Source organism: Perca flavescens, chromosome 7, assembly GCF_004354835.1.
Source record: "Perca flavescens isolate YP-PL-M2 chromosome 7, PFLA_1.0, whole genome shotgun sequence".
Classification (NCBI taxonomy): domain Eukaryota; kingdom Metazoa; phylum Chordata; class Actinopteri; order Perciformes; family Percidae; genus Perca; species Perca flavescens.
In genome coordinates, this window is record NC_041337.1 from 34321899 (window position 1) to 34393987 (window position 72089).

Sequence of the window (72089 nt, forward strand, 5' to 3'; positions counted from 1 at the left end):
CAGGGTGTTTGCATAACAGTCTAGGAAAGGTACCAAGTTTTTTTTAAAGTGCTCATATTATGCTTTTTGGCTTTTTCCCTTCCCTTAATTGTGTTATATATCTTTTTTTGTGCATGTTATAGGTTTACAAAGTGAAAAAGCCCAAAGTCCCCCCCAAAGGGACTTACCATCTCCAACAGAAAACACTGTTCACCAACTGCTCCAAACAGCTCTATAGTAGTCCAGCCTTTACTTCAGAGACCAACGTGGTCACTTTGTAACACACGTTATAATGCTCACCTAGCTGCTAGCATGGTACACCCTCATACTCTGCTTCTGACTGGCTAGTAGTCCTTACCTAGGTACTGTCAGGGCACGCCCTCATACTCTGCTTCTGACTGGCTAGTAGTCCTTACCTAGGTACTGTCATGGCACGCCCTCATACTCTGCTTCTGACTGGCTAGTAGTCCTTACCTAGGTACTGTCAGGGCACGCCCTCATACTCTGCTTCTGACTGGCTAGTAGTCCTTACCTAGGTACTGTCAGGGCACGCCCTCATACTCTGCTTCTGACTGGCTAGTAGTCCTTACCTAGGTACTGCGCATGTGCGACTCCCAACAAAGATGGAACAGAAGTGAGATTTCTCACTCTGTAGCTAAAACAGAGAGCTCAACACACAGGGTGAAAAGAGGAGCTGCAGCAATGTGCAGTGCAACAAAAATATGATATAACCTCTAAATACAATTATGAACCTGAAAATGAGCATAATATAAGCACTTTAAATTGTTTCAATGAGCCCTGAACTATTTCCATTCAAAACTATTGAATACCAGTTTATATGCACACTTGTAGCCTCTTTTTTCATATATTACAGCACACCAAAAAGCCAGATCTGATGTTTCTGGAATAAACAATGTGATTGGTAGAACACACACACACACATAAACACACACACACACACACCTCACAGACGTCACACTGTGGGTCTTTTGATTTATCGTCACAGTGGCTGATGCTGGTTTCAGCTTGCTGACTGTTTCTCTTCATGCTGACAGACACAAGCCCTCACACTACAGGTGGACACATCAGTTATTTCATACTGCTGCTGTCTAAGCAGTGATGCAGGGGTATAGTAAAAATGAGGCTTTAGAAGAAGAGTCTTCTAGCCACAAACCACTGAGAGGGGAGGAATAAATGACCCATGTTGTCCCATGGTTTGGAGGACCGGTTGGAGACATCGGTTATCAATGAGGCAAGACGCCTTCGATGAAGTCACATCTGAATAGGAATGGTAAAACCCATTATGCGGGTGAGTAAACAGAGGTGTGAATCTGCATTACTCAAATCAGCTCATCATGATTTGTAATGATGGAGTCACTTTTTCTCATATATCTGCAGCCCTGGGTAAGATAAAATCCCCCACCCCTCCTGCTCAGTTTAATTAAAAGCTTCTTCTCTTCCATCTTTTATTGATCCCAGGGACATCATTTTTCTGCTCTTAGATATACACACGCACGGCCTGTGGCTTTTATTAGCCGGTGGTGGTACAGGGTTTGGATGGATCGGTGCTGTATGGATTTCACTCAGGGGTCAAATTCTGAAAGCAAGCCAATAAATTATATATTGGGTTAGTAAATCGTGCTTGTGTGTCTTTTCTTGTCAAGTTGTTGATATAGTTCTGTGGGGAGAGATTGTGTGGTTGGCAGGGGCGATCCTATAGGATCAGACCTTCAGGGGGGCTCAGCCCCTAATGAGAATATGACACGGATACAGTGCCAGAGGTTTGGCGAATCACTGCTCCTAGATTGCATTACGCACGCTCCGCACGCCGCGCGCTCTATTTCAGCGCTCGTTTGTTGCTAAAGGAGGAGGAGGACGCACAACTGAAACACGCCATGGAAGCACGAGCACCTACTGGAGGACCTCCCGTTATCGTAGACGACCACCCCGACGATAGCGGTGAACTCGGTGAACAGGGTAGTGGTGAAGATAACGTCATACACCCGTGGCTGTATTTGCAAGAAATGTTTCTGTACATTGATGTCAGCTCTATAAAATATGCTGTTTGTTCTTTGAATTTAAGAGAATTGTGCCTGAAATTTCCTAGAAAAGAATGTGATTTTGATTTGATGAGTGAGATTAAGAAGATATGGGAACCCTGAATATGCTTTATGCTTTACTATAAGAAAGCCACAATAAAGTTCACAATAAAAGTTCTAACCGCTTGCTTTTAAAAAAAAAAAACTTTTACTTCAAATACTTAAGTACATTAAATATCAGAAAATTACTTTTGATACTTAAGTACAGTATAAATCAGATACTTTAAGACTTTTACTTACATTATATTCTAAAAGGTAACTTTCGCTTCTACCAAAGTCTTTTTCTAGTACGATACTTGTACTTTTACTCAGTATTGCTTTCTAGTACTTTATACAACACTGCCTTTGACACTATTAACACTATGATGGAACTAAAACCTAACCCTTCATAAGTTACAGTAATAATGACCAATTTGATATAATGTTCTAACTTTCAGCCATTTTAGTTGCTTACGTTTCAATTTGGGTTCTAATCTGCGCTGTGAAATTAACCAACTTCTTCTCTGGGGACTAACAATGTTAAACTTCACAACCGTCTCCTGCTCTCCCTGGGTATTATATAGAGACTCAGCCAAAGGCGGGAGGAGTCTGGCACAACCTCCTCTGATTGGCCAACACTAGGTTTCTGTTAACCCTTTCCTTGACTGGCTTACAGGGGCGTATCGGCGACAGACACACAGGATATTAAGCCCTTTGAACCTGTAATTGTTTGTCTTCTGTCACTAACAGACAAGTTCGCAAACTCTCACTTGAAGCATTGAACATTTATTTAAAAAATATATATATATATATATATATATTTTGTTTTGTTTTTCAGTATTATAATTTTTGGGGTCTGAGATGAAATTTGGGGGGCTTGAGCCTCCTTAAAAAGGGTCTAAAATCGCCAATGGTGGTTGGTAACCCCTGATGTGAATGTCTTCCTTGATCTTTTTCAGGCTGTGTACATACTTAGTATAAATGTTGGCGAAGATGTCACCATATCAAATATAAGTATAAGGAGCAATATGTTATACTCACAGCCAACGTTTAAAATGGGTACTGCAGTCCAAATTCAAAATACTGGAGATGGTCTGACATGGGTTTCCAGGTTGAGAACGCTGAACTCAACGTCACACGATGTCATGGTTAGCTACAGTATATGCTGGCTATGTCAACGATCATACATATACATACAGGGTGCGATTCTTTTGGGGGGGGATGCGTGGGATTTCCCCTTCCTGGTCTACTGTACCGGTGGGGACAAAATGTTATCAATGCTACTTCAGCAATAGACCGTATATTATATACCTTAAATAGAAGTATTTTCAACTAAGTAAAGCGCTGTAACGTGAGCTAGCGATAGAACAATAAAATCCGAGCGGCAGTTGGTGGTTGGATTTAGCCGCTACAGAGCTCTGGGATGCCGGCTACCAGCGGCAGGTGTTCAGCCGCCAATAGGTGACTGTGAGCCGGTGTTCTGTCGATCTATGCTACCTATCGAGATGTGCTACTTAGCGGTTCAGTGCATGCGCACGACCCACAAGCGTGGTTCTGATTCCCCGCCCATAAATCTATGCAACATTACGGTCAGACATGCGGTCGATACTGTGGTTAATGGAGTAATATCTAATAAATAATTTATTCATTGTGCCTTTTGATAGGGTATATTTGTCAGAATACGCTACCACTGATATATTCAATAAAAATAATTTAATAGAATATCAAAATATGCTCCTTATCTCCTGACAGTGCACATCGAGTGAGTAGTGGTGCAATATGATTCTGTTGGGGGAGCATTATTTGATAGGGTATATTTGTCTATCACAATATGCTACCACTGAAATATTCAATAAAGATACTGTATAATGGAGTATCAAAATATTCTCAAATAAACAAAAGATGTCAATACTGTTAGAGTTATACCTCTATGGGATTCAGCCTGCCTGCACAATAGGAAATGGGAATGTAATGGGAAAAATTACATTTAAGCATAATGCCTTATATTTTTATGTTTTATTTCTACTTTAATTCTCTCACATTATTGAAAGACAGTTTATCTCAGTTTCTGAGATCTGAGTCTTGACAGCTCGTTTAAAGGCAAATATGGGCAGTGAATTTCTCTGCGCGTTTTGATGCTTAAAAAAAGATCACGGAAATCTCACTATTTACATATGGGACCTTTAAGTAACAGACCTGAATACTACTGTAGGGCAATACTTCTCACAGCACTCCTTTGGTCTGATTTGGGAAACGTAAAGTAACAGCCGTATGTTTATCAGACATTCTCAGATAAACCTGAAATAGTGCGGCGCAAGGAAGAGCAGCTTTATTTGCATAGCACATTTCAGCAACAACGCAATAAAACATTAAAGATGTGGTTAAAAACAATTAAAAACATTTGTTAAAGAGACTATAAAAACAGCTTAAATAGAATAAGACGGATATGGAATACAAGAATCAAAGTTACATGGCAGTGTTAGAAATGAACGATTACCTAAAAAAAGGTAGAATCAAACAGAAAAGCACTTATGTCGTCAGCCATATCTGGGCTGCATCATGCCGTGAAATGAAAACGTCTGTAGTACAAATTGATATAAAGCAGCTTGAACAACCCACATCAAGACATGGCACTTAAGATGAAAAATATATCTTCACTATAAAGTGTCAATAGAAGTAGTTGAGTCAAGTCAATCTATTTATAGAGCACATTTAAAACCAACCTAGGCTGAACAAAGTGATGTACAAAGTTATATTATGTTATAAAAACAAAGGCAGACAATAAATACAGTATATAGACACAATGAACATCATACAAACAACACACTTCTATACAAATATGGCATGAACAAGAACATGGCATGAACATTTCACTTTAATGTGAGTTTTGTTCCCCCAGCCTGCCTATGGTCCCCCCCAGTGGCTAGAAATGGTGATAGGTGTAAACCGAGCCCTGGGTATCCTGCTCTGCCTTTGAGAAAATGAAAGCTCAGATGGACCAATCAGGAATCTTCTCCTTATGAGGTCATAGAGAGCCGAAGTCCCGCCCCTTCCGGTGGACCTCATGGGACCTTAAGTCAGAAAAAATATGAACGGTAGTGAACGGGGAGAGGCAAATTATTTTTTGATCCCATTTGAACTGAGCCATGGATTACAAATATGATGTTCGTCAATTTAAAAGATAATTTTTTAACCGAAGAAAGTCTCAGTTACCCATAGGTTTGTCGTAGTACCATTTAGTTTTGTGTGAAACCGCTCAGTGGACTACATCTCCCATTTCACACAAACTACGTCACCTAGCTTGATGCTTGGTTTGCTTGCTAGCTAGCTAGCTTAGCTCTGTTAGCTCGGAAGAGGATTAGGGCCACTGGTGAAAAAAATATTTGAGTTCTGACTTTATTCTCAGAATTCTGACTTTATTCTCAGAATTCTGACTTTATTCTGACTTTATTCTGAGAATAAAGTCAGAATTCTGAGAATAAAGTCAGAATTCTGAGATTAAAGTCAGAATTCTGAGAATAAAGTCAGAATTCTGAGATTAAAGTCAGAATTCTGAGAATAAAGTCAGAATTCTGAGATTAAAGTCAGAATTCTGAGATTAAAGTCAGAATTCTGAGATTAAAGTCAGAATTCTGAGAATAAAGTCAGAACTAAAATATATTTTTCACCAGTGGCCCTAATCCTCTTCCGTACATTGTGGGACTGGCTCTGGTGGCTGTGATTCTGCACCAAGGCTGAATTTTGGGGACCACTGAGATCTATATTAAAGAGATTTCAGATACAGTATTAGGGGACCACTAAGGCCTATATAAAAGAGACTTCAGATACAGTATTAGGGGACCACTAAGGTCTATATAAAAGAGACTTCAGATACAGTATTAGGGGACCACTAAGGCCTATATAAAAGAGACTTCAGATACAGTATTAGGGGACCACTAAGGTCTATATAAAAGAGACTTCAGATACAGTATTAGGGGACCACTAAGGCCTATATAAAAGAGACTTCAGATACAGTATTAGGGGACCACTAAGGTCTATATAAAAGAGACTTCAGATACAGTATTAGGGGACCACTAAGGTCTATATAAAAGAGACTTCAGATACAGTATTAGGGGACCACTAAGGTCTATATAAAAGAGACTTCAGATACAGTATTAGGGGACCACTAAGGTCTATATAAAAGATACTTCAGATACAGTATTAGGGGACCACTAAGGCCTATATAAAAGAGACTTCAGATACAGTATTAGGGGACCACTAAGGTCTATATAAAAGAGACTTCAGATACAGTATTAGGGGACCACTAAGGTCTATATAAAAGAGACTTCAGATACAGTATTAGGGGACCACTAAGGCCTATATAAAAGAGACTTCAGATACAGTATTAGGGGACCACTAAGGTCTATATAAAAGAGACTTCAGATACAGTATTAGGGGACCACTAAGGTCTATATAAAAGAGACTTCAGATACAGTATTAGGGGACCACTAAGGTCTATATAAAAGATACTTCAGATACAGTATTAGGGGACCACTAAGGCCTATATAAAAGAGACTTCAGATACAGTATTAGGGGACCACTAAGGTCTATATAAAAGAGACTTCAGATACAGTATTAGGGGACCACTAAGGTCTATATAAAAGAAACTTCAGATAGCGTAGCGTTAGAGGGAAGCGTAGCGTTAGATCTAGACCAGGGAGTGCACATGATGACGGTCGCTCTAAACCGGAGCGTCTTCGCCTCTCTAACAGGTTCTCCCTACTCAGTGATACCCCCGCTGAGAAGTCAATCCTGGTTATTGGGAGCTCTATACTGCGATATGTGAAGCCGGCGGCCCCAGTGGCTACAGTAGCTACAGTCATATGTGTCCCCGGAGGCAGAGCGGGCGATATAGAAACCCATCTAGAGCTGCTGGCTATAAAGAACCGTAAATACAGTAAGATCATACTTCACGTAGGGGGTAATGGTCGTAAATCGGAGATCACTAAATTGAATGTTGAGTCACTTTGTGCATACGCAAAGACAATGTCGGACTCAGTAGTTTTCTCTGGACCCCTGCCAAACCTGACCAATGATGAAATGTACATCCGTACGTCATCCTTCCACCGCTGGTTGTCGGGGTGGTGCCCAGCTAACGATGTGGGCTATGTGAATAACTGGGGGGCGTTCTGGGGAAAGCCTGGTCTGATGGAGAGAGACGGCATTCATCCCACCTGGGACGGAGCCGCTCTCATATGTTTTAACCACACCCTCGACCTTGTGCTGGCATATGGTATTGAAATTGAGGATTTAATAATATTTCCACAGAATTCAGTATTATCAGATCATTCTTTAATCACTTTTGAATTCTTACTACCTGACTATATTAAATTAGATAAAAGCTTCTACACCAGATGCCTATCTGACACTGCTATAGCTAAATTTAAAGAAGATATTCCAACAGCATTCGACTCTATGTCATGCCTTAACATAACAGAGGACCTCTATGTTAACCTCAGTCCCTCTCAAATTGATACATTTGTAGACGGTGCTACGACTTGCCTACGGACGACCTTAGACTCCGTTGCTCCCCTGAAAAAGAAGATGATGAAGCAAAGGAAATTAGCACCTTGGTATAACTCCCAAACTCGCAAATTAAAACAAATCTCGCGAAACCTCGAAAGTAAGTGGCGTTCCACAAAAGTGGAAGAATCCCGTTTGGATTGGCAAGAAAGTCTGAAAACCTATAGGAAGGCCCTAAGAAAGGCCAGATCAGACTATTACTCAGCATTAATAGAAGAAAACCAGAACAACCCAAGGTTTCTTTTCAGCACTGTAGCCAGGCTGACAGATAGCCACAGCTCCACTGAGCCATCTATTCCTCTAGCTCTGAGTAGTGATGACTTCATGAGCTTCTTTAATGATAAAATTACAACAATTAGAGATAACTGTATTAGCTTCTCTGCACTGGCTTCCTGTTGAATCCAGGATTGAGTTTAAAATCCTTCTCTTGACCTACAAAGCTCTAAATGGTAAAGCACCATCATATCTAGAAGAGCTCCTAATACGTTATTGTCCCACTAGAGCACTGCGCTCCCAGAATGCAGAGTTACTGGTGGTACCTAGAGTCTCTAAAAGTAGAATGGGAGCCAGAGCCTTCAGCTATCAGGCTCCTCTCCTATGGAACCAGCTGCCGATCTGGGTTCGGGGGGCAGAAACTGTAATCGCTTTCAAGAATGAACTTAAAACTCTTCTATTTGATAAAGCTTATAGTTAGGGAGTGAGGAGTTGCAGTGTTCACCTAACTGGCCCACCTGCTTCTCTTCATAATTGTTAGATTAATAATACATAACAAAGTAGAGGGAGGCAGGCCAGCCAAGCCCGATCCGGCAGGGGGAGAGTTCTAAGCCCGAAAAAGCTACCTCTCCTTATGACCTGGACAGAGAAAAGTCTCACTGATAACACCAATGCATTTAACAACACTAACATCTAAAAAACAGGATAAATAACTTTCTATGTAACCAATAAACAAAGATAGCATACATCAGGCCACTAAATATTGTATTAAATAATTTATTTATGAAATTGGCAAAATAAAGAGACCCCAAATAACTCAAACAACAAAAACAAATTTGACAGTAAATGTTTTAAACTGCATTAGTTTTAACAAGAAATACCTAATGAACTAGCAGTGTATCCATAGCACAACATCAGTAGAACATGGTGCCTCAAAAACTACAGAGAATGAGAGGAAACCAAACACGTTCTCTGTTTCCTTTATGATTTACTGTCAACCCTGAAAAATTTAACCATAACTTAAAAACGTGTCTGTGTTTGGATGAACCATCCTTTCCCATTATTGCATTTTCCCATTTCCTTTGTGCACCTTAATTCAGTTCCGGTGGTCTTGAGTGAGATCATTATTCACCAGTCTCAAGGTGATACTAAAAATGCAAATTTCCCCATCCAAGTCATTCATTAAAATCCCTGCAAACATAGTTTCCCCATGGCGCTGCAAGAACAAATACAACCCAGACTTCCCTTATACTAATGGTAGTGTGTGTGTGTGTATATATATATATATATACATATACTGTATATAATCACACAGTTGCTGGGTCTTAAGGGGGGCTTATAATTCCCCTGTCTCCTGACAATATAATGGTTAAACAAACCCAAATACAGGCGATGGATGTATAGTTGTACCTTGAGAACCTCTATATATGGGCGCACGTTCAACCAGGTGAGCTACCCAGGCGCCCGTGAATACATTTTCGTACGATATCGTACAAACTAGGGCTGGGCAAAATATCGATTTTATATCAACAGCGATATATAAGACTAGTTATCGTTTTAAATGTTTGGATATTGTAATATAAACATACATGTTGTCTTTTCCTGGTTTTAATTAAAGGCTGCATTACATAAAAGTGAAAGTTCTTTTCTGAGCTCACCAGAATGTTCTAGCTGTTCTTTTATTTGCCTTTACCCACTTTGTCATTATATCCAGTTTACTTATCATTATTTATTCAAACTGTCATTGTATAAATATTTTGTGAAAGCCTCAGCTGCTAACGAGTTTGTCACATCTCACAGATGAGGGCACTCTCACTAATTAACTTGAGCAGACGTCACCATCCTCGCCATTAGCAGCTCTCAGGGACAGAGGGACATTTAAATTGTCTGATAAGAACAGGCCGCTAGAACAAAGGCATGCTGGGAGCGAGATGATTGCAGCTCAGAGGACAATAAAAGACGGGTGGATCCTCTCACGATTGAAAGCAAACGGAACATATTTAAGTGAATGAGGCCAGTGATTAAGACTGCTGATGTTTTAATTGAAGTGGCCGGATATCATTTGGAGATAGAGCTGGCAATGCGAGGCTATCTATATGTTGACTGATCAACTGTTTCTCATCTCTTTGCAACCTGCATCTGACTTGCAGCTTAACGTTTAGCTGAAGTTGGGAGCTGTGTACGTCCGTTTGGTTTTCTCCATCGATCTGTTTGTTTCTTAATCCTGCTGAACGCCTCAGTGCTGGAGTGGAAATGCAACTTCTTCCCAGGACATCACATGTTAAACAGACTGTGTCAAAGGGATGCAGCTGGAGCGTGACAGTATAATATCGTGTAACATCCCGTGAGGGAGGTAAAGGTTATAATGGCTGCCAGTGTCACTGTCTATGAGTGTACAATCGGATATGATGAACATCATACTGTACAGGGCGTTGACGTAACAAGTGATTACATCACAAGATGACCCACAAGCCACATTTTACACATCGTTATATATACCTGAAATTAAAACCCCAACCTCCTTAACCCTCCTGTTGTCCTCGGGTCAGATTTGACGCATTTCCAAAAAGTGCAAATATGCCCAAAAAAATGGGGTTTCTTTCAACCAAATTGTCAAATTGGCACTGAAATCATTCTTAAAAAAGGAAGATGTGTTCGGAGTTTTGCCGACTGGATACGGCAAAAGTTTAATCTATCAACTAGCTCTGCTACCTTCTTCGTTGCTCTGCCTGGTTGTAGCACTATCCTATTGCGTGCAGGGGGAATTTGAGAGACAACCGTTTATCCCGCCCCTCGGATTGAGCCCAGCCAATGGTGAGTTCCCAGACCCAAGATCTGGATGTGGGTCTGGCTTGTCAGGCTAGAATTTTACAACATTTAAAAAAGAAATTGATAAAAGAACGTTGAAAAAGTGACAAAAATGTCGGGAAAATAAAACAAAAACTTCAAAAGGCACGGAAAAAAAATCAACAAAAACATCGTAAAAAGTGACCAAAGTGTCGAAAAAGATTTAAAAAGTTGCATGGTCGACGACAGACAACACGAGGGTTAAAATGAACGCCAACTCATGGTCAATCAAAACATTCTGTCACAAACAGACTAAGACTAACTTCCTTTTATCCCTTGACTCAAGCATGTAGTTACATAACTCAATTTTAATCTGCAACTATTATTATGCTTGCTTAGTTTTGATATACAATCATCTCAAACTATTTATTTAGTTAGTTTTCGCATTTTTGGTCTTTCACTTGTTATTTTAATGTGCTATTTTTAATGCATTTTTCGCCCCTGTAAAGCACTTTGAAATGCTTCATGTCTGAATGGTGCTAGGCTATATAAATACAATTGCCTTGCCTTGCCTAAATCCGATCCCTTAAATCAAACAGGCTCACAGTCTCTCCAGATGGATCTTAAGCATCATTTTTATTCGCTCTGGAGATAAAGGCCAACACACGCAGGATTAGAGCAGGAAGACGCGGCTCTGTCCAATTTACACAGGCCTATAAAATAAACGCTTTCCAATTCAACCTCCTGATCGGCACGCTATAAACAATGTCCACCGTCTGTTTACACATACTGCTCTTATACACCGTTCTCTTCCTGTTTGGTTTGCTTCATGGGAAGCTTTAATAAAACTTTAATCTCAATAATAAATGCTTTCATGACAATGTTCAATTATTAACAAGTCCTCCAAACCGTATGGGTCGTTTCTTCCTACCTTTTAAAATACGACCCACAAACGCACAAAACTGCTCAGTTAAGTTTAGAAAAAGATTGTGCTTTAAGTTCAAATCAGACGTTTACTTCACTTCCGGGTTACCCACGTGACGTTCGTAAAGTTAAAATAAACTCGGCACGGTGGCAGTTTGGTTATGTTTAGGCAAAAAAAAAAACGACTTAGTTAAGTTTAGAAAGAGATCGTGTTTTGGTTTCAAATCCACAAGTTATTGCAACACAATCTCACTTCCATCGCCTCATTGGCGTTTAAAGGGCAAGTTACTATTTTTATTTATTTAAGACAAATGTTTTTATGTTATGTCATTGAGTATATTGTCTTGTCCTGATTGAGGACCACAATGGAAATAAGTCTTGGACTTTATTGTGATTTTATCCTCCTTTCACGGGAGCTTTTGTAAAAAATTGCAATGTCTTTTGTATGTTTGTTGCAATGAAGTTGCAGAAGACAGTGAAAGATTTCTTTTGTATAGTTCTTTAAAAATAGAAAAGGAAACTTGTTTTGGGGAGCATATTAATTAGTACTATTAATTAATTACTCTGGGCTGAGATTTCCTAGAAACCTTACCAAAAAGGCTCAGGATGCTGCATAATATGAAAATGGCTCGTGGATTTAAGATAAAAAATAATAAAAGAAAAAATTTTCGTTAGCATAATTTTGCTGGCCTAAGATTGTTTTCTCGTGAGCACGAGAAACTTTTGTGTGCCCACAAGAAACTTTCTTGTGTCCCTTTAAAGGCTCAAACGTGATAGAAGACCTTTTTATCAATTCACAGCACCTGTTGCCGTAATATTTTTGTCAAGCAATTCTATTATTATAGTTTACATTCTTGTCTTTTCATAGTCATAGTTAATAATTAATAAGCTATTGCACTGTTCAATTACTGCACTGTTCACTTTTGCACACACTCGACCATATAGCACCTTATCATGGTCATTGCATCACATGGTCAGTCCATACCAGACCTTTGTATCACTTCACTAATTGTTAACTAACTAACTAATTTTTATGGATGTGAGATATATGTGTGTATGTGTGTTTGTTGTGTTATGGTTGTTTAAGCTACTGGATGCCTAAAATTTCCCTCGGGATGAATAAAGTATCTATCTATCTATCTATCTATCTATCTATCTATCTATCTATCTATCTATCTATCTATCTATCTATCTATCTATCTATTGTGCCTCTGATTAGATTTCTTCTAACTTTTACCTTTGTGGGTCGGTACGGTTTACTGAACCAAAATGGAAAAAAAAACGACTGCAGGACTTTCAGAGTGAAAGTGGCTGAAACAAACAACCAACAAAAAGATGAGGAGGATTCAAAGAAAAGTAAAAGAAGGCTAGTTGAAGAACGAGAAGACTTTGATTGTCGACTTCGATTGAAGTGTCGGTGCTCTGTCACTTAAAGACATCTAGGAGGATAAGTGGCTGAGACTGAAGATGACTCTGATCAGTCCTCATCAAGTGTCTTATAAGTACTAACTTAATGATTTATCAGACGTTGAATTTCCGGCTAGTCTGGTGATCCTCCTCCACCAGGGGGCAGTCTGTAACTGTGATGAGACTCAATTCAATCAAACTTTATTGTCCCCTTGGGGAAACATCTTGGACTCTGGCGCTGACAACTTTAGCTGCTCAACAAAACCCAAAAAAATTAATAAATAGGAATAATACAGTCCACATGTAAAGAAAGTGCAAATCAATGAGAGCCACACGCCACATAAACAGGCCACCGTGATACTATTGCACAACACGTAAGGCCTCAAGAAGCATTATTATTTAACATTTTGAGAGGCACGAAATGGATCAGTCTGCATTCGGGGACTCTGTATGGGCTGCCTGGATGGGAAGAGCTCACAGTCGGGGTGGAGGATGTGTATGAAAACATACTTTATTAATCCCCAAGGGGAAATTACATTTTACACTCCGTTGTTACACACAGGCCTGAAAATCCGCACACATGCAGGACCTGTACATGCACTAATTGGAGAGATGTCAGAGTGCCTGTCTGAGAACAGACTGCTCATAGATAGGCTGAACAGAGAGGTTTTTCTTTCAGTCCTGCCCATCGCCTTCATGGCCGACTGAACCAGACAAGCAACCAGTTTAGATTTTAGCTGAGCAGAGAGATGATGACTGCTACGTACCTTTTTCACAATTGCAGCACAAGCAGCATTGGCAATAAAGTGCAGTACAACTCACTGATGAGGTCACTATCGACTTTTGGTTACTCTGGATCATCTAGAAGTATACACTTCCAGGATGTCCCTCGCATCCCCCTCTCTGTGTGTTGCCGTTCTCAAACAACAAACTTCTAACTAGCGAGTTACACGCTAAAAATGGCAAGTTTTTAAGAAAGTTAGGATGGTGCAACAAGGCAGGCCTGCTTGGTTCTTTCGGGGAATGATTGTGAAAGATTTACAAAGAATATGTTTAGGGCGTTTCCTCTCTAACTGGGAGGTTTTGGGACCGATTGGTGGGATTGCTGTGGACCAAGTACACACGGAGATACACTGGTAAGAGCCAATGAGGTTTAACCATGTATCAGCTAATTTAAATAGCTCACGTTACTGTATTGTGTCAACAGTTAACTTCATTTAATATTGGATGTGGAGTTTTCTTCTGCGGGGGTGCAAATGTTCCACCAAAACAAGTTCGTTCCAGAGACTATTCAGCAGAGCCACCATCGCTGCGTCCGGAGCTTAGCGCCGTCCAAGACGATTCTGATTGGTTTAAAGAAATGCACACAACCCAGAGCATTTTTTTTTTTCTCCTATCCCAGAATGCATCTGTGGTGTAGCCAGACTTTCCTCCACAGCACTGTGGAGATAGAGCTGGCAATGCTGGCATCCTCTTTGTAAATTATAGAGTGTGATCTAGACCTACTCTATCTGTAAAGTGTCCTGAGATAACTCTTGTTATGATTTGATACTATAAGTAAAATTGAATTGAATTGAATGCGAGACTAGGTGGTTCCTGACAAAAAGGGCATTTGCTTTCAGTGAAAAAAATAAATGAATAGTAAAAAAATAGTACTAGTTGAGCATAACGATGAGGTGTGATAAAGCAGTCCAAGCACATCCCCAACATGTCGCCCACCAACAGCAGGGGCTTCCTGCCCTTCCTGTGCAGACAGACAGAGGGCAGCACTGCTCCCTGCATGCTGCTCTCTGCTTCATGGATGAGTTGAGCTTTCTTGGAGCTCCATCAGCGCAGGCTAAGGAGAAGGAGCTGTTAATGTGCTGGGACATTGTGTACTGAACGCTGTGTGCTGCTGCGCAAAACACACACACACACACACACACACACACACACACACACACACACACACACACACACAAACAAACAAAAGACTGAACAGCTGTCCCATGAAACCCTTCTATGTCAGCACTCCAGTGATCCAGTCAAATATTGCAGTTAGTAGTCATTTACATATAATAATAATAATCACAATACATTACATTTGTATGGTGCTTCATCATAGACACTCAAAGCGCTTTGGGGGGGGGGGCATATCATAGAAGACTGGACTGTTAGCCGTGGTGTCCTTCTAGTTATTTGTATTGTCTTGGAGGAAATGACCACAGAATGATTAATTAGCCTACTGTGTGACAGCATGATTTCATAACCGCTAGTTTATTATTCGGCTTCAGATTCGGCTGAATATTGGGCTTTTTGACGGGGTTCTGGTTTCTGCCGAACCTTAGAATTTTTTTCCAACGAACCGAACCCTACACTTGCACTCCACGCTGGTCTCTGTAGTGACGGCGCCATTGATTACGGGAAGGTGTTTACTTAGGTGGAGCGTTCAATGCAAAAGTTGTTGTTGGGCAGTACTTTCAGTCAAAAGAAGGCCATTGAAGTCCCGCTACATGTTCAATTCTCAATGCTGATTGGTCTGGTGGTGGCGAGGACCCTAAACTATACACAACATCGCCGATGTTACAACATTTGGTATCAAACATCCGAAAGAATACGAGTTGTGCACGAAGGAATCACAGCCAAAATGCTGTGGACATTGTTTATGTCATTAATGTGTTTACTGTGTTCATGGACTGAGGATGGGAGGAGGATTAGGTATTTGGTTTCGGATTCTTCAGAATCTTAACCAGTGGCTTCGGTATTCGGCCGAACCCCAAAAATCTGGATTCGGTGCATCCCTATTTTTAATGGTGTCATTTTACATGAAGCAGTATGATATTTTGAGGCCAAATGTTGTGTATTTTCGGCCACTATTAGATCCGTAGTTGAGATACACCTGATGGATTGTGGGTAACTTTAGCTTCCGTTGTCGTACGCTGCTGTAAGGAGACATGCTGTCGGACTAACAAACGGTTATTTTTTCGTCGTAGTCCTTGTCGTATATCTAGTAACATGATACAGCGAAGAATATAACACCAGAATTGTGATGTTGTGAAAAGTAACACAAAGGAGAGAATAATGGAAAAGGAAGGACACAGCGATGGAAGCACAAAAAGAAACGAAGCCGTGCCACGTTCACAGAAAGGTGAGTAGATAAACAGGCCGTGTAATCTGAGCTGTCTCTGTGTGCTGACGCCACTTTCCTGCTGTGTCATCCTCAGCAGGGTGGAGGGGGAATTGCTAGTAGGCCAGTTGCTGTTGAGGCACAGTGCGTCCACAGCTTGTTCTCACGGCAGATTAAAGGCCTGTGGATTAGGATTAGTCAGATCTACGTACGGTATACCTTTTGGGAAGCAGAGAGCTCAGGAAGTGATGAGTGTGTCGGAAATAAAGCAGTGACCCGGGGCTACTTTATTTTGTTGATAGATAGTGAGGAGATGTTGGCTGTATGTGACAAAAAATGTTCTAGCCTAAAAAACGCGTCACATCACTTGGAGCACCTTTAAATTGAATGCCTGTAGGTGTGTTTTTTTTTGCCTTGGGGGGGGGGGGTGGGATCCAGGTTAGGGTTGGGGATGTTTTTTTTTTTTTATATACATATATATATACTGATAAACGATACTACATTAATACAGTCAACACAGGTTTCTCATGTATGATTCATGTGAGAGGAACAACTGCAATTTACACACACACACACACACACACACACACACACACACACACGTACAGCCAGCCTGTATGAAAGTGGGAATGATGTGTATATATATGTATATGTTTATTTGCATACAGAGCAGGGAAGTGAGATCCTATCACAACACACAAGTGGTACCTCAGGACACATTTAGAGACACATAGCGGCTGCCAGAACACACGTACTGTACTTGTAGCTATCCACTCAGGATCCAATCACTCAGGACAGATGTTCTCAGTCGCTTTGGGGCATTTCTGAGATCAAAAGTGCAATTCTTGACACTACTTGTACAAATTCCAAATCATCTAGTCACTTGTGCACACCATTAAAGCAATTTCTTATTCCTTTGAAGAAATTGCAATTGCTTTTTTACATACTGCAATTGATAATGTACAAGTGTCAGCTTTTTTTCCACATTTTCAACTGCTCATGTGAACATTGGCATGAATATTTACTTTTGAGAGATGTACTAAGGATTTTAGTGACTGACTAGCTTTAGAAAAATATCTATTGTATATTGCAGTTTATACAAATTGTTCTGAGAAATGCGCTTATTATTTTGCACATGTTAGGGATGATGTGAAAAACGCACCAAAGCGACTAAGAAAAACTGTAAAACCAGGTCAGGTCAAAACAAGCCCACTGAAAACGGAAAGCCAGTGTTGCTTCTTTCCCTTTGTGTTTGTACGAATGGAGTCTGTACGATGTTGTGTGCAAATGTTTCAACATGACGCCGGATACAGAGCTCCGTAAGCTACCGGTCGTATCGGCGGCCATTACAGTTAAGTTTAGCCGGGAAAAAGTGGGCATCATACTGACGACAGTTAAGTTTAGGCACCAAAACGGCTGGTTAAGTTTAGAAAGAAGATTGTTCACTGTGGATTGAAACACTAACAAGGAACGAGCACACATTTCCGAGAAGCAAACGCCGCTCCTTGGCTGGAAAGCGCTGTTTTTGGACCCACGTAAGTGGCGTGTATGTTTACGCAAAGTCATAATGCCATGTTGCACATAGCTCCATATGTACATGGATGGTGCATGAGAACAGCCTGTTGTATGTATGAAGAGCAGGGCAAAACACTAGAGTTTATTAGTTTTGAATAACATAAAGGACATATTTATACTTTCTCTGAAAATATAGTTGCCTGTTGTATTTTTTGCTGGTTTTTCCGCCTTTAATTTGACAGGACAGCTAGGTGAGAAGGGGAGAGACATGCAGGGAATCGTCAGATTTGAACCCTGGACCTCTGCGTTGAGGGATAAACCTCCAAGTATACAGTATTCGCGCCTTCTCTACCCACTGAACCAACCTGGCCACGTAGTTTTCACTTTTTAATAGACATTATAAAATATTAAAAAGAAAGAAACTCTAACCATGATATGGCAGAACATATGACCGTACATATACTATGTTTATGTACAGCAGCCATGATCCTAAAACAGTTTATCAGAGAGAGAAAGACTAGAATGGAGCTCAGCCATGATTCAGCAGATCTGTGTGTGTGTGTGTGTGTGTGTGTGTGTGTGTGTGTGTGTGTGTGTGTGTGTGTGTGTGTGTGTGTGTGTGTGTGTGTGTGTGTGTGTGTGTGTGTGTGTGTGTGAGCAGTGAAGAAGTGGGTCAGCCCGGTCTGCGAGGGACTGCAGCTTGTCTCTTTTGGTTTGACTCTCGTGTCTGACATTTTTAGATCCATGTCATATTTAACAATGTTTTGTAACAGGGATATATTTTGCATAGTCTAGACTTGGCCTGGACAAAGCTGGTGGAGTCAGTGTCTGTCAATATATATATATATATATATATTCTACTACACTGTTCTGTAGTTTAACTTGTGTTTACATTGCTTTACTTTGTTTTATTGTGATTGTATTGTAATAATTTAAAATGTAAATAATAAAAAAAATGTTTTTTACATTCACCCCATTGTCTGTTTAGTTTGTTTCATGAGTCACAGGAAATAATAAGGTTGAGACAAGTATATTGTTTTTATTTTGAGTCCATATTAAATATCTTTTACAAATCACATTTTCTACATAATGACTCTTAAAACATATTCCGCTGGGGCCCGGCGCCTGACAAAACAGAATAGCTACGTTTTTCTCCACATTTGAGCCGTAGTTGGAATTTTGAAAAAAAGATACGGTCTCTGTGTTCGGATTTTGGGTTTTTATAAAATATTACCATTCTTGGGCTGATGAAGCACTTTCAGAAATATTGACAGAGCAAGCCATGTGTCTACGCTGTATACAGCAGACGTAAACACGTTATTGCGTAAACATAAACGCCACTTTTCTAAAGCCAAGTGGCGTGTTATCTGTGCGCATTTTGAGCGCCGTATTTAGCGGAGGGTTGGGTTTAGGAAAAGAAGAAAGCAACGGTTGACTTTAGGAAACGTGACGCGTGGGACACGATCTCTGGTCTCCTGGGTGAAAGTCCTGTGTTGTTTGACCCATCCTCCCCCCCGACCAACCTCCGTAAGCGTATTTTCGCCCTTTCATACTACTCGCTACAGCGTCAATTCACACGCAATCGCAAGGTAATGTAAGTCAATGCAGGCCAAACAGCGTTGATAAACACGCTACAAAGCGACTATGCATATGGATAAAACGCCAATAATGCCATACAAATTGGCGTGTCATACATACGCCACTTCATGAGATCAGTCTGAATATTTATTACCATTCTTGGGCTGATGAAGCACTTTCCGAAATATAGACAGAGAAAGCCATTTCAGACCCAAACAGCCTTAAAGGGATACCACACCGTTTGTTGAAATAGGGCTTATCGCTTATCGTGGTCTGGCCTAGCTGTAGATAGGTGGGGTCTCCCCCAAAGCCCTATTTCAACAAACGGTGGCGTATTCATTTAAACAGAGTAACTGAACTGAGATTCAGACCCGACAAACCAAGCACTCAAATGGCATCAGTCACTTCCTGGTCTTCTTTCACAAAATGAGTCATAAAAACGTCCCTGAGATACACTGATGCTGCCATTAGAGTGCACGATGCTCTGTTTGATCAATACTTCTTTTATGAGGAGATAAAGCCTGAACAGAAAGGGAGAAGCCATTAGGCCCATTCATTATCATGTCAACTATATGGAACAGCACATAAAAAACATGTTTGGTTCTTAAGATCTCCAGGCTGAGTAGAAAATCAGCTACAAAGTCTCTCACTCGCCACATTAGAGAGCGAACAGTTGTAAAGACTGAACCTAATGGAATATGTAAGCATTAAAAAAATCATCAATTGACTATTTTCAGCGACTCTTTCTCTGAACAAGTTTACAACACTGATGAAAACCCCACAGAAGATGTTTTAAAACTGTAATTCAGATGTGCATCATACAAAATGTTTAATAATTAATGTGCCAATGCGTAATGGAAGGGTTACCACACCACCCACCGAGATCGTCTGATTACCTATACTGAACTGATAATGATACATGTTTTAGTAATGGCATCATCATACAGTTTGGCAGTTTGGTAATGTCGTTTTTAGTTTTTTTTAACCTGGACCCTATTTTCCCAGGAATTTGTGTGCCTGGGACAGACTAATGTGAACAAAAATCTTTGAAATTGGTCCAGTATTGAGCGAAAACGCTGTAAGTGCCAGCCAGAAACCGGGCTGCAACGTCATAGAGCAATTGTGCATGGTCAATTTCTGTCCACTAAAAGTTCAGTTTTTTGCCGCTGACAGGCTCATTACAGGATCATTATTCTAAGTGTCTGACAACATTATGGAAAGGACCTCTACAGAGATAGACTTTTTTTGTTAAAGAGTAAGATCCTTTTTGTTTAACCAGAAACAGCTCAGAAATCGCCATCGCTAAACCCACCAGACTCCATTTTAAATAATACAAAACACAAATTTGAACTGCTCTATATTAAGAAAGGTCAAATAATAAAACTAAATTTGGTTGGACTTGGACTCACTAGTATTACAATATGATGAGAGCCTATTGGCACGCATGTGTTTCTTAATGTAAGCTGGTGAACAAGTGTTGCTGCCTTCGGTCTTTGCAGCTCATTAACACATGTCACAGTGACCGTTTACTGTCTGTCCACTGACAAGATCTCTCAATGCTATCTGTTTGTGTGTGTGTGTGTGTGTGTGTGTGTGTGTGTGTGTGTGTGTGTGTGTGTGTGTGTGTGTGTGTGTGTGTTGAGCCCTGCCCTCCAGTTTTATATGTTCCAGAACATGTTGTTCTCTGGCAGCCATGTGTCGTATCCTCCCACTGCAGCACATGTGCTCTTACATGTCTCAAAATCTGAGATGTGTGAAAAATGTTGGGGGATGGAAGGGGGGGAGGCTTTTTGGCTTCTTTAAGGTCAATTAAATATGATTGATCAATGTGTTGTTGTTTTTTTTTTTACAGAAGAAGCATCAAACTGAGCCAAACGGACATAAAGTAAACTTTGAATGGATGCGGATAATCCCACAACTCTCCTTTCACTCTGTGCAATCTCAGGATTGGATGGAGCCAATATTTCCTGTTTTTTTATATAATATTTATGTTGCATTATATAAGCTAATTAGCGGTTTGGGCTAAAACTGGTCACATTTGATTAGCATGAAAACATGTCCCAGAACGGTCGACTCTGTACACGTGTTATTAACCACTAGGTTTATTTTGTGCCGGATTTGTCCTTCAAGAAGAGAGAGGACAACAAAATCATCCTAACTGCTTGAAGACTCCATTTTCTATTGTTGTTGTCAAGGGCGTAACTTTGGGTTCAACATGGGGGGCAGGGAGGGGTTAGGAATTATGCACATTTTAACAACAAAGCATTTAAACTCTTTGACTTCATTACCCCGGCCAGTTTTGATTACTGGGGGGTTTGCAACCAAGGGGGTAAGCTTCACTTCAGAACTCAAACCTCCTATGGCGCCATTTTGATGCTACAAAGCGATCACCTCCCGTTAGCATCCCATTGACTCCCATTCATTTTGGCGTCACTTGACAGCGAATAACTTTACATCTGAAGCGTTTAAAGACTCTAAATCCATTGTTTATTTCTAAAGAAACACGACAATGTATAAAAGGCTCCATTACCTTGTAGCTCACGTTATGGCTCCGTAGCAGACTGTTTTATAAAAATAGGCTAACGATTGGGTCATAACCACGAGACTTACTGTCACACAGTAGAGGAATTACCGTATAGTACAGGAGAAGCTCACAGGGAGTTTCGACTTACATTAGTTGTTTAAGTTTAATTACTAATGTTAACTAGCATGTTAGTGATCAGTAATTAGCCTGTGTCTATGTTATCTCCTTACATATACCTACGCTCTCCGTCTCTGTAAGATTGGGAATGATTGAGATTTCTCTCTCACAGCTACCAGAAGACTTCACACTTTCAGACAGGTTGCTCACGTCACATCTACGTCTTCAAGCTCAGTGGGAGGCTGCTCAGTAACGCTCAGCCAGCACCGGGAAAGAGACTTCTGATATCCTTCACTGGTCTCCGTCCAGAGACACGGGCTCTGTTGGCCCATTATATACTGTCTATGGTTGCAATACCCAAACGTCCGTTAAATTCAAGCCGTTGCCAGATGAGTTGCTACAAAGCTAATTAACCCTATCAGCTCCACACAAATCTATGGCTATGTTCAGAAGATTGTGGCATCCGGCGACTTTCCCCGAAACTCGAGTGAAGATAATGACCTCTTGTGAAGAGTCCATCATGTTTTTATAATCCTCCGTGTCCTCCTTGGCTACTAGCAACTGTGTGGAGGAGGGGAGGGGACGCATTAACGGTTTTGTCGTCATTACTTAGAATTCCTAATGTGGGGAGACAGGAACTATGCACTATAGCTTTAACTTGTATTTATTTATTGTTTGTATATAAAGGATTTTGGATTGTTAATCTGTTCTGGCAACATTTCTCTTAAAAAATATACAAATCCAAACAAAAGTCAGACAGAGCAGCAGTAGTTAGTAGGCTATCTTATAGGGACAGTATATATCGGTCAGGCAATTCCAAAGAACTAATCAAACAAACTAACAGACCAAAAAACGAAAAGAAAAAAAACTGCACCAACGTGGCTGGGTTAGCTCAGTTGGTAGAGCAATGTAAGTAGAGGTTTATTCCTCGACGCAGAAGGTCCAGGGTTCAAGTCTGACCTGTGACAGTTTCCTGCATGTCTTCCCCCCCCTCTCCTTTCATATCTAGCTGTCCTATCCATTAAAGACAGAAAAGCATCATCAATGGTTTTTACTATTTTCAGCGACGCTTTCTGTGAACAAGTTTACAACACTGATGTTTTGAAACTGTAATTCAGATGTGCATCATACAAAAAGTTTAATAATTAATGTGCCAAAGCGTAATGGAAGAATTACCACCCACCATAGAAAATCAATGTAATCTTGAATGTTAAATCTTTTCTGGCAAAATGTCCCTTCATAACACTGATGATGATGATGATGATGATGAAGATGATGATGTTAATTGCACAACTAAATAATAGAATAAGACATAAATAATGGATTCTTGATTCTTCACGTCCGATTTGTTTTGTCTGGGATTTTCAAGGATTCTTGGGCTCCCATTGGCTGCTTGCAGCTCATGTCACAGCTGTTTCTGTCTTGCCTGATTTAGCAGTGTCTCGTAACCCCATTCCCCACCCCCCACTCCCCCACCCCCAGCCTTTCAGCTCCTCCTCGCCGCCTATAGTTGCCCCTCCCTGCTCTGGGTACACTATGTTCTAGCAGCTGAACATAAAGAGCAGAACACTGCCATATTGTTGTCTGCTGTGTGTGTGTGTGTGTGTGTGTGTATAAGTGTGTCTGTATTACCGGGGGTTTCCCTGCTTCCCGCCAATCATTACACTTTCCAAATAAATCAAGCAGCCTAATCACACTACAGCTGCAAAGATTCATCGATTAATAGATTAGTTCTCAACTGTCAATTAATCGGCAACTGTTTTGATAATCGATTAATATGAAAAAAAGGCAAAATTCTCTGATGTCAGCTTGTTAAATGTGAATATGTTCTAGTCTCTTCTCTCCTCTGTGACAGGAAACTGAATATCTCTAAGTTGAGAGTGAGAAAACAAGACATTTGAGGACATCTTGAGCTTTGGGAAACACTGATCGTCATTTTTCACCATTTTTCTGACATGTTATTAACAACTAATCCATTAATCGAGGAAATAATCCAAAGATTAATGGACTGAGTTACACAGCGGGCGTACGGAGCACGGCTTTGTTTTCGGACCAGGACGGTGACACGGCATCACAGATCTCCTGCGGAGTTTGTATATTTATCCTTACTTACTCATGGCAGGGGGTATTCAACTTTCTCTCGGCCAATAGGATCACTGCTCTGTTATTCATTCTGTATTACGCCCGATCAGCTACTGCAGACAGTATACAAAACAAACATACACAAACTCCCGACTCACACTGGAAAAGCAGACAAAAAATCATCAGACACTTTTTGACACAAAACTATCCTAAATTGACGAAGTTTCATCGAGGTGATTGTTTGAGTGCCGCCGGATGTCTGTCAATTTCCTCTTTCTCAAGAGGGGGGTAAATCCAGACAGCTAGCTAGACTATCTGTCCAAACAGAGGTTTCTCTCGCACGACTAAAACAACCTTTGAACGTACACGTTCCACCAAAACAAGTTCCTTCCCGAGACTATTTTGCAGCGGCACCGCGGCTCCGTGCAGCGCCAAAGATGATTGTGATTGGTTTAAAGAAATGCCAATAAACCAAAGCATGTTTTTCTCCCATCCCAGAATGCTGAGGGGACTAGCCAGACCCTCCTCCACAGCGCTTTGAAGGAAGATCTGGCAATGCGAGACTATGACAAAACAAACACAGAAGTGTTATCAGACACTGTTACATGCCATAAAGGGCAATTCCAGTGATTTAGTGTTGTTACCCTCTCATAAAGTAGTTTGACTCACGAGAGGAATTAAAAAACATGAATGGTCAGAAAAAGGAATGATACCACTATGTATATATATATATATATATGTTTATATATATATATGTTTATATATATATATATATATATATATATATATATATATATATATGTTTATATAAAATAGCCCCCCACATCATCACATACCCTTCACCATACCCCCCCATCAACACATACCCTTCACCATACCCCCCCATCAACACATACCCTTCACCATACCCCCCCACATCATCACATACCCTTCACCATACCTAGAGATTGGCATGGGGTGCTTTCCATAAAATCATCCCTCAGTGCAAATCAAACCAGCTAGGCTAACCAACATTAAACCATGCCAATCTCTAGGTATGGTGAAGGGTATGTGATGATGTGGGGGTATGGTGAAGGGTATGTGATGATGTGGGGGGTATGGTGAAGGGTATGTGATGATGTGGGGGGGTATGCTGAAGGGTATGTGATGATGTGGGGGTATGGTGAAGGGTATGTGATGATGTGGGGTATTTTAATTCCAAAGGCCAAGGGAACTTTATCAGATTTACACTGTTATACAAGCTGTACACTTAATACAAAGTACTAAAGTGTAATTTCTTCAGTGTTGTCCCATTAAAAGATATAATGAAATATTTACTAAAATGCGAGGGGTGTACTCACTTTTGTGAGATACTGTATATATATATATATATATATATATATATATATATATATATATATATATATATATATATATATATATATATATATATATATATACACACAATATAATATCTCAAAGACTAGATCCTGTCTGGTGTTTCTGGGCTGATAAAACAAACCCTGTGGGATAATCCAGAGAGGATTAGTGACAACTGTGGGAAACAACTTCTTCCATTTTGGTGCCCTGTGTCTAAATAAACAGTGACGGGACATAGGCGCTGTAAAACAAACCAATATTCATGTTTGCAATGCGGCAAAGTAGCCACAGGAATCAAACCATTACCAATCCATCGCTCGTAACACTGAAATCTGTTGTTGCTGCCTGTTCAACCCAATGTCAGTTAAAAGAGAAAGTAGACTTTGTGTCCAAGCATACTGTACATCTACACAGCCTTTGAGTTCCAAAAAACGCTCCCAGGGAAGTAGCTGAGCTTGTTGCAGTTTAAGATGTTCTTATTTTCATGCAAGTTCCAGACTGAACTACAGAAAATGTGATATCACATCCGCCATATGTTTGCTCTAAACATGAATATGCACATCAGCTGTCACACCCACGCACGTATAAATGACCTAACTAAACTAAAATCTTAACTACAGCAAAATACAGATTAAAGTGATGGTTCGGAGTAATTTCACCCTAGGGTCCTTTGCACCATGACCTCGAGCCAAACACCCCCCTAGAAGCTTTTTTCACCTGGGTCTAACATTGGGAGAGTTAGCGTTATCAGCTGAATAGCTTAGCGCAGGGGCTAATGGATCCAGGTTTGTATCTCGTAAATGACCTCACTAATAATGCCCGAAACGATACCAAACGTCTACACTAGTACAAATAGGTTATGTACTCATAAAACGATGGATTGGAAAGTTTGTAAGTACACCAGAACTTTATGAACACTTGCCTGTTGGCTTCTCCTCTCTGCTGCTTATTAATGGGGTCATTTACAAGATACAAACGTGGGTCCATTAGCCCCTGCACTAAGCTATTCAGCGGCTAACGCTACTCTACGCTAACTCTCCAAAGTTCGACCCAGGTGAAAAAAGCTTCTGGAGGGGTGTTTGGCTCGAGGTGCAAAGGACCCTAGGGTGAAATTACTCCGAACCATCACTTTAAGGGATTGAATATATGGAGAGAACATTTACATTAGGATCATTCAAACACTTAATAAATATAATAAGATATATTTTTTTTTATAATAAGTGTGAGAGAGAGGGAGGGGGTGGAGGGAGTGGGGGGAATGATATACAGCAAAGGGCCGCAGGTCGGAGTCAAACCCGTGGCCGCTACATCGAGGAGTAAACCTCTGTATATGGGCGCGCGCTCTACCAGGTGAGCTACCCAGGTTGCCTTCTTAAATAAAAAAATAAAAAAACACAAATTTGGAATCCACAATGTCATAGTTTTGTTCATTTATTTCAAGAAAAGTTGTCAAATATATTTACAGCAACAACAAAAAAAAACACGATGCTTTCTCAAACATCTAATGGCTCCTGTCAGCGTCATTAAAAAGCAGTTCTTATTAAAACATACATTTCTGTTCTGTACACACTGGAAATATGCACTAAAAGAAAGAAGAAGAAAAAATTGTTCAAGATATTACACACAACGGTTTGAGAAAGGTGTGGCTCTGTACGTTGTTTGCAGTGAGGCAGTGAAACATTTTGCATAGTGTGAGTGTTTTCAAGTGGAATCATTACGATTCTTAACAGAGAGAGAAATGAAAACGGCTCATACGAAAAGTACAGTGACAGTGGACAGTTTTAGTAGTGATGATTAAGTTGTAAAGATCTGCTGTTAGCTTATTACCACAGCAATAACTATATGTTCACTTTAATGCCTAAAGAAACGAGTTTACCGAACACTGCAGAGCAGGTCAGAGATTGAACATCTCAGCGTGAAGAGTGAAAGACTGATTTTCTACGTGCTACAGTGGTCCTTTAGTGAAAAGTGAAAAATGAAAGTCTCATCCCGAAATTGAACATCTTTCATGTTATAACAACAGCAATGGGTTAGCATTCAACAACTTCTCGCTCCCGATATCTCCGTACGTACACAGAGTCTCTTACATTCAGCATAAGTGTCTTTTCTTTTATAGGAAATTGAACATTCAAAAGGAAGCACTTTTTAGGGAGGCCCTAAAGAGACATGTGGGATTGCTTTTTTTCCTCGTGAGCACAAGAAATTTTCTCGTGAGCACAGGATTCTTCCGCGTGCTCACGAAAAACCTTTCTTGTGCGGTATTCATCTTTCTGAAAACGCAACGAAATGTTCCCGATAATATCGTCAACAAATAACGTCATGCTGTGAATGTGAAATATTAACGTTAGCCGCGTGACGTTAGCAGTACTTCGTTAGCATCATTGTGTTAGCCTTAGATTGGTTTCTCGCGAGCACGAGATACTTTCACGAGGAAACGGTTTGTGTGCGTCCGTTAAGCCGCCTACACACGATCCGAGGTGAAACCGCTTCGCGCCGGTCGTTCCATTGTTTTCTACGGGGGGAGGGCCGGTGCCGCACAACTAGCATCTTGGATTTCTCGCTGTGTGCTGCGCTCAAAGTAAAATAAATGTCAACTTTGACCTCGTTGCGGCTGACCTTTCAAGGCACAACCAATTCCAGAACATTCCCGCGCCGTGCTTTGCCTCTCTGCTCTGCGCCCTACCTCACGGACTTGCCGCGGATCTCGTGTAGGTGGTTTTAAGGTCTCAGTATGCTTCAAATGAAGGGCTTGTCAGATTGTCCAACAAAACAGACAATTTGAACTCTTTTAAGTTGTCATTTTATTCTTCACACAATTCATTCGGTTACTGTTCGTGTTAAGGGCCGAATATAACACCATGATTGATTGATTGATTGATTGATTGATTGATTAGGCAACCGGTGGGATGCAGCCATGAGTCGGCTCTAACTGCCTTTTGACACTTCTGACCTAAGACATGGTTGTATTATCCACCACGGCAACTTATTTGTTTGAAACACACAAAGGCCTTCGGGCATAGACACCTTCGGGCACTAATATAGCGTCATGGGAGCTGTAGTTGTTGAATGCAAACAACATTGTTGTGCTCGACTATCTCTGTGATACAGCCGTTAAGAGGGAAGGTAACAGGTTGCAGATGTTGTATCATAAAGGGTGTCACTAACCGATGTGAGTCGAGTGCAGATGTGAGTTGCACATGCTCAGATTTAAACTGTTTACGGCTTAACGCCAAGGGATCCGGATCTGGCAAACGTTGTAGCTATCTATGATTGTTTGATTGCTAACGTTAGCTCAAAACGCCAGTCAAGTGACAGCCTTTGTTGTGTTTGATTGCTAACTTGTAGCCAGCAGTGAACAAACTTCGTTATGTAGGTCCATTTTTATTGTGTTGACATTACAGAACAGCACAACAGATCTGCGTGAAATCTGGTCATTGTCGCAAAGTGACGCACGCACAACTCACATCTGCACTCGACTCACATCGGGTAGTGACAAAGGGAAAAGCTAGCTGTTACTTGTAGAAAAGTGAAACCCCACACAGAGAAGTCAGTCCAAAGGTTAAAGAGAGACGGGGTCAGAGGTAGAAATCGACCCACTCAGGCAAAGTTCTCCTTGTACCAGAAACTAAGACGAAGTTAAGGACAGTGTCGATGTAGATGTTTCAAAGTGCTGAATGAGGTAGGACCTTAAAAATCTACTACTACTTCTGAGTCACTGATTTCAAAACTCTACGCAGTGCTACGAAACCAACAGGAGGTTTTTGGCCATTCCCCTGGTCTGTGTTGAGGAGTGATGGCTAGTACAGATTTTAGGGTCTGGAACACACAACCACCCCCCGTTAGGCTCACCGCTGTAGGCTTTAACCCCTCTTCTTTTGCTTTGATCTCTGCGTTTCAATTATTCTGTGCAGTTAAACTTTTGCGTTTTGTTCTATTTTCCTGGAAATTGTAGTTGCTTCAAGTAACATCTCACCTGTGGATCAGCCTACATTTACACTGCAACATTTTGGTTTCAAAAACAAATGTCTTTTGCTGTGTTTACGCCTCGCGTCCACACTACTCCGGAGTGTCTGGGCTCTTAAAACGGAGACATTTGGAAACACCGCTGCCCCAGTTTTGGTTTGAAAACTCCGGGGTTGCTTTGTAGTCTAGACGGGCACAAACGGAGACATTTGGAAACGAAAGACGCACGGCAGTCAGTCTTATCGGCTAGGTAGCTTACAGACCTTTCAGTAACAGTTCCACCTCGTCGTCGTCGCTCCAAGATAATAAATCCCTGCTCTTACTTTCCGCCATTGTTGTTCTTTCTCCAAAGTATTTTCTGTATTTTCAGCCATGATTTTCAACCGCAGAGTAACGTCAGACAGATTCCCAGTTGGTGTTTTCTGTCGCCTTGTAGTCACGAGTTACTTTCAGTAACAGTTCTACCTCGTAGCCGATCCAAACAAGATCAAGAAATAGAAAACTCTCGTCTTATCTCCGCAGTCCGGACCGGGCGGAGTATACAATCTGCTTCCTGTTTGTGCCCAGTAATCATGAATGGTCATGAGATATGCGTTCTGGGCGTGTTAGTTTAAACGGAGATTAGTTCTCCTACTGGAGCTAAAACTCTTGCGTGCACGGAGATCGTTTTTGGCTCAAAATGCCGCTTAAAAACCAAAAGGTACTGTAGTAGTGTAAATGTAGCTAAATTCTGTTTTGCTTAACAATAAGGATGCATGAAATACAGCACAAAGAAGCCATGATTTTCTCACAACACAGATAGAAGACCGACTGAACGTGCCACTGCAGAGTTCTTAAAACACTTTGGTCAAGAGAGGAAGGAAGAAAAGGATAGTCCAGTTAGGATGGGCATCCCGTGGTTGCTTTTGGGGATTATTTCCAGATGGGAAATCTTCAAATTTCCTGTGAGAATCTCCAAATCAGATACTCGAGAAAAGATTCAGCCACAGATGTCTCAAAACTGCTCAGGTGTCGGCCCATTTAGAGTACAGAATGACAGCTGATTGGAAGTTACCCATTGACTTGATATCTTGAACTGTAGTGAAATTAGTATTCCGCGCCTAAAATACCACACTCGACCTCAATGTAAAAAAAAACATTCAGTACCAAGTTCTCAAAACAGACTTTTCAGCAGTTTCACGTTTCTTGCGATCAGCGCGGTGACGACGGCGGCATGACGCAAACGCGGCCTGGGCGACTGTGCGCGGAGGGTCTGATCGCCGAGCCGCGCATCTCCAACATTTCCGTAACGATGCGGACGCGTTTGCACGGACCGCGTTGCAATGATTGGCTACAGGAGAGACGAAGTCCGTTCTTTGAGTCGGTATGAAAGACCAGACGGTTCGCAGTGACCACGCACACCGTCCGCAGCGCCCCGACCACGCCGAGCGCAAGAAGCATCAAACACCTTTAAATCCCACTAAAACGATCATGATTGTTTCTTGGTCATACCTTAATTTAGAAATTATGTTCATACGGAGCTTTGCAGTGATGATAAAAGGATAAACGCAGTTTATCCAACAGCTGCTCTTTGGATTGAACAGGAACTAATGCCCACATAAAAAGCAAATCTGAATTGTTTGGTTACAATAGCACAGTATTGTATGGAGTTGACACGGGTCGGCTTACTTCTGAGGAGAATTCTGTAAAAAACAACTTCAAAACAACGTGAAAACCCTCCGAATTCACATTTGTAGTGTCTCTGGAGTGTGGCACCAGATGTGTGAAATATCCTCGTTAACCTTCTAAACACGAGCGTACATGTGACATTCAGAAAATCCTTGATGCCGATTTAAGTTTTGTATATTTCAGCTTCAGCATAGTGACTGCACTTGAGCTTTTGAGTAGAGGAGAGCCACCGAATGATCACATTCTCACTTGACATTATCGCAGCCGGGGGAAGTCGTTAACAAATTTGTGACATCATTGAAAAGCAAAATTTTCCTTTGGTCGATTTAAAAGAAACCTGCACGACACCAACGTGGTTGCGGCCTGTAACCGGGTGCCTCTGTAACCCACAACATCATTTTTGTTTCACAATGCAATCGCACTTCATGTGAATCGGCGTTAAGGCACAAGGTTGTACAGGGCAGCGGAGCGAAGACAAACATAACGTCATCATTAAATGATGCTTTGACCTTAAGATACTGGTTCAGTCCAGTCCGTTACCTGTGCCACAGACAAGTACGTTATACAATAGGGCTGGGTTTTTAAAAAAAAATACATTGATTTTCCGATTCAAATTGAGCTTCATTTGAATGAGCCGATATCGATTCATAAAATCCTGAGATCGATCTTTTAAGAGGCTTAAACTAGATGATAAAAAAAAAAAAAAAAAAAAAGATTTCTCATGCTGAATAACACTCCAAAGTTTGGCTTCATTTTGGCGAGGGAAAAACTGGCATGGCCGTTTTCCCAGATGTGGCTTTAGGTCTCTGTCTCTGCATCACCCCCTCTGCATTAAAACGGCACTTCTGTCTCTATGTAACTGCTGTGGGGTCAATTGTTAACGACAGCATTACATATTTTTAATACTGCAGCAGGTTAGAGGGTTCCTTGTACAAATTGCAGCATTTGTTCTCTGAGAATCTCTTTCATAGCCAAGCAAAACTTGTATTGTAACTGAAACATCCCTAATCGACTCGCTGTAGGATCTAATCAATTCGAAACGGGACCGTGTGAATCGGAATCGATTTAGGAAATCTGTGGCGATACCCAGCCCTAATAATAATGTACCCAGCCCTAATAATAAATATTAAGGAAGAGCAGGCCTTTACTGGGGCTGTTGGGATCAAATATGAAATATCAAACTGTCATAAACCTGGTTGTCCTATCCAGTCAGCCCAAACACTGACATTCTCCACCAGTGAAATGAAACGTCCGCAGCTCCGTGGCTGGAAGTGCACTGTTGTGGTCTGGTTTGTTTGCATACTGTTCCTGTCCCAGAGTTTTTGGAATCATTAGCCAGTCCATCACTTCCCGCTCAAAACATGACTTGTGGATCCTTCACAGTTCAGTTTGTCGAAGCTCCTTTTTTTTTTCCATTGTAGTCCACGTCCATGAAGTAAACAAAGCTGCAAAGACAAAAAAAAAGTGTGCACAGATCAGAGAAAAGAAGGAAGGCAACAAGAAAAGCAAACTGATGGACGTCATTCCCTACGCCTTTGATAACATTTAGACCAGAGGTCACCAATCTTTTTTAAACTGAGAGCTACCTCATGGGTACTGAGTCATACGAAGGGCTACCAGTTTGATAAACTCTTCTGAAATAACAAGTTTGCCTTTAGTAATATATGGTTATTAATGATTAATGATTCTCATCTATGTGAAGACACTGATCATGTTAATGATTTCTCACAATAAGTATCAACAATGACTTAACAAGGTGGGAAACAGATAATATCAATATTCAATTTTCATTTTTAGAACAGGCCTGAGGGCTACTCATGTGGTCCTTGGGGGCTACCTGTGCCCGCGGGCACCGTGTTGGTGATCCCTGATTTAGACAGTACACGTTAGTTAGACTCGGCGCGATTCGGCGGTGAAGTTGCAACATCTTTCATTTGGCTCGGTTTGCGCTCACGCCGCACTTTGTCAAACACCAAACAGTGTAAACAAATGTCACACGGTGGAAACGGTGGCTGTCTGTTGGACAGAATATCAGAGTTAAACTCTCCGACACTTCTGGTCTCAGAAATAATGGAGCAACACCAGATTTATAACGTCTCGGGTTTTCTGGTTTTTGCTTTAACGTTTCTGATATTTTAGAAGAAGGCGAACAATGTGATCAGCTGACAGACAGTGAGAGAAGGAGAGAGAGATGATGATGATGTCACACAGACGACCAGCGACGTGTGCTAAGAATAGATTATGGATCTGAAATTTATTGTTTATCCTACAGAAGTGTTTAACCCTTGTGTTGTCTTCCCATCAACCATGCACTTGGTGTCCTTCTGGGTTGAAAATAACACTTTTTTTGACCGTTTTTTTTAAAATATTTGACGTTTTTGTCACTTTTTTTCACACTTTTTTTCAACGTTTTTGTCACTTTTTTACAATGATTGTCACTTTTTTCACCCTTTTTTGTGTTTGTGTCATGTTTTTCTCCACAACGCCAACTTAGTACCACTAGTTTTACACGTATTTTGGGAATTCATGGTCAATAAATCTCATTTATAGGAGATTAGACCTAATTTTGAAATGATTAATGAGTTTGACTAATATTAGAGCAACGTATTCACAGACGTGTGGATGTCAAAGTTTAGTCAGGTTTTGAAACCATTTACATTTTTTCAAATAGTATGAAATTGAATACCCACAATTCAATGAAAAGTAGTAATCGAGTACTTGCAATTGTACTTAATTTTTTGAGTAATTTGGTTAAAAAGAAACCCATATTTCTGATATAGAAGTTTTGAGAACAGGTCAAATTTGACCCAAGGACAACATGAGAGTTAAATTAGCTAGTAACTAGCACTGTTTTTTGGTCCACTTCCTGTATTAGTAACTCTAGTTCACTTGGAAGCGAACAGAGAGTGCCGTTTTCAAGCGGACCAGAGTTCAAATGAGCTTCCACACCGAGACGGACTATCCCACCAAATGCTCCACGGTTCAGATAAAACTTCCAGGTATGAATGTGGAACTCTGCAGGGCGATCCTGCAAAAAGAGAGGCTTCCTCTCAGCGCACCTTCCCCAAATAAATAAAAAAGCTGCTCAGGTGTGAAAGCAACCTCACACACAACTAGGTCAGACAGACCCATTTAGAAGAAAAAATACAGTTGTGATAAACTGCGATGAATAAGAACCTGCTACCTATATGTACAGGATCGTATGGTTAGCTGCTCGCTAACTCTGGTGCAATTACTTTTAATTGTGCGCTGTCTCTGCAAAGATAAACAATGAAATAAATATGAGATTTATTGACCTTAAATTCAACATCACTGCAGACACAAAGGCCCAGACCGGTGCTTCTACATCACACACCCCTCCCCCCCACCACCACCACGCCCGAGTGTATGTCCTGCCTGTAGATGTAGCTGTGCCTAGGAGGACAGGTTTAGTGCAGCGCTGGGATCTAATTATAGCCCAGCGGCTGACATGACACAGCTTGGGATGGCAGCGGTCTGTTGCTCTCCTCACAGGTTGCGTAACCTTGCGGCACGTGGTATGAACACAGAGTGGGTCAGCTTAGCAGGACGCACGCATGTTTGGGATGGTGAATGAGGGATGATGTGCAAAATGGAGACATGTCACTGCTGAGGATGAGCACTTTAACTCCACATATATTTACAGTAATATCCAGTACTCCATTCATTCGGGTTGGGTTTAAAAAATCTAATATCTGATTCAAATAAATAATAATAATAATGTATACTTTATTAATCCCACAAGGGGAAATTACAATGTTTTCACTCTGTTGTTATTATTATATACATTACACAGGCCTGAATTATACACACCTGCTCAGTACCTCTACATGCACTAATGGAGAGGTGTCAGAGTGAGGGGGGCTGCCCATGGAAAGACACCCCGGGCAGTTGGGGGGTTTGATGCCTTGCTCAAGAGCACCTTGGCAGTGCCCAGGAGGTGAACTGGCACCTCTCCAGCTACCAGTCCACCAACATACTTTGGTCCATATGGGGACTTGAACCAGCAACCCTCCACTTCCCAACCCAACCCAACTCCCTTCTGACTGAGCTGCTGCCACCCCAAACCCCCAAATCTAGGGCTGCACGATATCAGGAAAATATGAGATAACAGAATATCTCCATAACAATATTACTTGAGATAAATGAATAGATATTAAAGTGTACTCAATTCTGCTGCTTATTTATTTGTCATATTGCTATTGTTTCCTGCGGAGATGTTGTTGCTGCACTGCGCCTCTATTGTACCTCCTAAGTTGCCGTATCTTGTATTGCTGAGGTAGGTCGCGTGTAAAATGCTGCTGCGCTATTACAATATTAACTAGCTGTTTTGTGCCGTTTTTACGGTTAAAAATAAGTTTTAACGATCCATCCATCTTCGTCCGCTTATCCGGTGTCGGGTCGCGGGGGGAGCAGCTCCAGCAGGGGACCCCAAACTTCCCTTTCCCGAGCAACATTAACCAGCTCCGACTGGGGATCGGCGTTCCCAGGCCAGGTTGGAGATATAATCCCTCCACCTAGTCCTGGGTCTTCCCCGAGGCCTCCTCCCAGCTGGACGTGCCTGGAACACCTCCCTAGGGAGGCGCCCAGGGGGCATCCTTACCAGATGCCCGAACCACCTCAACTGGCTCCTTTCGACGCAAAGGAGCAGCGGCTCTACTCCGAGCTCCTCACGGATGAGTGAGCTTCTCACCCTATCTCTAAGGGAGACGCCAGCCACCCTCCTGAGGAAACCCATTTCAGCCGCTTGTACCCTGGATCTCGTTCTTTCGGTCATGACCCAGCCTTCATGACCATAGGTGAGGGTAGGAACGAAAACTGACCGGTAGATCGAGAGCTTTGCCTCTGGCTAAGCTCTCTTTTCGTCACAACGGTGCGATAGATTGAATGCAATACCGCACCCGCTGCGCCCGATTCTCCGACCAATCTCCCGCTCCATTGTCCCCTCACTCGCGAACACAACCCCAAGATACTTGAACTCCTTCACTTGGGGTAAGGACTCATTCCCTACCTGGAGAAGGCATTCCATCGGTTTCCTGCTGAGAACCATGGCCTCAGATTTAGAGGTGCTGATCCTCATCCCAACCGCTTCACACTCGGTTGCGAACCGATCCAGTGAGTGCTGAAGGTCAGGCCGATGATGCCATCAGGACCACATCATCTGCAAAGAGCAGCGATGAGATCCCCAGCCCACCAAACTGCAACCCCTCCCCACCCCGACACGCCTCGATATCCTGTCCATAAATACTACAAACAGGATTGGTGACAAAGCGCAGCCCTGGCGGAGGCCAACCCTCACCTGAAAAGAGTCCGACTTACTACCGAGAACCCGGACACAGCTCTCGCTTTGGTTGTACAGAGATTGGATGGCCCTGAGAAGAGACCCCTCACCCCATACTCCCCGCAGCACCTCCCACAGTATCTCCCGGGGACCCGGTCATACGCCTTCTCCAAATCCACAAAACACATGTAGACCGGTTGGGCATACTCCCAGGCTCCCTCCAGGATCCTTGAGAGTGAAGAGCTGGTCCGTTGTTGACCAGGACGGAATCCGCATTGTTCCTCCTCAACCCGAGGTTCGACTATTGGCCGAACCCTCCTTTCCAGCACCTTGGAGTAGACTTTACCAGGGAGGCTGAGAAGTGTGATACCCCTATAATTGGCACACACCCTCTGGTCCCCCTTTAAAAAAGGGGAACCACCACCCCAGTCTGCCACTCCTTTGGCACCGTCCCAGACTTCCACGCAATGTTGAAAAGGCGTGTCAACCAGGACAGCCCCTCCACACCCAGAGCCTTGAGCATTTCTGGACGGATCTCATCAATCCCCGGGGCTTTGCCACTGTGTAGTTGTTTGACTACATCAGTGACTTCCGCCTGGGAAATCGACGACAATCCCCCATTATCCTCCAGCTCTGCCTCTAACATAGAGGGCGTATTAGTCGGATTCAGGAGTTCTGCAAAGTGCTCCTTCCACCGCCCTATTACCTCCTCCTGAGGTGGCGAACAGTTTTCCAGAAGCACTTTGGTGCCGACCGAAAGTCCTTCTCCATGTCTTCTCCAAACTTCTCCCACACCCGCTGCTTTGCCTCTTTTCACGGCAGAGGCTGCAGCCCTCGGGGCCCTTCGGTACCCTGTAACTGCCTCCGAGTCCTCCGGGATAACATATCCCGGAAAGACTCCTTCTTCAGTCGGACGGCTTCCCTGACCACCGTTGTCCACCACGGTGTTCGTGGGTTACCGCCTTGAGGCACCTAAGACCCTAAGACCACAGCTCCTCGCTGCAGCTTCAGCAATGGAAACTTTGAACATTGTCCACTCGGGTTCAATGCCCCCAGCCTCCACAGGGATGCACGAAAAGCTCCACCGGAGGTGTGAGTTGAAAGTCTGTTGGAGGGGCCTCCTCCAGACGTTCCCAATTTACCCGCAAGACTACACGTTTGGGCTTACCAGGTCTGTCCAGAGTCTTCCCCACCCTCTGACCCAACTCACCACCAGATGGTGATCGGTTGACAGCTCTGCCCCTCTCTTCACCCGAGTGTCCAAAACATACGGCCTCAGATCAGATGAAACGATTATGAAATCGATCATTGACCTTCGGCCTAGGGTGCTCTGGTACCAGGTACACTTATGAGCATCCCTATGTTCGAACATGGTGTTCAAGTTATAGACAATCCATGACTAGCACAGAAGTCCAACAACAAACAACCACTCTGGTTTAGATCAGGGAGGCCGTTCCTCCCAATCACGCCTCCAGGTGTCTCCATCATTGCCCACGTGTGCGTTGAAGTCCCCCCCAGCAGAACAATGGAGTCCCCCACTGGAGCCCCATGCAGGACTCCAGTCAAGGTCTCCAAGAAGGCCGAATACTCCGAACTCCTGTTTGGTGCATATGCACAAACAACAGTCAGAGTTTTCCCCCACAACCCGCAGGCGAGGGAGGCGACCCTCTCGTCCACTGGGGTAAACTCCAACACAGCGGGCGCCAGCCGGGACTTGTGAGTATCCCCACACCCGCCCGGGCGCCTCACACCCTGGGCAACTCCGGAGAAGAAAAGAGTCCAACCCCTATCCAGGAGTATGGTTCCAGAACCAAGACTGTGCGTAGAGGTAAGCCCCACCAGATCTAACCGTAGCGCCCACCTCCCGCACCAGTTCCGGCTCCTTCCCCCACAGAGAGGTGACGCCCACGCCCCCAGAGCCAGCGCCTGCTGCCCGGGTCTGGTCCGCCGAGGCCCCTGACCTTCACTGCCACCCATGTGGCATCGCACCCGACCCCAACGGTTCCTCCCACAGGTGGTGGGCCCATGGGATGGAGAGGGAGTTGCCACGTAGCTTGTTCGGGCTGTGCCCGGCGGGCCCGTGGCAAACCCGCCACCAGGGCGCCGACGAGCCCACCGCCTGGGCCTGGCTCCAGACGGGGCCCGGGCTTCCTCCGGGCAGGGTCACTCCATCTCTGCTTAGCTTTTTTTCATTGGGGTTTTTGAACCATTCTTTGTCTGGCCCCTCACCTGAGACCACTTTGCCTTGGGAGACCCTACCAGGAGCACAAAGCTCCAGACAACACAGCCCTCAGGTTCACAGAGACACACAAACCTCTCCACCACGATAAGGTGATGGTTCACGGAGAGTTTTAACGATGCTTTGTTTAACTCCTTTTTGCGCCATTTTGGCGCTGTTACTGTGTAATGTAAATAACGGAGGCCCTACAGTCCATGTTTAGTGTGTAAATTCTGTTATTTAATGTTTAGGAGCAGAGGTGCGGATAGTAGGAAACAGTAGACCAGAAGCCAATTCATGTGATATCGTCTTCTGCAGGTATGTGTGTCCGTTATATTCTTTTTGTTATCTGTGCAGTCACCCAAACCCACGTACGGTTTAACGTTGCCCACTGAAACTGTTAGAAAGTATAAAACATTGTTTCTCATGTTTTTCACATATATCTATCTATCTATAAATTGCAGGAATGTCTGTCTGTCTGTCTGTCTGTGTGTGTTATACGCACATCTCTCGAACTGTTCGTCCAATGGATATCAAACTTGACAGGTGTTTTGCTACGGCCATTAGTTAAGTGCGGTGCCAAGTTTGACATTGTTTGGATTAGAAATGCAAAAGATATCGTTAAATATATATCGGTTAAAGAAGCACACATTTGCTTTTGCTGCTGGCCACTCCCCTTCTGCACACTGAGCAAGGCACATTTTCAATTGTTATAATTCAAGTAAGGTTTTCCAAGTCTATTCTAATTGCTCCTGTTGGCTAGCAATGTGCACATTAAGAGTTGAATGAGATACTATATACTGTAATGTAATTTCTATGCATGTATGGTAGAAAATGAGATCACTCTTAGACAATACCATCTTGTATTGCTGAGGAGCAGAGGTGCGGATAGTAACAGTAGACTAGAAGTCAATTCATGTCATATTGTCTTCTGTGGAGCAAATACATTTTGGAAAACCGTCCACTGAAGTTGTCGGTTTCCATACCCTGTCCACATCTGTTACAGGAGCAGCCCTAGGATCCTCTCAGATAACTCCCAACAACACTGCAGAGCTGTCAGGCCATAAAGCATCCTCCAGCCAGGCACTATCGATCTGTTTTCATCTCCGATCTTTTGGACACGCAGAAGGATTCCAGTCATTTCTGAACCTGAACCCTGTTTATCACCATCCTCCTCAACCCAAATCTGTTCTTTAAAAAAACGTGTTGTTTTAAAAAAAAAAAGAACAGCTGATGAAGTCACAGTGCCCTGAGGCTCGCATTTCTCCGCATTCAGCAGTTTCTGGTTTCCATCTCTTGTCTTCGCAAGAGCAGCTGTGAAGGAATGTTGTTGGTGAACTTTCTGAACTCGCGTTTTACGAGCATGCCTCCCAAACCTATGAGACTATGTACGTATGTATGAGAAGGAAAAAAAAAAAACCGCTCCCCGAAGTTGTTTGTTCAGGCAGGTATTACAACTTATATTTATGTTTCTAGTGGCCGTTAATGACGGGAGCAGAGGAGGGAGTAATGAGACGAAATGTAAGAGCGCCAAACAAAGACAAGACTTTCACCCAAGAGATCGGTGTGTTCGAGTCTTAAAAAAGAAAAACTTAGCGTTTTTTTATTTTCATTTTTATTTGACGGTATTGTGGTATTGCAATTACAACTTTCAAATGTATTATTTTTGAAATGTCTCGGTAATAAACAACAACTTTCTTTTCCCCCATTGAACACAATGTATTTTATTTTGAAACACACTGCACACTGGCAGGGAGAGGGATTTCTAAACTGCACTTTCTGTCCTTGTAGACTCCTAACAAACAGCTCATACCTTAGGAACGGTATGACAGAACATTTTTTGTGGTTTTGAATACTGTGACTTTTTCAAAACCGCGCTATACCTTGAAACCGCTAACCAGCCCATGCCTAAGTGGAAATAAAATAGATTTGAGGTGTAAAAATGAGCAGAAAGACTTTATTTTGGCAGCCAAATAATTTCCTGGGAAGAGTCCTGAAAAGGACTATGTCATTTGGTTCTGATGGTAGAAAAAGTAGAGCCGAAGAACTAAAACTAAAACTAACATGGCGCAACACAATGTTGTGTGTAGCTACAGTGAAAAAAAATTATAATTAAAATCTCTTAAAACTGCTTAGTTAGTAAACTTCTGAAAACGTTGAAAAAGAACTTTAAAAACAACAACAAAAAAAGCAATAAACCTATCAGAAATAATTTCAATAATGTCGACAAAAAGCACCAAGCGTTGAAAAAAAAAAAAAAAAAAACGACAAAAGTGGACTTTAATCTCTGGAGCACAAATTATGCAATTCGAAATGTAAAACTAAAACTACAATACCAGTTAGTTTCGGTTTAAATATACATAAAACTGTTAATACACAGATATTTGTCCTGAAAATAACTTTGTAATAATGTAAGAAACTTATAGAAACATAGAGGCAAAGCTAAACTGACTAAAACTAACGTGGTGCAACATATAAACATTTTGAACCCTCCTCTGTTCAGTAGGGCTGTCCTCGACTAAAGAAATTCTTATACGATTTTGTCGACTAATCGATTAGTTGATTTATTAATTAACCATCTGTAAAACTGAGTTTCTCCACAATTAATCCTGCAAAAGCACCACTTTAAATCTCGTGTTTACCATAAATGTGCTCGGACATTTCTTGGAAATAAGTAATTAAGCATGAATAAGCATAAAAAATGACTAATCGACTAAAGAAATCTTAGTCGACTAAGACCAAAACGACCGATTAGTACTTGCTGTATGTTGTCAGCCTATCATTGTTCTGTGTGTTGCTCTGTTGGAGATATTACTGCTACATAAATAAGCCGCTGAAGACGGAAACAAGGTGGATGTTGTAGCCCAGCAGATCCTGGACAAACTGAGCTCTGCTGCCAACTCAGCCACTTCTTGTTGCACAACCCAAAAGCAGACTACTATCTTGTTAAAAAAACCAGCAGAGACCGGTATATTGGGGGGGGGAGTGGTGGGGGTTGGTTGCCTCCTGTGAGTGCAGGACACCGTGGCAGCTCTCCATAACCAGTTTGAGAGAGTTTTTACGAGCTTGGGGTGGTTTTGTGGCCGTGAGGCACGCAAAGCAACACATTCCGCTTGGCTGGCATTCAGGAAAACTGTTCATTATGTAAGTTTAGGTGTGTGCCTCCAAGTTTCTCTTGGTGCAAAACTGACAAAGCACTCGCAGCAAATACAGCGGTTGGACACAGTGCAATATGATGATCACCTTTGATAACCAGTGGACAAAACCAAGTCTGACATTTCAAAAGGATGGGACAACATTCAGTACTTATGCTTTCTAATAAAACAGAGCTTTCACAGACGGCCGACCGCCGGCAGAAAAGCCAGTTGGACTGATCAGTCTCCTCGGGTTGGTCAAAAAAGTTCCTTAGAACTCACCGAAGAAACAAGACGTAATACTACGTCTCCATAACAGCAGGCGGCGCTAATCTGTATTGTCGCCCAAAAATGAAAACAACCAGCTGAATGGACGAACTCGTCACGTGGGTCTGGTTTCTCTGGAAATTCAAAGCCAGACTGTCATAGGCTCGTTCAGAATACGATCTCATATTGGACTAAAATAGTTCACTGAAAACGTGTTTCTGAAAACATTTTAAGAGAGAAATAGGCCGTGATGCAGTTGCTGAATCCGTCTTCATTTCAGATCGACAAAGGAGATTTTCGTCAGATTTTGAGAGACTCTAGTCACGCTCATCCCGCTCCCCGTTTCCGGGTTAGCTCTCCACCAATCAGATGAGTCATTTGAGTCCGACTGCCGGCAGTGCCCGCCCCGCTGATTCAACATGTCAAATCGGCCAAAATGAAGGCCGACTGCCCCTCGGACTGACGACGGACGATTATCGGCTCGGTGTGTCTCTGGCTTAAAAGAGATGGGTCATTCTGTTGGGATCAGTTATTTAGATCAACACAAATATTTAATTTGTCTAAATACTGAAAACTTCCTGTCAATAAAGTCTTGAAAAAAAATTGACAAATGAGAGGGGAAATCTGGTTCACAAAAATAACAGCTGAAAATGTGAACAAGGACAGATGTATTCCAAGGCCAAGCCCCACAATGGTTAACAGTCTGTTTCACTGTTTGTTTGTTCCACCATCTGCGTCCTCTGGGTAATCCGGCCATCTTGAAGTTCTTATGTTCTCATTTAGTGACGGGACGGAGCACACGCACAGTCGATAAAAGCAGTGACAGAGTGAATTAAAAAAGCCCTAAAGTAATATCAGAGACAGGAAGCCCATCTCTGCTTTCAATCTCTGCGACAGATGCAGACCACGTCTCTTTTCGTCTATTATTTACAGCTCAAAAGGAACCTGGTCATCGGCTTTGGTACATATACTGTCAACGAAACAGTGGATCAATATATATATATATATATATATATATATATATATATATATATATATATATATATATATATATATATATATATATATATAAATAAAAGGTTTCCAAACCAAACACGCACAAAACTGTCCAAATTTCTTGCATCACCGGACAAATTGGCTTGTAACTTTACAGTGTTATACCAGCCAAAGTTAATTTTTACCGGAATATGGAGGGTTGGCAGGTGTCAATTTAATGCCCTGCTGACAACCCAACCCCCAAAAAAAAACACCTGACATGCCACGCGTCGATTATCACGTTCAAAACCACGTTCGAGTCAGTCAACCGAACTGAAAAATTATTAAACAGCTCCTAAAAAGAAGAAGTAAACGTTGGGAGAAAATTACGTTAGCAAAGATGCTAATTATAGCAACCATATATGCTGTAGAGGCCCAGAGGGGAACTGCTAGCATCGGCTCGTTCCTCGTAAAAGGGTGTGTCGGGGGCCGATAAAGTCACAAAGGCAGAGGTAACACACACAGTACTTTTTACATTTCGGTACATTTTGAATTGCTCAGGATTTAAAGGCTCATTAAAAAGCATTTAGTTTACACCGTTTACGTTTGTGGTGTAGGGTTACATGGTGGCTGGGACTTGCGAGTAATGTTAGGCCATTCCAACCGATAACCCAGAAAATCTCCCTCTTTTCACAGCCCGATGTTGGCAGGGATGAGATGGTACGCAGACTGTGAGATTAACACACTGTAAAGAGCTTACAGCCCATTAGATCCAACACAGCCACCATGAATGGGGACAGCGGAGTGGAAAAGATGTGGATCCATGTTGTTCCCAGAGCACTGTGGGATGGCATGCACTGTACAGGCTGCCAAAATGTCAGATTACTGACATGGTTTCAGCTTTTCAGCCAGACTTCTCCTCTTGCTCTCCAAGATTGTAACTTTGGAATAAACAAAAAGGACACAAAGAGGAGCTCCACCTGAGGCTGGGCGATATGACGATATATACATATATATATATCGTCAAAATGATATAAATATGTCTATCATATTTATATTTTTTTAATATTGTTTATATCGTGATGTAAAAAAAAACAAACAGTGGCCAAACTGAGTTACAGCAACGTTTACGTCATTTGGATTACGCTTTACATTCTGATCGTTTTACCTTGTTGATTTTGCACTAAATTTCTTGATGAATGAGAAAGTACTTTTGTTTGTCAAGTATTTAATTCACACAGGACATAACAAAAACAGACTTTACCATGTGGTTATTTCATATAGACTATTTATTTATTGAATTATCATGATATATGTCGTTATATACATCTTCCAGCCCCTCGCTCCACCAGTATTTGTGTAGGAACTCTCTTTTTTTTGCAGTTATTTCTCTGAACCCTGAGGCCCTCTAGGAAATATTTACCTTCTCAGCCACTGAATGCTCACTTATACAACCATGTTACATAAGAACACCAATGCCCTCATCACACCCACTCCCAAAATCTCATAAAGGTTGCCTCCCTCTGGCATTTCTCGTCCCCTCTGTAATACCCCCCCAGTGATTGAGCCAACAGAACACATTGTACTGTACCCTGCGTTCAAACCGCTGTCCAAACAACTTCATTTCCTTTAGAGGAGCGGGATCAGCGTTCTCTCAGACCCTACTGTCTTTCTTTCAAAACGTATGCTGCTTTTTAATATTCTGATAGGATGAAAAACATGCAAAGAGAAACTCCTCAACCCTGCTTGAGGGCATCCGGGAGTTTATGACAACACCCTGAAAGTGCCTCAACTTGTAAAAAGCCCGTTCATGCTGTCAGGGAAATCAAAAAAAAAAAGATTCCCCAAAGTAAGGTCTACTCTGTTCATCGTGGCCGGGGCGTTCGGTTCTCTGGCCTGGTTCAGACGGAGTCGATACATGGCTGGCTGGCAGGCAGCAAGAGGACAAAAAGTTCCAGACACAAGCCTCCATAAGTAGGGTTGGGCATCGTTTGGATTTTAACGATTCCGATTCTTTGAGTGGTGGAGTTGAAACGGGTCACATGCCTATTTCACTAATAAGAGGGTTAAGTTTTATTTTGATTCAATGGTGGGTTGCAGTTTGACCGGGGTTTTCAACGTAAAATAAAGTCACACTAGAGCGCCGCTTACTGTGCTCCAACGCTGCAACACAACAAGCGCCCGGCCGCTACGGAAACCACAACTTAGATTTGGAAACCCATGATCAGATTTGAAACCAAATCTTACGTAAGATTCCAATAAAGAAATGATTCTACTGGAAAGATTAGGGGTGGGGGGGGGAAATCATTACAGGATAGTATCGCAATATTTTCTGTGGCAATACTGTATCGATACACAAGTATCGATCTTTTATTATATATGTGTTGGTCAGTCTGTCTGCTTGACAATTTGATTTTGCAGCAATACAATTGAAGTGAGATGAACAGACAGAGAAATGTATCTTTTTAGAGAAAACAGATGTTGACAAAGTTTCCTTTTGGGGACATCATTTGAAACTGGGAAAAATTTGAAGATGGAAAAAAGGTAATAAATTGCAATATATCACAGAATATTGCAATATGTTTAAAATCGCAATAATATCGTATCGTGACATAAATATCGTGATGATATCGTATCATAAGGCCTCTGGTCATTCCCACCCCTAGGAAAGATTAGGAATCGGTTCTTGATGCCCAACCGAAGTACATTTGGAGGATAATTGCCTGACATCTGGTGCAATGTCCCTCACCTTCCTCTCTCTCTGTGTGTCGCCGTTCTCAAACTCTGTTCGCTTTGGGAAACTACGACAAACGGAGCTAGCATGCAACGTGGTAAAAATGTCAAGTTTTAAAGAGAATTTGGATGGTGCAACAAGGCAGGCCTGCTTGGTTCTGTCGGGGAATGACTGTAAAGATTTACAAAGAATACGTTTACGTAGGGCAGGGCGATATGGAGAAAATCAATATTTTTGACCAAATCCCTCTATCGATACTGTAATGATATCGTAGTGTTGACTAGTGGCGCTTTCACAAAATATTTACACAATGAAAATAATCATCTGTAATGTGGATATAATGACTAATTGGGTAAAAGGCAAATAATAGAACAGTTACAACAGTCTGGTAAGTTCAGAAAATGACCACTTTACTATAATGCAGCCTTTAAAAACCAGGAAAAGACCACACTTATGTCATATCACAATATTACGATCTAAATCTAATCTAAGACGATATCTAGTCTCACATTACGATATCGATATAATATCGATATATTGCCCAGTTCTACGTTTACAGCGTTTCCTCTCTAACTGGGACGTTTTGGGACCGATTGGTGGGATTGCTGTGGACGAAGTACACACGGAGATACACTGGTAAGAGCCAATGAGGTTTAACCTTGTTGACCAAAAACAATATGAGCCCCATACGTCCTTCCATCAGATGGGAGTATCAGTGCGGTATGTTTACAGTCACTAATCCCTCTCTCCAACAGAAGACAGTTTCCATTGAACCAGTTCACGACTGTGGGCCTGTTATGTAACACACCATCCCATAATGCCACTGTAGAACGAGGCCAAGCACGCAACAACACTTTCAGAGTCCCTTCTGCTGACAGCTGGGAGCCGAGAGGCGTTACGTCACCGAGCGAACGGGCGGGGGAGGCCGGGGCGGGGGCATGGGGATTATTGGAGAGCTAATTGTTAAACAATCGTCGACTTAGTCCTGGTCAATGGAGGGTTCAAGTTCAAACAAACAGACGGACAGTTCGGGTCACTGAACATCCACTCAGCGGCTGATTGATGTGCGAAAAGGAGTTTCCGCTCTAGAAAGCAAACTAAGACAATTAACATCTTACAGGGACACTCTTCCTCCACTGTCACTACAGCAGAAAAAGTTATTTCCTGCTGAGTGTGCAGTTTGTTTAGGGGGGGAGGGGAGAAGGGAGGGCTCTTATCCGATATCCAAAATATGCCCCTTTTTAGAAAGTGGTAAAGTGGGTGAGATTATGTTATGATAGGGCTGCTCGATTATGGGAAAAAATATAATCACGATTATTTCGCTCAGTGTTGAAATCACGATAATTTAACACGATTACTCGTTGACTTCTGGAAAGATGTTGCAATTATTGTACTTAAACAGTGGAAAAAGTCAAATAAATCAACAGTAAAAAAATAAATAAAAAAACACATACAACTGTGAACTTTGCCTTAATACTTTTCCTATTGAAACTTTATTTTTTCATTCAGGACACAAAAGAGAAAATAAGAGTTTACTTGCACAACGTAATGAGCTAAATAATTGTTTTTCTCAATTATTCTGTTTTTGTGATGATTGGGAGCCGAAATAATAATCATGATTCAATTTCGATTAATTGCACAGCCCTATGTTATGATTAAGTAAAAGTATTTCCTATAAAAAGCGTCAGGTGACTTTCTGTTGTAGCTAGGGTGAAAGGTGCAAGACTAAAGCTGTTACACACCAACCAGACGGCCGACCGTCGGCAGAAAAGCCAATCGGACTGATCAGTCTCCTCGAGTTGGTCCAAAAGGTCCCTCAGAACTCACCGAAGAGACGAGACGTAATACGTCTCCATAACAGCAGACGGCGCTAATCTGAGCTGATTGGACGAACGCGTCACGTGGGTCTGGTTTCTCCGGAAATTCAAAGCCAGACTGTCATGGCGGCTCGTTCAGAACACGATCTCATATTGGACTAAAATAGTTCACCAAAACATGTTCCTGAAAACATTTTAAGAGAGAAATAGGCCGTGTTTGTGTGTTTGTGTGTGTGTGTGTGTGTGTGTGTGTGTGTGTGTGTGTGTGTGTGTGTGTGTGTGTGTGTGTGTGTGTGTGTGTGTGTGTATGCAGTTGTCGATCTGAGTCTTCATTTCAGATCGACAAAGGTCAGTTTAAAAGATCTTCCTCAGATTTTGAGAGACTGTAGTCACGCTCATCCCGCTCCCCGTTTCCTGGTTAGCTCTCCACCAATCAGAGGGGTTATTTGATTCCGACTGTCGGCAGTGCCCGCCCCCCCTGATTCAACATGTCAAATCGGCCAAAATGAAGGCCGACGGCCCCTCGGACTGACGACGGCACGGGACACACCGAACCGACTCGAGTCACCGACCTCGCCAGACTGTCCCACGGCCAATTATCGGCTCGGTGTGTCCGGGCCTTAAGACTCCTTTAAAAAACAATTGAAAATATATCACTACTACAAAACCTGTTGTGTGTTTATAAGCACTTTTCAGTGGAAAAACACTTATTTTTGTACTCGTTATTACATAGTAGGGATGGCATGATGTCTTTGAAAACGTGCCATCATATTGGAAGTATTGCTACAAGCGTAAGCAACACATGCTTGCACACAGTCGCGGCCTTATCCTCCAATTTCCCCCCATCATTGTCAGGTTAACAGTAATGCTTTCATACAGTAGCCTGAAACTGACTGACAGCTGCACTCTGCATCCAGTTTGTGCCAACTTGGGTTTCACTACGGTGGAAATCTTTTGTTTTTTTTTTCTTAAACTTTAGTTTGTTTTTGCACGAGCCTTTCTGACTGAAATCTGTGAGGCCAAAATGAACCGAAGAATAAATGACAACCGATTCAGATATGTTACCAGTGTGTCCGTTGGCAGCACAAGGAGGAGAGAGCAACTCTCTCTCCCGCAGCGTTAAAACAGCCTCTCCATGCAGGTTCAGGTCTAAAGCATTGGATGGTTTACAGCGCAATATATCGTATTGGACGATGCGGGGTTTCAGCATTTGATTAAAGTAACGTTACTTGAGCCGTGTTACAATATATCCACCAGAATTTCACAGAAAATAAGCTAGATTGTGTGGCCGCTGTCAGTGAAGAGGACAAAAACTTGTAACAGCCAGTGTTTTTGATGGAAACAGAAGTCAAAATTGAGTGTTTTGCACAAGTAATTCACTCCCAGGTGTAAATATGAACCAGAAAAACCTTCTTTTCCTGGAAAATAACTCATTGCTTTCTGTTTGACTATCACACACACACACACACACACACACACACACACACACACACACACACACACACACACACACACACACACACACACACACACACACACACAGTTTGTTTTCCATTTCAGGCTGTTTGCCCTCAGGCCCAGGGTGTACCCTGCTTGGTTTTTTAAAGTCCTCCTCTCTCCTGCTTACTGAGCTGTGCTCTCACACCGCCCTCTCCGCCCCCCGAGGTCATCCACACACTTCTTGTTAGCTACCTCCTGTTGACATCCGTCATCTTGTTAACTGCATCAACAGCTCAGTTTCGTGTATTGATTAACTCCTGTTAATCCGGTTTCCTTGACAGTGACGTGGGAAGCTTTGGCAAAAACTCAGGTGCAGCAGGCAAGCTTAGGAACTATATTGGAAGTGAAGAAATTAGGCCAGGCCGTCTGATGTCCAGGGCTCCACGATATGAGGAAAATATCTAATTGCGATTACTTGACTGATACTGCGATAGGATTCACGATATTGGAGGGAATGATCAATTTTGTATCGTTATTCTCATTGAAAAATATTCAAACAAAATTGGATACGATTTGTAGGCCGGGACGTCTCTGCAGCACCACAATACTTCATTCAGAATGGGTTGACACATATTTTTGCCTTTAATGAATATTGCGTCCCACCTGCGATTTTGGATATTGCACTAGTCCATATTGTGATATCGATACATTTGCAATTAATTGTGCAGCCCTACTGATGTCATGTGTTAAGAATTGTTAAAAAAAAAAAAAAGGTACAATATTCAGGATTTTAATAAAAAAAACAATGTATAGATTAATACAAAAAGTAACCCCTTCCAATCATCACTTATGACTAACTAGAAGTGTCTGGTGGTGTCTGTACCTGCAGATACCCTTCTCTCTCTTTCACTCTCTCTCTCTCCCACTCAAACTGTCCATTGTACTCACAGTTTACAGACCCACTTCCTGCTTCAACTCCCTGGGCTTGAATAACCTGGATAAACTGTCTGAACGCTCATGTTTCCTGGCCCGTCAAACTTTTTTGTTGTTGATGTAAATAAACCTTTATAATCAAGAAACAGTGTCGGCAGATTCCTCTCTATACAGCAACGCACCATCGTTACTGTTTGGTAGCTTGTTTAACAGTTAAACTTCACCACTATTCAGTTTTTATGCTCCACATATCTGGAACAAACTCCCAGAAAACTGCAGGTCCGCTGCAACTCTCAGTTCTTTTAAATCAAGGCTGAAGACCTTTCTTTAAATAAATTGTTTAAAAACGTTTAACTGTTTTTAACTGCTCTTTAATGTGTAATTTATTATACTGCACTGTAACTTTTATTCTTGTATTTTATCTGTTTTAAATATTATTTTTTTTATCGTTTTTATGTAAAGCACTTTGAATTGCCTTGTTGCTCAGTCCTTCCAGAAAATTTTTTTTTTGCGATTGTTGCAGGCAAAAATCCTTGATTATGCGGCACGTTTCCTTAAAAAATGCGATGGAATATACGGGATATTCATGCAATTTTATGCTATGAAATTGCGGGGGGGAAAAGGGCTCCCCCCCCACCCCCAACACCCTGCTTTTTGATGATGTTTACGTCACGTAATTACGTCACTTCATAACATTCCCATGGCAACAGGGGAAAATGGCTGCTCTTGTGTGAAGTAAACTCAAAATTTTTCAACTTTCTGCTAAGATATATGTGACTTTTTTTGCAACAAAAATGCGAGGATTATGAAATCATGCAAGCCCTGCATATTTTGCGCAGAAATCGGCAATTTATGCGGCGTTTGGCTGATTATGCATTGAATTATGCGATCGCATAATCATGTTTTTCTGGAGGGACTGGTTTCTGAAATGTGCTATACAAATAAAGCTGCCTTGCCTTACTCACTCAGATCTCTGTGGTCAAACCAGCCGCCGTTAAATTCGGAGACAGACGCCGGCGGAGCAGAGCGAAGTCTCGGTGAGCAGAACAAAAAGAAAATTATTTTAAATAAGGAGTTGGTTTGACCGTGGAGACGTCCAGAACACAGGACCTTCCTCCTGAATTTACTTTCCCGCTCCCCCCGCCAGATACATCCGATCAATAAGCGTGTTTCTTGCGTGGTTTGTAGGGACACATTTGGGTTCGCTTGGAGTTTTCCGGGTGTGAAACGAAACCGAAACCAAGGGGGAAACGCTCCAAGTTTACAAACTCACCAACTGATTCAGAGCAGAGCAAATTAACTAAAGGTGTGAAAACTCCCTATGTCGCATTTTGTGTATAGCTATGTGTATATTTGTGTACATGTTTGTGTTAGCACCGTGGGAATGTGGAAATGACAAATAAACTCGAACTTGATCATGAATTAACTTGAAGAGAGCGTTCCTAAAAAGGTAGAAAGATAGAAACACTAATAAGTTCTCAAGAAAGTGGAGCTTACCTGGGAAGGAGAGTGGTCCCTTCTTTGACTGGTTAGGCTAAAAAAAAAAAAAAAAAAAAAAAAAAAAGGAGGAGAGGTTTCGGGAAGTTGAGGGGCTGTCACGCAGCACACGTGACTTGGTCCATCCGCACCTCCAGCTGGAAGGCGTCTGGCCGGTCCTGAGGGTTGACCGCCAGCATGTCCTGCAGGAGCTTCTTCACCCCGTCGGACATGGAGCTCCTGGCCTTCTGAGGGATGTGGAGAACCATCTTGGGGTTCTCCAAAAGAGCCTCGCCGACAGGTACAATCTCTGTGCCTTGCCGTATGTAGGTGCCCAGCAGCTCGCGCTTGGACTCTGCGTCGATGAAAGTGATCCGCTCGATCATCGCCCAGATGATAATGCCCAGGGCGAAGATGTCCGCCTTGGCCGTGTAGTGGCCCTCCCACACCTCGGGGGCCATGTAGAAGTCCGAGCCACAGGCCGACGACAGCCAGAACTTGTTTATGTTGACAATGTTGTTCTGGTTGCTGCCTCTGCCGCCTGCCGCAGGGTGCTCTTCGCTGTTCTTGGAGTGTAGGCCGGCACAAACTTTACTGAGGCCAAAGTCGGCCACTTTGAGAACAGGTGAACCAGATTTTTGGGAGATGAGAATGTTGTCGGGCTTCAGGTCACGGTGAACGATGTTGTTCTTGTGTAGGAAAGCCACGGCGCTCGTCAACTGGCGCATAAAGCTCCTGTTGGTCTGGGGGTCGGGCCGGCGAGACAGGATGTACTGGTTGAGGTCCCCGCCCTCGCAAAACTCCATGACGAACCAGAGGTAACAGGGTTCCTCTGGGTGACCCAGTATGCGCTCCCCTGCAGCATGCAGATGGGACAGATATGACCTGATTAGTGAAATAACAGCAGTCAGACTGTGACATTCAGTCTGTTCACTAGAGCTATAATCTGTGTTGCTGGATTTTTAAGGCGAAATACTGATATTGATATTTGAGAGTTCGAAAAAAAATGTGTTTTGTTACATAAACACACTTTGTTTTGATTTCGTCAACCTATTTTTACATGAACTGATGTCTAAGTGATTAATGTGAACACAAACCTGTAACCAGCAGCCGCGAACCGGGCTGCAACAAAACCAGATAGGGGAAATGTGGATTGTCAATTGTGTCCATTAAAAAGTGCTGTCTCTGCCACTGACAGACTCAGATTATTATTCTAAGTGTCTGACAATATTATGGAAAGGATCCCTACATAGATAGACATTTTTGTTAAAGTGTAAAATCTTTTTTGTTTGACCAGAAACAGTTCAGAAATCGCCATAGCCAAAACCCACCAGACTTCATTTAAATAATCAAGACTTTTAGCGTGTACAGAGCCAGCGAATTTCCACATGTAAATGGGTGAATTAAGAGTTTATCTTAATCAAACCAGAGTGGTGATTGTTGGAACAGCGGAAAGACGAATCAAGACAACTTTCTATAATTTTATTTTGTTTGTGTCAACTTTGAATGAAGTATGTTTTACGATGATAAAATTACTGATTATTTAAATGGGGTCTGGTGGGTTTGGAGACCGATTTCAGGGCTGGTTCCTGTTAAACAAAAAAGCATCTTACTCTTTAACAAAAAGGTCTTTCTCTGTAGGGATCCTTTCCATAATCCATTCCATAATGTTGTCAGACACTTAGAATAATAATCTGAGCCTGTCTGTGGTAAAAACAGCACTTTGTGTGACCAAACTGCATCTCTCCCCCACACTGACCTGCCCTGATGATCACTCTGTGGGCTGCTACCTGTCTTTACGCTTCAGAAACTAGGTTAAGTGGACCAAGACAAAGGGTTAAGAGGGCATATAGATTAAAAGCAAGTCATTTTAATTGTTATCTGAATCCTAAAAACTCTTTTGTATTGACTTGACGGCTGCGAAAGATGCCAGCTCGAGATTAATATTTCATTTCAAGAGCCTGAATGGTGACACTTATATAACAGCCAGGCTATTAAAAGAAAACAAGCAAAGACTGTGTACACTGGTTCACTTATAACTCTGGGTTTTAACAGCACAGGTCTGCTAAATTTCACAATTATGAAGATGTACAGTATTCACCAGCTTGCTATTTCAATCAACATGCCTGCTGAGCAATAACAAAGGGAACAATAAGTAGGTCAAACTGGATTGATGGCATCAATTACACAAACAGAATAAAAATTTATATATGTCATTAGATTATGCTACAGTATTTCATTATAATATCCAAGATTACACTCTAACATCACTGTTTAGTGTCTGAAATTCCAGTCAACAAGCAATGGGTTAACACCCTGCCAAGAAGTACACGGTGTTCTTTTGTGGGCTGAGGGAAACACTGTGTACTCTCTGTGCCTACTATAGGTAATGTATAGCAACCAACAGCACGGACGGACAGAAGGCTGCAAAAGGAATTCATTTTACATTTAATTCACAATATCCTTCTTCAGTAAATGAGCCTTAATACCACGGATACATACATCTAATGTATAGTTTATGGTACATATTGTCCACATGGTTTTGTTTAAGTAAACATATAGCAACCATACGTCATTAAAGTGGACCAGTGAAGCTTCTTAAACCATCCAGGCTCTTTGTCCTAAATGTTAAACAGCTATTAATATATATATATATATATATATATATATATATATATATATATATATATATATATATATATATATATATATATATATCAGTATCTATTGTTTATTACATATTAATGTTTAATATGTTTATGTATGCACCAAGGCAAATTCCTCCTAACTGTTACTTACTTGGCAATAAAACATTTTCTGGTTCTAATTCTGATTCATTCAAACCATAGCATTAATGTCAATATTTTTTTTGACAGACATGCCAGTAACTAGCAATGTTTTGGGGGGTTTTCTAGTTAATCTGTGGCTGCTGAGTGTGGTTCAGAAAATCCAAACAATTGTGGTTACACTTACTGCAGGTGCAGACCCATAGTGCATGTCTACATGTGCTGAAAAGACATTTAACTATTTTCTAGCTGGACTTAAGTGTGCTTTTATTAAAGCATGAGACAACTGAGTCTTTAATAGGCTACAAATTTTGAATACTTTACACAGTCAAATGTAACAATGTTGACAATGTATTTGGACACATTGTTTCTTTCATTATCATTAGTATGGGTGTTATTGGTGTTATGTAAATGGTAAATAAAGAGGACAATTAGCCTGTAAAGAGCATTTCACAGTTGTAAACATAAGCATTCTTCCCGGATGTTGCCTAGCAATGGAATCCCATTAATAAAAAAAAATGTCCATACCTTTTAGTGACGTCTCCACCAGGCGCAGGTACTGTTTGGACCGCTTGTTCCCGTGGCTCATCTTCTGGGCCAGGCCGTTCCTCTGCAGGACGCACTCCTCTAGCTGGACCACGTTCTGGTGACGGTTCTCCAGGCTCGTCAGAGCCCAGAACTCGGCCAGAGCTAGCTCCACGTTTTCCGGGGCGTCACATTGGAGCCTCTTCACCGCCACCCTGGCCCCTGTTTTCCGGGCTATAGCCTCATAAACGACCCCGTAGCTTCCCCGGCCGACCTCCCGCAGCAGGCTGTACCGCGGAGAAAGCGCCACGGAGGGCTCCAGTCGGCCATTCCGCAGGAAGCTAATGGAGAAGCAGTCGTCGTCCTCTTCCTCCTCCATAGGCTCCGCGTGATTGTTGTCCCCCACCGTTAGGGAGCGGAGGACTTTACCCACGTCGCGCTTCATTTTCACGGCCACGCTCCGCCTGCAGCCCCGCACGCCGCCGCCGCTTACCTGTCTCCTCTTCTTCCCGTCGCAAATATCCATAACTTCTTTTTTGTTGAAAGTAAGCATGAAGGGAGGACGTGTTTGTCTCTCATTACTCAAACTCTAAACTAATAAAGTTTGACGTCCTTACGTCTGCCTGGTTGACGTTAGGGAAAGCTTAAACGCCAGCCTGTCAACAGTTTGGAGCTTGATTGCTGCTGATAATGAGAAAGCTCGTAAAGTGCCACTGGCCGTGCAGCTGTAGGGACTGTACTGTATTTACCTTCAGAAACAAAATGTTCCAGCTTCCAAGTAGACACACAGAGAACAGAGGGCGGGCTGTATACTCTGCAACCGCCCGCTGATTGGCGGAGAGAGAAAACCGCTCGCGGACATCCCGCCTTTCGCCTTGGTCAAAGGGGTGTGGAGAATCCAGCGAGCACGCTACGTTTGTTTTTATTTTGAAAAAGGACCCTATAGTCTTGATAAGAGTGCATTATTAAATATACAAAGACGCATACGGTAGTTTTCATATCCATATATAACAAATGTAATGCAGGCCTAGTTATAGTGTGCATATACATGTCGGTTTTTTGAAAGTGATCCATATAAACACCTGAAATAATTCTCGTTGTAGGGACAAAGGCACGGTGCCCGACACGGTTCAGTAACAAATGCAAGAAAATGTTATTGTGTTGACATTCAAGCTACTGTACGAGCACATTTTGTCGACAAAACATAAATAATCAATCATAAGTGGTCATTATAGACTTTGAATTTGATGAAATATTTGAACATTAATGAAATAATAGTCGGTCCTTCCCTCTCTTTTGATCTCACGTGTGTTGAAGAGGCATGTCCAGACTAAACTACATTAAGTCCAAGGACCGAAAGTGTATTTTGGGCCTTTATTAGGCTACGTAATTAAAAACCCATGCTCACCAAACTAGAATGGGTACAAGTTGATTAAAAGAGTAACTTATTACCCCCTGAAAATCCTTATTTTTTTGCTGACTTTCAGTGGTTTAACTTCACCTATAGCTGCAATGACTTACTAGCAAGTGTCCTCCATAACCCGGTGACATCACTGTTGGATCTGGTTACGTGCAGCACAGCACACTTCTGACTGCATCCCAACCCCCCAAGCAGCAAGGCTACAGTGTTATCCCGAATTAATTGACTTTACTAGAACATTGCGTGGAAACTCGTTGTCTCGTTGAGTTTCAAAAGGGGGAGGGGGGATCTCAAAAGGGCTTTAATTCTCAGATACCCCTTCCCAAGGAAGAACAAAACACGACGTTTGTCATGTTTTTGATATGCATCCTTAATGAAAGGAATGGTTGTAACAGGCAAAACAGGCTGGATGGATGGCACGGATAAGCAACCTTTAATATCAAAAGAGACATTTTTGGCAAAACAATAAAAAAAATTAAAAATACAGCTTGAAAATCTAAATGATAAAGGCCAAATGGAAAAGGAAAAGATGAAATGAATAATGTCAGATGGGAAATAAAAAAAATTATATAGAGAATGGCTGTGGCAACCTCTCCTGTCAAATGTGTTTTATTTCTAATATCTGGTTTCATGCTATTTATTGAAATTTATTGAAAAGATTTCTGGTACAGGATAAACAATCCTCTATTCCAGACTCTAAAAAACACAAACATATATATATATATATATATATATATATATATATATATATATATATATATATATATATATATATATATATATAAACTCACATTTTAACATTTTATAAAACACATTAATTTTAAAAATTTTCTAACAATTCATAAATAAATTACAGAAATGAATTACTCGATCCAGAAAGTGTGTGAATGTGTGTGATTGGTGCTTGTAATATTTAAAAGTGTATGTAAAAAAAAAACTGATTGAAATGCTGCTAAATATGGTCTGTCATGTGATTACCTGTCCACAACAATCATGTGACTCCTCTCCTACTGACCGTGTGACTATTGGCCAATAGGCTATAAGATACAGCTGAAATGCAAACATTTTAAACTTTGCCCTCCTGAGTGCCTCAGTGTCCTTAAACCCTTTAATATGTAAAAGAACTTTGAGTGGTCGTTAAGACTAGAAAAGCGCTATAAAAATACAGCCCATTTACATTAAAACATTTTAATTTGTAAAGTAACTAATAACTAAAGCTGTCAGATTAATGTAGTGGAGTAAAATGTACAATATTTCTCTCTGAAAATTGGCATGCAAGTACCAAAAATGTGTAGGCTAATTAAGTACAGTACTTGAGTAAATGTACTTAGTTACATTCCACCACTGCACGCTGACCCACATAATGTCCAGGCTTCAGACTGGAGGACACACATTACTGTGGGTCCACACTAGGGCTGGGCAATATGGAGAAAATCAAATGTCTCAATATTTTTGACCAAATAACTCGATATCGATACTGCAACGATATTGTAGTGTTGACTTTTTTTTTTTTTATAAATAGATTTTATTGATTTTTATCAAAATAGAACAAAACCAAAATACAAGTGCTCTCTGTGTTCACAAAAATATCAGAACAGCATCAGCTGTCAGCACAATCCACACCAAAATGACTTCAGGTAGCACACGACTGTCCTTACCCCAAAAAGTTAAAGAAGAGGAGAGAAAAAAAATAAAGATAAATTTAAAAAATAACAGAAAAATAAATAAATAAAATAAAAAAGGAGAAAAAAAATATAAAAATAAATAATAAAAAAATTAAAAAGGATACACATACATACATACACACACACATATCTATATATATATATATATACATACATACATATACACATAAACATATACACACCTACACAATGAGATTTTTGATAAATAATCATCAGTAATGTTGATATAATGTCTAAGTGGGTAAAGGCAAATAAAAGAACAGTTAGAACAGTCTGGTAAGTTCAGAAAATGACATCACTTTACTGTAACGCAGCCTTTAAAACCAGGAAAAGACACTTATGCCATATTACGATATTACGATATCCAAAATCTAAGACGATATCTAGTCTCATATCATGATATCGATATATTGCCCAGCTCTAGTCCACGCGTGTATTAACGTTGGTGTGTGCTGCCTGTTCATCTGTTAGTGTCCCTTGGAGTTCATGCTATTCCTTGCACCCAAACAAGCCCTGAGGGCCCTTTGCTTTTGCTAGCCAGGCTAAAAAAAAAAAAAAAACAACACGGTTAGATAAAAGTATTGTATTATGCCATCCCATTGTGGCATTCATTGCCCTGCATACCAGGCTGGCTGGACGTAGAGAGCAGACTGTATTGTCACAGCTCAGTGGCCAGTAAAGCTTTATTTGTGGCTCTAATCAAAAGGGGAATTTACAGAGGCTTAGGCCACTGAATCAGCAGGAATCTCACTGAGGGCACAGCAGCGCAAACTCTGCACTCTCCACGACACCGCATACTTACAGTTTATTTCTCAATTCTAGGGTTGGTTTCACACCTGAGCTGTTTGGTAAACGGATTGTATTTATATAGCGTTTTTCTAGCCTTAAAGCTATAGTACGTAGTTTCTATCTCCCCCGTGAGGTCGCGTCCACAATGGTGCAAGTCTTCTGTGATCGCGCTTCACCCGTCCTCCACACAGCTGCTTGTAGCCAAGGAGGACACGTAGGATTAAACAAACATGGACACAATCTTCTGAACATAGCCATACTGAGAAATACAGAGGGAGTTGTGTGGAGCTGATAGTCTTCGTAGTAGTCGTTTTGTCTTCGGGTCAAATTTGACCCGTTTTTCAAAATGTCTATATCAGAAATCTGGGTTTCTTTTTAACTACCTAATTTTATTTACCCAAAAATAACATAGATGATTCCATACAACGCGGTTTGCAAGTACAACAAAGGATCAGATCTCCACTTTCACTGAATTTTGGGTGTTTTATTAAATTTTTTAGCGTTTGAAAAAAAACATTGAAATGTTTCAAAACAGTATCTCGACTGAATGTTGAAATATAACTGTGATTATCCTTCCTTTAATATTAGTCTGAATAATTCACAATTTCAGCTTTTTTTTATCTCAAGGAATAGGTATAATTTCCTATAAATGAGGTTTATTGACCATGCATTTCAAAAATAAGTGTAAAACTAGCGGTAATACATTTGTGTTAGTGGTGTTTATACATGGTAGTGAAAGCAAGCGTTAAACGTCAAAAAATGCGCCAAAAGTGTGGAAAAAAAAGAGACAAAAACGTGTTGATTTTTGGCAATGGCTCGAACGTAACGGACGTTCATTAATATCATACATGCACTAAAGCCTTTATGACTACTCAAAGCGCTTTTTAAACATTACAGGAACCATTCACCATTTACACACATTCATCCAAAGGCTGCCGTACAAGGTGCCACCTGCTCATCAGATAAACATTCACAAACATTCACATGGCGCAGCATCGGGACCAATTTGGGGTTCAGTGTCTTGCCCAAGGACACTTTGACATGGGACTGCAGGGGCCAAGGATCGGACCACCAACCAAACCCTGGTCCATAAAGTAACATTTCGTTAGATTGTCTGGAGTCTGCAGCGGTGTTTGGAGCGGACTGAACAACCGAACTCTGGTGCGCTTGAAAACAGGGTTCTCGGTTCTCTTCTGTTGGGGATTACCTCCTCTGTGTCCCCCCTTTTGGTAACAATCTCCACACATTCGTTAAATTGGTATTACATTGATCCTAATCAAGAGCCAAATAAGACGATAAGATAAAGTCAAATGCATTCGTTTAATCAGTCAAGCATCGGAGTTACAATACAAAGATCTGTGGGATCACATAACACACAGTGACTAAGTTTCCCTAGCAACAGACATAAGTCGGAGTCGGTCCACGCATCTCTCGTCTTTCAAGCCTCGTGAGCCCCGATCTATTCTTCCCCTCATCTCTTATACTTTCTTTCTTTGGCCCCTTCTTCTTCTCCAGCACAGGGATGGTTATCTTCACACTTCCAAGTGCTCTACAATTTGCTTCCCTTTAGGTGAGAACGCGATCTGACCCAAGTGAACCAAAAAACAGAGCATTTAGCCTGAACACCTTTTAACAATGCACACAATTTACAGACATATATATATGTACTAATGGACCATAACTTTCAGACCCATAACCTATTCCGAGCACACATCGCTGGTCGTCTGCGTGTAGCTAGCTAGTTTGAAGTATTATCCTGGAAATGAACTTCCGTCTTCATTCTGTTGGCTTGTTAAATCAATAACAGTGCATCTTATTTTATAAACTATTTGTTTCTATATACAAATCTTAATTAGTCAAGTAACTAGTAACTATAGCTGTGAAATAAATATTGAGTAAAAAGTACAATGTATCGAAAAATGCCTTGTCATTCAATAAGGAGTAAATCTCATCAGCGTCACTGAGCCAATAGGCACGCAGCATGCTTCTACCAAGATCTGATAATGTCTGTGATTGGCTGTCTAACATTGACACATCATAGAGACACACAGGAAAAACTCCACGTTACACAGAGACACAAGATCATAGAGTAGGAGCTGAAGAATTAATAAAAAGATTTGGGCCGTAATGTGTAATTTATTTTGTTAACCCTTGTGTTGTCCTCGGGTCAGAAATATTTGGTTTCTTTCAACCAAATTGCCTAAATATAACAATGGCTGCGTGGATGTACGTTGTATGGAACCCAGACAACATTTTAACAAATTAATTCCATTGAATTTTGGGTGTTTTATTATATTTTTATAGCATTTTGAAAACAAAATTTAACCCTTGTGTTGTCTTCCCATCGACCAACAAGCAACGTTTTGTTTTTCTAGGTCAAAGGTTAAAATAAAAACTTTTTTTGTCAACATTTTGGTCTTCTTTTTTGGCATTTTTTTTTTTGTATTCTTTTCACTTTTATCCATGTTTTTTTTGTCACTTCTTCCAATGTTTTTGTCTCTTTTTCAAACGTTCTTTTTTCATTTTTTTTTTCAAATGCCATAAAATTGAATAAAACACCCAATTTCAATGAAAGTAGTGAACCGATAATTTACTTTCCTAGTTGTATGTAACCATCCACGTTTTTTTTGTATTTTCTTTAACAATTTGGTTGAAATAAACCCACATTTCTGATATAGGAACTTTTTGAAAATGGGTTAAATTTGACCCGAGGACAACAGGAGGGTTAAAATGGATTTTATAAAATTTGTATTGAAAAAAAATATTGTTCAGAAACCAGTATCAAAGGCACAGTATTGGTATCGGTACCGTTATCAAACTGCTTTTAGTGATACCCAGCCCTGCAAGAACTGGAAGTTTTCAAAGGGCTGGTAGATGAGGAACATCAGAGAAAATATAGATAATAATGTAGGAGAATTAAGTAGTTTTTCACTCTTTCGTCACACTTCATTTTCTCTCCTCATTTGATCGTCCCTTCCTTCTGTCCCTTTTCGTAGAATATGTTTTTCATTATACTCTTCATGTTATGTATTGAATAGCATTGTTATGTATGTCGAAATAAAAAGGTAAGGAACCCAACAGTCCAAACCCCATTGGCGGTTTTCTGGGTTTCCTTTGCATGTCCTTTTTATTTAAAAACCCTGTTTTTGCCCACCATTATCTCTGTCATGCCCCACTGCTCAGATCCACATCCACACCTGCCCTTTTACCTTTTTGCACCACTCATTGACTCTTCTGTATATTGATTTATATTTCTACTCTTATGTATATTGTATAATTCTGTTATTCTTGCACTAACTGTATATTGACTCTTTACTACATTCAGCATTCTTATAGACTGTCCTTTCAGGTTTACTATTATTTCTGATCTACATCACTAACTAGACCACAACCTGCACTAACTGTATATTGGCTCTTCACTACATTTTAGCTTCTTACAGACTGTCTATCTATGTATATTGTGTTATAACTGTTCTATATCACTAACTGGTCTACAATTTGCAATATCTGTATTTTGACCCTTTAAGCGGTGATACAGACTGTCTACTAATGTATAATGTATGCTGCGTTATCACCATATCACTTTCGCATATCCTGCGGCTACTTACTCCACACGTTTGTGTCAGCTTTGTAATGCCTACATATTCTGCACTTCATGTAGCCTTTATGTAACCTATTGTATTTTGTACTCCTGTATTAATTGTGAAACTGTATGTTGTCTTGCATGCTCACGCTTTCTTAGCCAGGTCGCAGTTGCAAATGAGAACCTGAATGGCCTACCTGGTTTAATAAAGGTTAGATAAAAAAAATAAAAAATGTCTCTTAAATATATCATGGTTGTTGTTTTTTAACCCTCTGAGGACAAAAGTAGCACAGGCGAGCCCAAGCGATGTTTGACTACACTCCTACTCAAAAAGCAATATTACAAAATGTATTATGTTATTTATACTGTATTACGCTACTTTTGTGAACCCAAAGACTTATGTAAATGTATTTCAAGCACCAAAACAATTGAGTGTAGATATGTTTTCATGAGAGATTTGAGAAATATTTCCGCTTTAGGGCCAAATTATCTCCTTACACATTGCTCTGGAACAATTGTGGGCGTTACTACACAGAAAGCTGAGTTTGTTCTGAACATTTTGAGATGAAACACTCTTAAAACATGCCCTTAGACATGTGCTAAATAAATCCAATAGTACAACAATGACAAGTGTTTTTTATTTTATTTTTTAATTTAACCTTTATTTAACCAGGTATTCCGTTGAGAACAGGTTCTCATTCGCAACGGCAACCTGGCCAAGAAAAGCATAAGCGTGCAAGACAACATACAGTTTCACATTCAATACAATACAGGAATACAGAATACAATAGGCTACATAAAGTACAGAATAAGTACAGAATAAGTATACTAGGCATTACAAAGCCGGCGCAGAGTGAGGTGTAACTAAGTCGATGGATATGTGAAAGTGATAAGGTAATAACACAATAAACATGAATAGACAGTCTATATCACTGTTGAGATGTAGTAAAGAGTTACAAATATAGTAAGCGATTACAGCCAGAAAGACGCATGACAAGAAATTCTAACCAAACATTGCCATCTTTTTTTTGTTGCTGTTTGCTCCCCAGACAAATACAAAAAAAAACATATCTAATAAAAAGAGAGATAGACTAAGCCTGTTTGGATGCAGTCATCCTCTTTTTGCATTAAACATAAAGAATCTCACTGTAATGATCTTAGATCTTAGAGCACGTGTGTCAAACTCAAGGCCCGCGGTCCAAATCCGGACGCTTGCAGATTTAAGGGCTTTTCAGATTTAAGATATATATATATATATATATATATATATATATATTTATATATATATATATATATATATATATATATATATATATATATATATATATATATATATATATATATACATATAATCTACTCACATAACATACCTGGACACTCTAACTGCTCTTAACTACTAATTTATGCTAAATGTCATTTATTTATTAACTATATAATAACACAATACCATACAAAGTCCTATATATCTATATATCTATCTTTATTTATCTGTAGTTTATTGTTGTTTACTCTCTGTTTACTTTTTGTAAAAATATTTAGCTAAAAGTTTATTGTTATTCTTATACTGTATTTTTTTCTATACTGTATTTTTTTCTACCTCTTTATTTAAAGAGTGTTTTGTAAGCTGCTAAAATCTGCTGTTGGAAATCTAATTTCCTTGTGGGAGTTATCCCAAAAGGATCAATAAAGAGAAGTCTAAGTCTGTCTAAACGCACTTTATCTAAATGCGCTTGGTCCTATATCAGTGTACCGGGACTTACAATCTTCGTTCCCAGGGTCTTTTCCTTCGGTCTGTTCCCAAGGTTGGAACTGAGCTGGGGAAAAAGACCTTTAAGTTTGCTGCTCCCTCTGCCTGGAACAAGTTACAGAAATCCATGAAACTTACTGAGCTGCTCTCATTGGTCGCTTTGAAGAGGATGTTCTGGCTGATGTGTTTAGGATTGTGGTTGACTTTGAAAGATTTGCTGTGTCAGTTGTTTTATGTTTTTGGCGTTTTTGCGTATTTTGTGTTTGTATGTACTGTATATGTGTGGTTGTACTGCTGCTTGTCTTGGTCAGGACACTCTTGAAAAATAGATTTTTAATCTCAATAAGTCTCTTCCTGGTTAAATAAATGTAAAAAAAAAAGGTTAAGGAAAAGGTCGTGGGTGGATTTATAAAAAGGTACGTTTCCATGACACGCGGGACAAGAATGGGGACAGTTGGGTTTAGGAAAAGAAGAACGGGTCAGTTGGGTTTAGGAAAAGAAGAACGGGACAGTTGGGTTTAGATAAAGAAGAACGGGACAGTTGGGTTTAGAAAAAGAAGAACCGGACAGTTGGGTTTAGATAAAGAAGAACAGGACAGCTGGGTTTAGATAAAGAAGAACAGGACAGCTGGGTTTAGGAAAAGAAGAACGGGACAGCTGGGTTTAGGAAAAGAAGAACGGGACAGTTGGGTTTTAGAGAACGGGACAAAGAAAGAACAGGACAGTTGGGTTTAGATAAAGAAGAACAGGACAGTTGGGTTTAGATAAAGAAGAACAGGACAGTTGGGTTTAGAAAAAAAAGAACAGGACAGTTGGGTTTAGATAAAGAAGAACAGGACAGTTGGGTTTAGATAAAGAAGAACGGGACAGTTGGGTTTAGAAAAAGAAGAACAGGACAGTTGGGTTTAGATAAAGAAGAACAGGACAGTTGGGTTTAGATAAAGAAGAACGGGACAGTTGGGTTTTAGTTGGGAAAAAGAAGAACAGGACAGTTGGGTTTAGATAAAGAAGAACAGGACAGTTGGGTTTAGGAAAAGAAGAACGGGACAGTTGGGTTTAGATAAAGAAGAACGGGACAGTTGGGTTTAGATAAAGAAGAACGGGACAGTTGGGTTTAGAAAAAGAAGAACCGGACAGTTGGGTTTAGATAAAGAAGAACAGGACAGTTGGGTTTAGGAAAAGAAGAACAGGACAGCTGGGTTTAGGAAAAGAAGAACGGGACAGTTGGGTTTAGATAAAGAAGAACCGGACAGTTGGGTTTAGGAAAAGAAGAACGGGACAGTTGGGTTTAGAAAAAGAAGAACGGGACAGTTGGGTTTAGGTAAAGAAGAACGGGACAGTTGGGGACACGACCCCCGGTCTCCTGGGTGAAAGTCCTGTTGTTTTTAATCTTCCAGCACCGTGTAGCTGCTGCTCTGCCCGGTGCGTTCTACACACACGCTGACAGCCACTGCCCAAGCGTCTGTAATTTCACGAGTTGGGAGTGAGAACAGGTTGGTGATGGACAGCGCTCCCCGATTAAACGCCAGGCGATCAATGTGTGGTAACCATGGGGATTCTGTGCACTGCTGCATCCCTGCCGTACAACTGAATGACATTAGCTGACTGTGGTATCATATATCCCTGATCACAGGTCCATTTATAACAAATGGTGGTAATTCTAGTCTTTCCTAACCACGGACTGTTGATAGCTAAAGTTAGCTAAATTAGCATAATTACGAACGTTACCCGATGCTCTGACAAGCAGAAGCCCCGCTGTCTATGTCCTAATAACTGTTTATTTTACAGCAAGAATTTGCTATTTCTATGGACTAGAAGAAGAAGAAAAAGGTAAACAACAGCAGAACTGGCTGCAGCATTGACGTCAATGCTTCTATTTGATTCAATGACCTTCTTCGTTGGATCGAGCCTTTCATTCAACATAAAAGAACTCATCTTAACCCGGTAAGTTTACAAGAGAGCTTTGCAGTCACTCTGAGAATCCTGGCATCTGGTTGTCCTCGAACTCGTCCATTCTTCCTGAGTGGTGTATGACCTCTGGTCGTGCACTTTAAATCGTGGCGTGCCAGCGAGATCTACGTCATTTTGACGTCACATTGTCGTGCGACAGGTCGGGACCGCGACTGTAAAGAGGCCTCGACGTGACAGTTTTACGGGACTGCGCTTATCGCGTCGCCTGTCAAACTGCCCGCGCTCCCCCTACCTGCCCGCTCGCCTCTCATTGAAAATGAATTACGAGGCTCGACAATCGCTCCCCGTGTGAAAAGAGGCCTTTAGATCTGGCCCACGTCACATCAGTTTAGGTTCACAATAGATTTTGGCCCGACTAGTTGTGCGCCAAACCAAAAACACGGGAAAATGTTTTTCAAACTGCAGTTACGTGACACTCAAAGCAGAATTTGGCAGATTTGCCGACTTTGAGACTCAGAAATTCCCCCAGAAGAAGCAGAGAGTTTTCATATTCAGGCCTGTGGAACAGGTTGTTGACAAAAAGCGTAAAAAATGTCGGAAAAAGAGAGATTGTTTTGTCGGAGAAAGCCACAACAAGTCAGTTAAAAACAATACAAATTCCGTGCAAAACTTGAAGTGACATGAAAAAAAAAAGTGACATGCACTAATAAAGTCCTAGATATTTTACTTTTTCAATTAAACAAAAGTCTTCACATGTCTGGCGCTTGATGTGATTCTCTTGTTCCCAGGAGTTTGACTCTCCTTTCTTAGAGTGACAGAGACTGTGAGCACCTGAAAAGCATGCAATCCTGACCTCCTGTGGCCGAGCAGGAATAACTTTCTGTCAACTATAACTCCCAGATCTATTTTCACCTTATGGTGAATCACTATACTGAGATAAAAAAATCAAAAGAAGAGTGTAACTTGGATTATGATGTCCAGTAGATAGATAGTCTGGATAGTCTGGTATGGATTGACCATGTGATGCGATGACCATGATAAGGTACTGTGGTAGAGTGTGTGCTATGGTGTTAGTGCAAAAATGAACAGTGCAGGGATTGACCAGTGCAATAACTTCTTATTAAATATTAACTATGACTATGAAAAGACAAGAATGTAAACATAATAGAATTGCTTGACAAACAATAGTAATCTCCAAGAAAGTGAAAGCAAAGTCTGCGCTCTACCCTGCTGCTGATAAAGTTCGGGAGATTAAGGTTAAGTAAACTTTATTATAGTTGTGTAATAAAAGACAGCTGTTCATACACAGGATACACATCATAACATACAGAGTTTTAGGCATCAATTATTCATGTAAAATCCTCCAATTCATGTCTGACTGCATAGGCGTAACCCCCAATAATTAAAACTGGCCAGTGCCACCCACCCTACTCCCCCAAAAAAAACTATTATGATTTACTTTACATATATAAAGACATTTGCAACATAAATTGCTCAAAATTGAAATTTCTCAAAAGTGGACATCTCAACTCCTCTCCATCTCATTGGATGTTTTCCATTTCGCCCCGCTCTACTAACAAGTCACGTCTCATTTTGCCTGATTTATTTAATAATTTTGTATCTATTGTTACTGTTTCTATGATTTATATTGTTTTGACTAACAACTGGCACTTTGAGGATCATCATTTATTTTTTTTGGATGTACGCTAATACGTGAAGGAAAGACAATAAAGGAAATCTTAAAGCCCCTATAAATAACACATAAACAAACATTAAATCAAAAAACAGACGTGATCAAATCAGAACTTGAGGAAACGCTATCATTAAAAAAAAACTACAGGAAAGACTGAACTCCCAGCAGTTGAAGTAAAATTTTTTTAAAAAAAGTAGTAGTTGAAATAAATAGCAGTTGAAGACTTCACTGTTGTTCAAACAGGCTTTTAGTTAGACCATGTACCTATGTTTTTCCTTTTTATTCTTATGCCTTTTATTCATTGTATTTCATTTTATTGTGAAGCACTTTGTGATTTGTAAACTTAACTTACAGTGATTGTGCACAGGGAAAGGCAGGCGTGTGTGTGTGTGTGTGTGTGTGTGTGTGTGTGTGTGTGTGTGTGTGTGTGTGTGTGTGTGTGTGTGTGTGTGTGTGTGTGTGTGCGCTTGTGTGTTCAGAAAGAGACATCGTGATCAAGTGGAGGTGGATAATAATGCCCCATTTACTCTCTTCTGTGTGTGTGTGTGTGTGTGTGTGTGTGTGTGTGTGTGTGTGTGTGTGTGTGTGTGTGTGTGTGTGTGTGTGTGTGTGTGTGTGTGTGTTTGTGTGGCTATGACCTTGCGTCTCTCCGCTCCTCTGTTTGCCTGCAGAGGTTTTGTGTCCGAGCACAGTTCTGGCTGTATTATTTTTGCCTGTTCTGCTCCCGGATAAATATCTTTTCTTTCTTTCTTTCTTTCTTTCTTTGAAGTTTCAGGGACATTTACTTCAGGTTTCTGACTCACAACTATCACAAACCACATCTCTATGGCCGGTGTTACCTTGGCAACCGGAAAGGCCAAAAACGAACCGCTGAGGTAGAATTGCATGGAAGGAGATTTGAAGAAGCTTTGTCTATTGGTGTCTTTTGTCTTGAGTTTCCTGTGTAGTGCGTAAATTAAGTCACGCTTTTCCCATGAACCATTCGTACGTATCGCTACGAAAAGTAAAGCACTGTAATTCGTATGTATTCCACAAACTTACTGCTGTATGCACCACATTGACTGCTGGTGCATAAGACTAGCATTTTAGTGATCAGTAATTAGCCTGTGTCTATGTTATCTCCTTACATATACCTACACTCTCCGTCTCTGTAAGATTGGGAATGATTGAGATTTCTCTCGGCACAGCTACCAGAAGACTTCACACTTTCAGACACGTTGCTCACGTCACATCTACGTCTTCAAGCTCAGCTGGAGGCTGCTCAGTAACACTCAGCCAGCACCGGAAAAAAGTGCTTCTAATATCCTTCACTGGTCTCGTACAGAGACACGGGATCTGTTTTCTTATTATACACAGTCTATGGAGAAACCAGACCCACGTGAAGCGTTCGTCCAATCAGCTGCCGGTTTTCATTTTTGGGTGACAATTCAAATTAGCACCGCCTGCTGTTATGGACACGTATTACATCTTGTCTCTTCAGTGTGTTCCGAGGCACTATATTTGACCAATTTGGGGAGATTGATCAGCCCAACTGCCTTTTCTGCAGATGTTTGGCCGTCGGCTGTGTGTGTCCGGGCCTGATGTTGTTTCCCAAAGCAAACGGAATTTGAGAACAGCAACACCACGTGGCAATTATCCTAGAAATGTACTTCTGTTGAGACTAGGCTGAGGGAAACCAGAGAAAGGGCCAAACTGAGAATTAAAAATCTCTAAGAATTGGTAATCTGATGTATTTGTCTCAAATCTGTTTTCAAATCTTTCATATCTTAATTTGAACGTTAACAACATTGTTCCATTTAGTAAATGCGTTTGTGATCAATAAGATGTTTTTACATCATAATGAGAAAATGATCTTGTTATATAACCAGGTACATTTGTCTCTTTTTTTATGATTTTTTAAAAAAGATTCTGCTGCAATGGCTGGTTAGGTTGGGACTTGTTGCGGTAACTATGCTCTTCTGACTGACACAGCACTACATCCTGCAGGAGGAAAGCAGAAGGGAATCACATGGCATCCTCTAACACAGACAGGTTCACTCCAACAATGGGCCCAACAGCTCCTGGTGTGAAACACATCAACACCCGGACACCAACCGCTGCTCCTTGCTGTTTGGAAGGAAAGACTCAAACACACCTTTCAAAAATAAGACTGGGTCGGATCTTGGTACATGGCTGGACCGTAGCTGCAATTGCCAACAGCGGGTGTTTGCAAATTGTTCTTGAGTTGTACTTCAAGGGCAAATCCGGCGCAAAATGGACCTAGGGGTTAATAACACGTGTACAGAGTCGACCGTTCTCTGGGATATGTTTTCATGCTAATCGAATGTGATCAGTTTAATCGCAAACCGCTAATTAGCTTATAACGCTAGTAGTCGGGGCAGAGGGTAAAGTAAAAATAAATCTCTATTTCTACACCACTAACAAGGCTCAAAATAGCACCACACTTCCACGGTAGCATAACAAGGGTCCCTACATGTAAACAGAAGCATTGAGAACTTTGTAAGTGTACAGACAGTTTATTAAAATGATAGATTAGAAAGATTGTACCGTTCATGTATACATGCAGGCGCCATCTTGGGAAAACAGTCTCTGCCAGTTGAACAACGAACGCCGTGCTTGAGCTATGTTTCTGGTTACTGGTTGCATGGCGTTCGTCGTTCGACTTACCTGTAGGGACCTTCATTATGCTACCATGGAAGTTTTGTGCTATTTTGAGCCTTGTTAGTGGTGTAGAAATAGAGATTTCTTTTTACTTTACCCTCTGCCCCGACGACTAGCGTTAAAAGCTAATTAGCGGTTTGTGCTAAAACTGGTCACACTCGATTAACATGAAAACATATCCCAGAGAACGGTCGACTCGGTACACGTGTGTTATTAACCCCTAGGTTCATTTTGCGCAGGATTTCTCCTTTAAGTAGCATTCTACATCGTCTGGAAAAACAGAAGTACATCTGCTCTCTGTGTGTTGTCGTTCTCAAACTCTGTTCGCTGCGGAAAAGTAACAACAAACTTCGAGCTAGCGAGCTACACGCTGAAAATGTCGTGCGACAAGGCAGCCCTGCTTGGTTTTTTGTAAGGATTTACAACAAATATTTTTAGGGCATTTCCTTTCTTTTTTTTTTATATATATTTTTATTGAAGGAAGAACAGAGTGATGCATCACATACAGAACAAGTTTAACAATACTCCTTGTTTTTACAGTTTTTTCCACTTTCCCACAACCTACCCACTGAACAGAGAAGAAAAAAAAAAAAAGGAAAAAAGAAAGAACAAAGTTCTTATGTTGCAACAGTGAGAAAATAATTGACAACATTGTTAGCCAAATGTGTCGGATTACCTCATCCGATCCAATGTATACAGGTCTTTTGATATCAATAATTATTTTTAATTATTTTTAGTTTGGGGGAAGAGTTGCATTCTTTTCAAAATAAGAAATCATTGGGGTCCATACAGATTAAAAACGTTTGGTGGAACCTCTAAGAAGATATTTAATTTTCTCCAGTTTTAAAAATAGCATCACATCACTAAGCCATAGTGAAACTAAGGGTGATTTATTTGACTTCCAATCAAGTAATATTCTTCTGCGAGCCAAAAGACATGCAAAAGCACATGCGTCTTGACATTTTTTGGACAAGACCACATGTTGTTCAGGTGCTGTTGAGTTAAATAAAGTTGTAACAATGTTGATTTTAATAACTATGTATGTTTTATGTTTTAAGTAATAAATTGTATGCTGTAACCGGGTTATGAAAATAGGAATGAATGTATATGAATGTAAAGAATAGGTCCAGACTGATCTGGTTATCACAATCACCACCTTTTGTCTCTGTAAACAATAGGTAAAGACAGACCCTTTCTCTCCCCCTCTCTTCCTGTCTTTGGTTAAATTGATTAGGTTAAAACCAACTAATAACATATGAAGAGAAACGTCTCTTTGAGTCTCCAACCTCCTGGTGCCAAGTCTGGGTTAGAACAAAGGAAATGCAAACTCTGTAAACTTGAATATAATCAGCACTAAATGATAATCAACCTTAGTCTCTGAGATTCGGGACTTCTGTGACCCCGCAAGGGGAAGCTGCTGCAGTCCGCTGTTTACAGTGTATTTGTTTTGTCATGTCGCATGGCTGCTAACTGTGACCCGACAGGGGAAGCATGTTTTGCAGTCTGCTGCTGGCAGTTTTTTATGTTTTATGTTTGATAAACATACTTTGACTGTCGTTTTCATGTAGTTTCATTAAACCTTTTGCTTAACTTTCAATTCGACCCCAGCCTCTCCTCCTTCCTCCAGAAATCAGAACGAACACGTCTTTTAGAGACATTTCTTGACAGTACTCCAAAGACAGCCATCTCAAAACTAGGCCTGATATCCTTAACATGTACCACAGACAACATTTTAAATATAGCTGTCCAGTAATCCCGCAGTCTAGGACAAGTTCAAAACATATGAGCAAGGTCTGCCTCAGCAGAGCGACAACGCTCACATGTATCAGCTACATTTGCGTATATCTTAGACAGCCTAACCTTGCTGTAATGAAGTCTGTGTAGGACCTTGAACTGGATTAAACCCAAGTGAATACATGAGGTTGTTCCATTCACTCTAGATAATGCATTATTCCAGGTTTCCTCTGATATATCCACTGCCAGATCTTTTGACCATTCTGCACGAATTTTATCGAGATTAATACTTTTTATCGACATTAAAGTAGGCTATTATATAAGGGCATTTCCTTTCTAACTGGGACGTTTTGGGACCGATTGGCGGGATTGTTTCAACGACATACAGAGAAATATTTAA

At 41.2% G+C, this 72089-nt stretch overlaps 1 protein-coding gene and 1 long non-coding RNA gene across 2 annotated transcripts; both read right to left on the reverse strand.

Moving 5' to 3' along the window:
- Nucleotides 1-26646: 26646 nt before the first annotated feature.
- Nucleotides 26647-51231, reverse strand: LOC114558916 (uncharacterized). Its single transcript, XR_003692996.1, has 2 exons — nucleotides 51177-51231; nucleotides 26647-32307 (listed from the first exon to the last, which is right to left on the reverse strand). It is a non-coding gene; the product is annotated as an uncharacterized LOC114558916 (long non-coding RNA).
- Nucleotide 51232: 1 nt separating this feature from the next.
- stk35 (serine/threonine kinase 35) lies at nucleotides 51233-55379 on the reverse strand. Its single transcript, XM_028583216.1, has 2 exons — nucleotides 54470-55379; nucleotides 51233-52011 (listed from the first exon to the last, which is right to left on the reverse strand). Exons 1-2 carry the CDS (start codon nucleotides 55017-55019, stop codon nucleotides 51275-51277), a joined length of 1287 nt encoding a protein of 428 aa, XP_028439017.1. The 5' UTR covers nucleotides 55020-55379; the 3' UTR covers nucleotides 51233-51274.
- Nucleotides 55380-72089: the final 16710 nt, after the last annotated feature.

What these genes read in the sequence shown, in the direction of transcription:
- stk35 (XM_028583216.1), bottom strand. Translation starts at nt 55,019, where the DNA reads ATGCTTACTTTCAACAAAAAAGAAGTTATGGATATTTGCGACGGGAAG. An exon ending in GGTGGAGACGTCACTAAAAG is followed by an intron (nt 52,012 to 54,469) that starts GTATGGACATTT and finishes TGCATGCTGCAG; the next exon opens with GGGAGCGCATACTGGGTCAC.